The sequence below is a fragment of the Anguilla anguilla genome, chromosome 3 (genome assembly GCF_013347855.1).
Source record: "Anguilla anguilla isolate fAngAng1 chromosome 3, fAngAng1.pri, whole genome shotgun sequence".
In the NCBI taxonomy this organism is placed as follows: domain Eukaryota; kingdom Metazoa; phylum Chordata; class Actinopteri; order Anguilliformes; family Anguillidae; genus Anguilla; species Anguilla anguilla.
In genome coordinates this window covers 54,699,721-54,758,603 of record NC_049203.1, presented here as the reverse complement: position 1 = coordinate 54,758,603, position 58,883 = coordinate 54,699,721, and the positions used below count along the sequence as shown (strand labels likewise).

Sequence of the window (58,883 nt, the reverse complement as noted above, 5' to 3'; positions counted from 1 at the left end):
AAAAACCATGTGTCCCCACCAAGGGTGGTCATCTTTTGTCTTTCAGGTGTAACAAATCTTAGATCGGCAAACTCCCTGAAAATGTGGAATCAGTTATTCAGCAGACAGTCCTCATGCCATGTGGGTTCATCGTGCTCAGTGTATAGAGGCTTTTCCTTCCAGGTAGATTGATACTTGTCATTCTGCACAATGACACCCTGAAGAATTTAAAGGAACCCTGAAGTTACTAAAGTGACCAGGACAAACCTGTGAATTTCCTGTGTTCTAAGGACGCGTTCCACCCAGCGTCACGTGGGGACCCAAGGGGACACAGTGCAGCTCAGCTCCCAAGCCCTACGGCTGACCTTAACGGGCACTTTGCCAACATCAGCAGTGGAGGCCGAGCCCCTCCCTCTTTCCCCTGTCCCTCAGAAGAGACAACCTGCTGCTCCACACGTCTCTGGATCAGGGTTATAGTGTCACACTCTTCCAGTAAATCTGCATTTTAATTTGCTTCCGTTTCCTCCTCCAGTGTCATCTCTGTATTCCCATCAGCTGTTGACTTGGCCTGGCTTCAGAACCCATTATAAGTTCCGATCCTCAGTGGAATACCACAGTCTCCACAAAACAGCAGCAGTCATATGGCCTTCTGACAGGGGGCTATCTTTTGAATAGTCTACACTGATTTTGATGTTGCTTTTTAAAAAAAATTAAATAAGGACACATATTTTCTATCATAAAAAAAATATTGAAACTCAGGTTAACATCCAGGTTTCTCTCTCTCACATGGACATTTGTGTTTCATTACCACATTTCCGTACCTTCCAGATGATTCATAGCGTATGGTTGATGAAAAGCTGCAATAGATTTGTTAACCAAGGCAGTCAACAAAAAGGAAATGAATGCTTTTAATCATTGCAGTATGGAAGGACTACTCTTACTGGTATAGGCAGGGTCTCATTAAAATTAGCCTCTCATTTAGGAAGGAAGTCAAAAAGAGCCACAGTGTGAAGCTTGTGCAAACTGATATCGTTTGTTTCCTCTTGTGAATGCCCTATTCTGCTCAATAAAAACAAGTAACATGAAGTGAAACTTAACAGATGTTAGATACACACATACACACACACACACACACACACACACACACACACACACGCACACGCACACCTATTCTGTGAGGGTGGAAAACATTTTCAGTCACTTTAACATTTCTCATGCTCTCCTGATATTCATTAATCAGCATTAGCTAACGACCTCTCTATTTTACACAGCTCATTACAGTACACATCAGAGTTAATGGCAGAGAGAATGACACTGAGCACCTTGTATGGCTAAGATGCAATAATGAGGATGCTAATAGCATGGAATACAAAGAATATCACTGTCTGAGAGATGCATGCTCTTCCCGGAACAGAAGAAGCTTTTACACTCCATTGCGGTCTTCTTTCATTTATTGAATACTTCACAACAAAGCCAATTCAAACCATGTTTATGGTTTGCATTTTCGCTGTATGTTATACATAGTTGTAAGGCTCAGAGGTTGGGAGGGTTATACTGAGAGGGGAAGAAACAGTTAAATTACAGACTTTACCACATTTAATACTCAGAAGTCAGATGCTAACATGAATGTTAATAATTAAGGATGAATGAATGGCATAGTGGCATCATGTGAGCTATTTGATATATCCTTTTGTAATTCATACTCACATCCTAAGTAGAGTAGATACACATAACATATAATGTGCATTTATAATTTGCAACTGACATGGATATAAAATAAATTTTCTAATCTATTGCTAGGCACAGCATGGCATAAACAATAAGCAAATAAAAACAAAAGCATGGTTTTATTTTACTGTGGGATAGCTATTGGCGGCATTCCTGTTTGATGCCTGGGTTCATGTGTTTGCTATTTCATAATTCATTGCAGCAAGTCACACCAATTGATGTGTATTGATGTACCAGGTGTTTCCTTGGCTGTAATTCTGGAAACATATTAATACTTGAAAACAATAGAAGGCAGGGCAGGTCTATCTACCTTGGAAACCTTTAAACAAGATAACACCCATGAATGTGAGGTTAACATCTGCCACCACTTTATCTACCCATCAATACCCTAAAGCTGAATAGTAGAAATGAATTGTTGCCATGGTGATAGTCATGGTTCATATGAAATCAAGGCATATCTATGTCTAGGTGGTTGTAAATTTTGTGTCAAGGCTGCAGTGTTCCTTCCTCTCTGTGATGTCCTGTGCTCCTCAGTCATAGATAAGTACTGAGCTGCACTGTGTCACTGTTGTAGACAGTGAGTGGCAACCAGAGGCATGATATCTACATCCAGCAATGGCTTGTAGCATTCTAAAGCGTTTTACAGGGGCCCAAATATGCAAATTAAGCAACAGGTTTTTCATGAATTAATAACTACCTTAAAGTATGACATATGTTGAGTGCTCAGATGGCAACAGCAGATAACTACCTAAAATTATGACATATGTTGCGTGAGTGTTTCAATTCTAAAGCCACCAAAGTGCATTGTGGTTTATTTTTGTGTTTTCCTTTGGGGAAAATATGCATGCCAATTCTTTCCAAAATTTATGGAAGGTTAAAAGGGATGGTTCTTGTTCTCAGAAGGGAATAAACTAGAAAATGATGTCAATTTCATAAGAAACAGACTGGAATATCATTTTGCCTGCATGCATGAAGGACTGAGACTTGGCAGGGAGGAAGTGAAATATTTTATCTCTTCTCAGCAGCATATTCTCACACATATACAGGGGTGGAAAAAAAACAATCCGAACAAAAGCAATAGGGTTATAGCACCTGCAGTGCTTGGACTACGGTAGCCCTGAAGGGCAATTCTTGCTCTCTGAGAACTGTCGACGTGTTCTGAAAAATAGCTCCGTGCTGGGAACTGTCAGCTCTGTGCTGAGAACTGACTGCTCCTCGCTGTGAACAGCCTACGTGCTCTGAAAAACAGCTCTGCGCCAAGAGCTGCCTATGCACTAGATGCTTACAGCCAGTTCAGCAATAGACTGTGAAATATATAGATATATTTGAAAAATCTTGAATATTTTGTATATGATTTACTAATATTTCAGAAATATTTTTTATTAAGTTGCTCAGTTGCTGTAACGAAAACATGTTACAAGACATATATACTGTATATACACTACATGGCCAAAAGTATGTGGACACCTGACATCCAACATCTTATCCAAAATTATGGACATTAATATGGAGTTGGTCCACCCTTTGCTGCTGAAACAACCAGGAAGGCTTTATGCTAGACGTTGGTGCATTGCTGCAGGGATTTTCTTCCATTCAGCCAGAAGAGCATTTGTAAGATCAGGCACTGATTCGGTGAATAGTCCTGGCTCACAGTTGGCTTTAAATGTGATCCCGAAGATGTTGGATGGGGTTGCGGTCAGGCCACAGAGTTGGAAGCATAGAATCATTTAAAATGTCATTGCATGAAGGTTTGCATTCGCTGGAACTAAGGGGTCTAGCCCAAACCATGAAAAACAGCCCCAGACCAAGGGGTGTCCAGATACTTTTTTCTCATATAGTGTATATCTCTATATTGAATGCATGCACATCTCCACTTAGGTCTAGCCTGGAAGTGAGGATTAATGAGAGAACCAGTTGAAAAGTCCTTTCTTCCCACAACAGCTGTTTTATTTCATTGACTGCTAAGGTCCAAATTGTGGTGACTGGCTAACTTGGACTCAGGACTCGGTGATCAGACGATTTGTATGTTGGCAAAGTCTGCAAATAGTTTCTCCAAACTCTTTGAAGTTCTAACTGTTAAGAAGACATCATTCCTATCAGTACAAAGTGTGAAAGTTTTACAAGGGTTTATACTGAAGGCATTTGATGATGCAGAGGAAGATTGGGGTGAGCAGGTGACGGTGTTGGGCACACAGATGAAGTGAACTGTAATCACAGGATGCCTTTAACTTGAAATGTACACACACACACACATATACACATGGCCACACACAAACAGCAAGAGAGAGAGAGAGAGAGAGAGAGAGAGAGAGAGAGAGAGATGAGTGAAACACACACTGCATGCAGAGGTATCTGAACTGACTACATTTATCAAGACTTAGGTCCCTGAAACTAACACCACTCCCTCTCCACTGCAAATGCTGCAGGCCACAGCATCCTGAGAGTGACACTTCTGTTATACAGCCAGAGATAAACCAACTGACAGGCAAGCAGTCATACAGAGCTACACTATGAGACACAGACAGAAAATTAGAGATGGTGACAGAGACAGATGAACATAGAATTGAGACAAGCCAAATTGAAACTGTGAGAGGAAGCACGCAGTCAACATTTTCAAGAGCAGACGGTGACTTTCATGTTCACAGACAGATAAAAAAAGATGAACCAACGCAGATAACACATGCCATATGAAAAAGGACACCTTGTTATGTCAGTTTAACTTGTTTTCTTGTGCAGTTTCCTGTTGTGCAAAGTCCCAGCTAATAGAGCGTACCCTGGGCTTCATATTACAGGGCTGAGCTCAACTGTGCTTGGCCCATTACATGCCAGAAACTTGCCACTCAGGCACCTGCAGTCTGCCTGCACTTGCTGTACATAACGTGTACTCCAGTACAAAGACTGTGCAGTTCAGTTGGTGGGCTGTACAGTGAAAAGAAGCAGAGACAGTCAGAAGTACTTTGGAGAAGTACAACAGTCTGTACACTCATGATTTGACAGAGAACATTGCCATGAGATTGTCCATGAATACAACTGGGCATTCTACAAAATAAAAAAAGCAACTGTGCCACAAAATTGGTTAAATATGAATTGTTTGATTCACTCTGCAATTGAAAATGTTCTGTTTCAGTACAGCTGCGCATCACTTATGCAACTTGGAAAAGAAACAGTTATGCATTACAGCAAGGTGTTCAAATGTCAATTGATCCTATTGAGTAACTGCATGATCTTGCTTTTAACAACCCATTAACATAGTCCTCAATATTGTCAGCAATGTGTTCACAACAGTTGCTTGTTCTACAATTCACTGATGACTTCAAAAACTTTGGCAGGCATTTCTCTCAATTTTAGTCAAAGGTTTTAGTCTCCTGATTAAACATCTCTTACAGATAACTTTAATATAGTTAGACTGTTATCACAAACCATGATGAAACACAAAATTGGGTCTAGAATTTCCAGTGCAGTATTATTTCTGGACAAAGATGCTTCCATTAGAAACTTTACAGTTATTTGCCTAATGGTAGGACTGGCTAATATGGTTTCTGAAGACCATTTTCTCTTTCTGTACAATTAATAGAATATGTCATGGAGTAAAATGCTCCCAATTGATCAGCTCTTTTTTCTAATAGTACATAAGTGTGCTCTGAGAAAACTTGCACATTAAGAAAACATTAATTTAACTGAAATGAAATCCCTACCTCAGAATTTCAATCAATCAATCAATCAATCAATCAATCAATCAATCAATCTATCTATCTATCTATCTATCTATCAATCTATCAATCAATCAATCAAAAGACCCAGTGACCTGAAGCTTGAAGCGTCAGAAAACTCCATGGTTCCTGAAAAGACAATTTCTGTTGTATACCATCTTGTTGGGAATGAACTGTATTGTAAATCCTTTATCACTTGTCATCCACAATTCAGACAGAGGCACTTGTGATCCTGATATTCGACTAATGATGCGAATGATAAAATCCATTTTTACAAACATCACACAGTTGCCTATTGACTTAAAAGGGAAGTTTGGGCTGTGTCTGTAGCTCTATCACTAGGCTTCAATCTAGATCACCCTAAATGGACTTGTTTTCCTCTCTTTACAAGACATTAACTTAATGTGATCTGAGCACAGTGATGAAGTTAACAAGTATTGCAGCTGGCCTGGAAGTGCCTACAACTCAAGCTCATGTTCCACCAACACTCGATCCAAACATATGCATGCTCATGCCACATTTCTACTTTCCTTGTGTTGTCTTTTTCTTTTTCTACTTTCAGTTTTTTTTTTCCTGTTACATTACATTAAATTTATTTGGCAGACGCTTTCAGCTTTAATGGACAGGAAGGTGTAGAGAGACAGGAATAAGGAGGAAAAGAGAGAGAGAGACATGCAAAAAAGGTTGCGGGGTCGGACTCGAACCGCCGACGCCGCGGCTCGTAATGAGCATGTGGACAGTGCTCTACAGGCAGACGTATTTATCCGAAGCGACATACAATGAGTCCATACCAAAGGTGATTAGAACAGCAACAAAACACAGGTCCGATAAATTACAATATTCATTTTGGAACAGTTATTCATAGCCACAAACACATTAAGTCCAGTTCACACAGTAAACATTACTCTGACCTAACCTATGCTAACCTATTCTGTCCGTTACCACGTAAATAAACCAGAGAAAATCCCCAAATGAAAATGAAACAACCCATTTTAAAATGATTTTGTGTATTAAATTCATTTGGACCACAGTAAGGTGGAATTTCAGGCTTGATATGGTCATAGCTTGATGTTTCTGATTTTTCAGAGATGTTTTGGTTTGACAGGACACATTATAAACACAAAGAACTCCTGTCTTCATTATAACAGGGCTTTCATTGCTATCTATCTTGGATCCTGCATGTATTTACTTTCTGGAGAACTAATACAGATAAAAACTGGTTATGTAACTTCTGACTCAAAACCACAGAGACATTGTGTGTTGACATCCTGTAGCACAGTGGTGTCAAACTCGTTGCCATGGAGGGCCGTGTGTATGCAGGTTTTCATTCCAACCAATTAATGCTGCCTTAATTGAGTCCAATTACTCATTCAGCCATTTGCGTTTAACTGCATTGAAGCACAGAATATAAGAAAATTTTTATTTAGACAATGCGGGTCACCATAGACGCCGGGTCACCATTGTGCACAAACCTGCATCCCTAATTCAGCAAATAATTTAACTAATTATATAATCAAGATCTGAGGCTGGAATGAAACCCTGCATACACACGGCCCTCCATGGCAACGAGTTTGACACCACTGCTGTAGCACTTAAACATTGTTGTAGGAGCAAAGTTATCATTTGCTTTTCATGTTGCATTTCTGTTATAGATGCATGTACTCACATTAAACTCATTTTATAGTTATTAAAGATTTTAATCATATTAGATACTTGAACTTGTTGCTTTAACTTTGCATTGACTCCGATACTCAGGGGCGCCACCAGGGATTCTGGGCCCCATGAAAAGAGCTCACATTGGGCCCCCTCCACCCCATAAAATCCTATGTTCTAATATTTTCTGTGGGTCCCTGTCAGTCAGTGCCCTTGGAATCATCCTAACTCTACCCCCTTACGGCACCCCTGCCTATACTAGTGTTGCCATTTATTAGTATGACACATTGTATTGTTTTATGAAATATGAATTATCTCTCTACTGATGTCACAATGCATTATCTTTTCCTCACTGAAATACATGTCTGCTCCACTGTACTCTTATACCTGATTACTGTTAATTTAACATTCTATTCGTATGAGCTTTGTTTATGTATGATAACGGTCCCTACATTGTTGTTATGTTTCTGTTGTCACTTCACTTTTTAGTTGACTATCTGCTTTTCTCTTGCACAATCTTTGTTTCGGTTTGTAGTATGGGCGTGGTTTTTCTCTTTCTCTCTCTCTCTCCCCTCAGCTGATCACTCTCACCTGTTCTGGCCGCATTCTCATGCACGGACTAATCACTAATTTCGTTCACCTGTTCCCTGTTTGCATGTTCACGGTCTGTTCAATTATCTCTCACTTCACTCACCTGGTTCCCTTGGTATATATTTTCTGTTTCCCTGTTCTTCCTTGCCAGGTTGTGCCTCCTGTTTATAGTGCCTTTCCAGCGGTTTCTTCTTGTTAGTGGGTCTTGTGTTTTTATCTTGCCTGTTTACCCGACCACCGATTTTTGCCTGCCGACTTTGTTTTGCTGATTTCCTGTTATGACCCCCGCCTGTTTACGACTGAGTTTTGCCTTCCGATTCTGTACTTTTAGCCCGGTGGATTTTTCTGGTTTTTTTTATCTTTGCACGAACTGACTACGAGACTGCCTGCTGTATTGTGTACCTTTGAATTAAATCTCTCCTTCGGGAGTTTCGATACGCAGTTGTCCAAGTCTGCATTTGGGTCCGCCACACCTCGACCCATGACAACTTTTTTCATTGTTCTGTTCAGTTTCGGAGTAACGGTTTCTTAACGTACTGCTATTGTTGGATATTGAACGTGCAAATAAACCTCTTTCGTATCTCTATTGACACCAGAGTGCAGTTGATTGAATCACTGTTGAAATAGACTGCCAGATATCGGACGAGTTTCAACGCATCAAGCTAAACCAAGCAGCCACAACTGTCTACAAACATACGTGACATGCCGCTGTGTTGCAGCTGACGCGCTTACACCTGCAGCTTGCAGTACTGACAAAATGTGTGAACAGCAAGTTGTTTGGAGAGTTAAAAGCCATTTGTAACACAAATTTGTTTTACCATGAACAATCAAACACTCAGTTCCTCGTAATCAGCTAAACACAAATTCGCGTGTGCATCGGAAACAGCAGAGGTGTAATCTCGGCAACACAAGTTGGGTGCCTTCGGGTGTATTTGAACTCGCAACAAACAAAATGGAGCTCCGTTTTATTTATTTTCTTAGATTATCTTTATGCAGCCTACAGACTGTTCTGAACAAATGTCATTCTCACTTGATTGAGAGTGTGCCAGAGAATGCTTGGGACTTGCCACTTTGTGGCCCAACACATATTTGTGGCCACGTAGCATAGGCCTACACTGACAAAAGTGAGAACCAGTAAACAAGATAACGTGAGTTAGCTGGGCTGACGCAGAAATAATTCAAGCATATAACGTTAGTCAACAGAATTTATATTTTAGTTTATATTAAAACATTTCGCAAAACAGTAATCGTTATTCTAACAAAGTTTTCACGTCCAAATATGACAAAAATAGGCTTATAAGAAACTAATACAAGTTTCTTTTTACCATTAACCAAATTAACCATTGTCACGTTTCCGTCCATTAACGTAGGCTATTTTCCAAACATTTGTTTGGCCCATATCTGGGCCACATGTTTTCAATATAGTCGTCGATCTGGTCCTCCGCCCGAGTCTGGCCCAAAATACAGCCCAACCATGCGCCTGATCTGGCACTCAGCCAAAAAATAATCATAGCTCTGACCCATTGTAATGTCAGATATGCCATCCCACCAAGTTACGCTTTGGTGAGGCGGAATGCCCCATGGAGCACGGAGAATTTGGCACTTTTCTGGGTTCCATTTAGGTTAATCAACCAATAAAAAACAAAACAAACAAAAAAAAAAAAAAACGTTGCGGCCCCGCCGTCTATACTTCACTTGTAGCTCCCTGGTAACGCGTTGGGCTCAAGCAAACCTTCAACTCATTACCCTGGCTTGCAGCCAAACTAAAAATAAGACATTTAAACTATTGCTTATGCACCTGTATAATCTTTGCGGGAAAATCATTTATATTTCTGAAATCCGTGAAAACACGTTCCGATATGTCCTATGCCATGCTAACGCAGCATTACATGGAAGCTTTTTACACGTTGAAGTCTACAGCATATCGGCTAATAATAATAATAATAATAATAATCAGCATCGTCATCATTTTGTGGTAAATTGCTTTTTTTTTTAAATCAGCATATTAAATGAAAAATAAAATATAATACAATGTATTGTAACAACCCCACATAACACATTTACATAACATATTCAAAAATACTTAAACACAGACTTCAAAATAAAATAAAACAACATTGATTCTAAGGTAGTAGCCTATGTAACAATGTGTTAAGCGTACAGAAGGTTACATCAGTCAGCTTCAGAAGTTCAAGCAGCTGTAGGCGCGCCACCTCTCCAGGACCCGACAGCATCCTCGTGCAACGAGATGTGGGCGTCACTTAAAATATGTATGTTACGCGTACTGCATTAGTTATGAGTGATTGTTAATGCTGCGCACAACAAAATCCTGTTTCTTCTGAAAGGGTTTGCCCTTTGTGCAACTACGACTTGTGGATCCCGAGCTTCTACTTGTACACCTCAGTAGAAACATCGTGCTTGGATATTAAAGGTAATTTCTGCTCTTCTTCCTTGTTTTGGTTACTGGAACGAGTACATAGGGGATGACTCCCCATAAAGTTGCCAGAACGTCTTATTACTTTGGACAATACGTTCGCAATATTTCACACGTTTTCATTTTTATTTGATTTCGTTCTCTTTTGCAATTCAGGATGATTACGACGTGATAGCCTAAATATAGACAGCTCACGACCGCTGTTTAGTTAATTTTATGGAGAAACCGCTTGAGATACTGCATTATTGTGTTCTATCCATCCTATTTGAATAACAGGCTACACGAGCCCCTCCCTTGTCAACTTCAAAAAAAAAAAAAACCAAGTAGTTCAAATAGGCTATAACCATCCGCAATACTGTCTTCGGATGCTGGGACGGCCAGTGGTTAACAGCTGTTCTGAGAAAGCTGCCTGTGGTAAGCCAATGATTACATGCTAATTTAAAATGCAAAACTTGTATCTACATGTGACAATAATGCTGAAAGGAACCAAACGACACTGGAGAGTGAACATAGTTCTTGTTATTAAAATATAAGGCAATCCGTATGTTATGGCGGAAATTATATGACTTTTAACTACTTTTAAAATTGCAGGCTGATATATGTATGCATTTCGTTTTCCACTCCGCTAATTGATTTATTAAATGCAGATACACGACAGTCGCTCTTGAAGGTTGGTCTCAGTTAGGCTAGTTAATTTTGGCATTAAGTTTTGCCGACCAGGACATATAACCACTCGTAGTGTGTGCACATTTTAAAAAAGTGTTGTCTTAAATATTGTTACAGAGGGCCTAGCCTAATCATAAAAAGATAGAGCTATAAGCATATGGATTTTATTCCGTGAGTTGGATGAAGTATGTAAGCCATTGCATCTAATTTGTTTTTATTTAGCATCGCCGTTAGAATCATACTCGTTCAAACCTTGTGCAGAAGGCAAAACGATAAGCCTACTTGCCCTTCCTAAACAACTAGGCTACATTAATGCGTCTCTTTCTGTGGGCATTTTTACATTAAGGACCACCGAAGAATGACAGAGGAGACAGTTAAACAACTGACCGCGGTAACATTTTATCATTAAGTTCCAATCATATTTATATAGTTTTAGTTCGCGTTTTAACCTTTCATTTTAAGCCTACACCACTGCGAACTGTTTAACTGTTATGATGAGTGTCATTGAACCATTTTTTGTGCAGGAAGTACAATTGCAATTTTATGTGTAAACTAAACCAACTTCCCATGAACTATCTAAACATTGGCTCAAAAAGGGGGGGGGGGGGGTATAAACTGGCTGCTGGTTGAAAAGAAACCCCATAAACCTGAGTCTGCAAAAACCACTACGATTAACAGAAAATGGGTTGTCTGCAAAATACTTGTAGCACAATGATTTCAAAATGGGCTTACGGTTTTGTTTTTGTCTGTGGCTAATGAAGTTGCAGGTTGTAGAGCACTTCCTCGTAGCAGGCTTGTCTGATAAGAGATTGCAAAAACCAGAATTTTTGACATAAACATGTTAGATGCTCTTATTGATAAGCTTCATTTATACAGCTTGCCTCCCATGACCAACATGTGCCAAGGTCAGAGGTTTAGAGTTATATATTGTACTGTATGTTGAGTTTCAGAAAGTAAAGAAAAAAGCATCATTCATAGTTTCCGAAGCAACTACGTGTAGCTCTTTCTAGCTATGATGAATCAATCAACTTAACTTATTCATATATGCCTAGAACATAAGAAAATGGGAAGAAAAATAGAAAAGAGATACTTTGCTAATTCATCAGATGCCAGTGAAGCAAGATTACACAAGCCAGTGGTTTCCAAACTTTAATCTCAATATACCCTAAAATTACCATTGTGGCATTATCCACTTATGGCTGCTGTGCAACTGAATGTATTGATATATGGAAACATGTCTGATTATTAATAATAATGTCCATAATTTTGGACACACAAATCAAACTTTTTAAACAAAATGTTCATTAAAAATAAAATATTTTTATATTTTGCTGAACATTCCCTGGGTACCCTTTGCAGACCACTGGTATCCTTTGATCTTAGTTTGAAAAGCATATAAAAGGAATATAGAAGTTTGCTTTTTGCATCTGCATTAACTTTTCCTCCATCTCTCTCTGTACAGGGCACAATTCAGTGATGTCTAGAAACAGTTCAATCAATGACAATGTCACACTCTCGTGTCCAAGCGAATCCATTGATCAGTTCCGCAACCAGGTTTACTCCACCGTCTACTCCATCATCACAGTGTTTGGCCTGGTGGGAAACGGATTCGCCCTCTTAGTGCTAATTCGGACCTTCCGCCAGCGTTCGGCCTTCCACATCTACATGCTGAACCTTGCTGTGGCGGACCTACTGTGCGTGTGCACGCTTCCCCTGCGCGTGTTTTACTACATCAACAAGGGGCATTGGACCCTGGGAGACTTCCTGTGCCGAGTTAGCTCTTACGCACTCTACGTTAACCTCTATGGCAGTATATTCTTCATGACAGCCATGAGTTGCACCCGTTTCATCGCCATCGTCTTCCCCGTCCAGAACCTCAGGCTAGTCAATCCGCGCAAGGCCTGCATCGTATGCATCTGCATCTGGGTGTTCATCTGCTCCACTAGCTCTCCTTTCCTCATGTCCGGGGAGTATGTGGACAAAGAAACCAAGAAGACCAAGTGCTTTGAACCACCTAAGGGAAGTGGGGGCCAGAGCAAGCTCAAGGTTCTAAACTACTTCTCGCTGGTGATGGGGTTCATTTTGCCCTTCCTCATCATCTTGATCTGTTACGCCGGTATCATCCGCACCCTGCTCATGGGCTCCAACGGTATGAACAGAAGGAAGACCACCAACACCAAGGCCATACGAATGATCGTCATTGTCACGCTGGTCTTCCTGGTCAGCTTCATGCCCTACCACATCCAGCGCACCATCCACCTGCACCTGCTGAGCCGCGGTGACGTCAGCTGTGAGGAGCAGGTCTACATGCAGAAGTCAGTGGTGGTCACGCTGTGCCTAGCAGCTTCCAACACCTGCTTTGACCCCCTGCTGTACTTCTTCTCTGGGGAGAACTTCCGCAACCGCCTGTCCACTTTACGCAAAGCGTCCGTCAACTCCAGTACCCTGCCCCGCCACAGCCACAAGACCATCCCCCAGAATGTCGAGGACCAGGATAAACTGAAATGCTGCAATGGCCCACAGGACAGCCTGACCACCGCTGACTCATACACCAACCCCCAGGAGTGAATTTTTCACATAGGATTAGAGGCATTGGGATGGTTATTTTAAAAGGTCCATGGTATGGTGAGGTATTTTTTTTTAAGTACCTCTTCTCAGTGTTTTTTCCTCCTAACATGACAGAGGCTTATTGCTGCATGTTTTCTGTTTTGAGGAAAGGGTGTGTCACTGATTTTTAAGGAAGCTGTCAGAGAGTGGTCTTCAGAAATTAGAACTTGTTAGAGCACTTAGCTCTGTAGGTTTTGGGCAGAGGAGATAGGGTGGACTGGTTTTGATTAGAAAACCTGATCATTATGATGGAATGATCACCAGTGTTTCAGTAACAATGTCTCACATTGATTTGCAATTACAAGACTTCATAATTACTTACTATTCACTTCAGCGATGCAAATATTCAATCCATCAAAAAGTATTGCTTCTGTTGGCTGATACATACTGTAGCATGTGTATAATCTGGACAAGTTTGAGAACCACCTTGACAAAGGAAACTGTATAACTGTCATAACTGACTATTTGATCATTGTGGGTTTCATTTTGTAGGTTTTCTGACTGTGAGGGGCACAAATAAGCATGTAACATTCAGAATATTGTGTAAATAAATGCATCTTGTTTTACTGTGTGTCATACTTTCACAATGCCATTCATTTTAGCTTTTGATTGTATTTAAATTTTACAATGCAGATGATGATGCAACTTGAGAACATAACATAGATAAACTATTAAGAATGTTGTATCAAATCATTATGCAGGTGTGCAAAATATGTATGTTCAAATGTGGTAATCTTGCATGTATTAATGCATGCACCTTTGTATTGTGAGCACAAGACTTGACTGCAGAGTTCAAGTGATGCTGTGAACATGAACATTTCAAAATGAATAAAGACGTTATTTTCCAAGTTTTGTTCATATTTTCCAGTAATATTCTCAAAGTATGCATGTCATGATCAGGTACTATCTGAATGACAATATTGTGCTTTAAAACATACTCTTAAACAATTTTGTAAAATACTGATAAAGCAATGAAAATACAGATCAAATACCGTACCTAAGCCAAGCATATTAACATGGGGATGTCTGAGAAATCATAACTAGACTATGGACAATTTTTTACATTTTTTCCCCCAACCTCTAACAAAGACAGAAAAGGTTAACATGGTGTCAGAAATGCCTGCAATGTACACGGGATGTGGGAAAGTCTGCCAAGCCTTTCAAAGATTCACTCCATAACATCATAGCCTATGGAAAGAAAAAGTTCTGTCAGCCTAAACTCAGATGCATGCTCCTTTTCTAAAAGAAAAGTTTCTTAAGTTGGATGAATTTCCAAATGTTTAAGGGTTTGTAAACAAATGCATCCTTAAATGTACAACCATCAACCTCACATTTAAAATGACGCTGATATTAAACTAAGTGCCACACCTAGTGGCTAATAAGTAGTACTACATGCTAAAACTGCAGCATCCTACCATCATGGGGGTTTAGAATAGTTACTTGATTCGACTGAGAGTGGGCAATAAATTCACATATTTGTTGATGTATAGTAATGTGGAACAGTTATTGAGCATATCCAACAAAGCTGTTGTATTTGTGACACTTTCAGTTACAGAAAGTTTGATTGTAGTCCAATCAGGAGACTACTACTATGGCCCTACGAAGCACATTGACTATGCCACTTTGGGAATCACAGCCCTATGAAGCACATTGACTATGCCACTTTGGGAATCATGCCCCTATGAAGCACATTGACTATGCCACCTTGGGAATCATGCCCCTATGAAGCACATTGACTACGCCACCTTGGGAATCATGTCCCTATGAAGCACATTGACTATGCCACCTTGGGAATCATGCCCCTATGAAACACATTGACTATGCCACCTTGGGAATTGCACCCAAGGAATTTGTTTCCAATAAAGAGAACACAAAATTTCCACACTAGTACAATATTGCAAAGGAATGGAGGTGTGAATATAAGATAAATTCAATTTCCTACACCTCCAGCAAGAGGAGGAAGTATTAGGGAGGAGAGCTGATGACAAGAGAGGGCATATTAACAAGGGAAAAGTAGTGCTGCTTACCACACCACACATGCTTGTGCATAGCGACACACTATCTGCAATAAAATGACAAGTGTTCAGTGCAAAATATAACAATATCACCGCATGCAACATGAAGTTGTATACACCTTGTATACTCAATTGCAGGCAAGTGTGCTGATTCGGATATGGACCATAAGTTGTCAGTACAGAAGTGCTCTGAGGTTGTCAGTTTGATACTTCTGATCTGAACCTTTTTTTTTGCTGAAAATTTACACTAATCGTTTACATATTTAAATGTTTCCCACATTGCTTATTGAATACAAATTGCATTCTTTTTGCTTTTTCGAAATAAATAATAGGACCAGTTTATCTTAATTGTGAGCTGTATTTGTCATCGGGGAAGGGGCTTGTCTGTTTTTAAAATGGGTGTCAGAGTTTTAGTTAAGGTAGATATGGTTGACTTTTGTATTGTCTGAAACAGTTTTTTGAATAGCAATACGTTCACGCAGCCTCCTCTGTTGTTTCTTTGTGAGAGCTTTTCAGTAACAGAGGGCCTATTGTTTTTAATTTTTCATCGAGTCTTACACCTCCCTGCTGTTCCTCCAGTTTTTTGTGCCCTCGTCAAAACAGGGACCACTCCAGACAACATTGCAACCCCAGGAGCCCTCTCCTCAGCCTTCTGGTTAACTACTGATGAGCTGGTCTGGACATCCTGCTCAGCTTATTCCCAGAGGATGGGACTACACTGGTGCTGCTGGAGGACTTCAGCATCAATCTGGAGAGCTCCCAGTCACCTCACACTATTCCACTTCCTTAACCTTACCATGCTGCGATCACCCAATACCCACAGAGTAGGAAACCAGCTGTACTTCATAACACTTACTTCCTCTGAACCCTTCTCTCCTCCACTTAATACAACAGTCACTGTGAGGTGGCATTTTGAACTCGGTGTCAAACCAGCACCTGAACCTCAACTTACCTAAAACCGAATGCTGCTGCTTGCCTGATCTATATATGCCCCAGGCTGAGTCATATCACTCCTGTTGTGGCATAATACTCATTGTGACAGGTGTAGCCATGGGATCCAGCGAGCAGGCCTTTCAACAGTGGAACAGATGAAGTTGGGAGAGGTCAACATCTAGCTATAAAAGGAAATAATGTTGAGATAGAGGGTAGGGTGAGCAGGGAGACAAAATTGACTGGGGAGAAGACTGAGGTGCTAGAGGCCATCTCAAAAAAGTCTGAGGAGGTGGTGTTACTAGTTAATAAGGCAACTAAAATTTAAGGGGATTTGGAGTTAGCCAGTGAAATTCAGCTAGCTGGTTTTATTAATCATTTTAATGTTATTCATACAGTATATCTAGATACCAAGCCAGCTAGACAAATATACTCGTCACGGCTCACACATGATTAGCACCCAGGCTCAGAGACCGACACGGATGCAGAGGTAAGTAAACAATACTTTTTTTCAGTTGAATTTGACCAGTAATACAAAACAAACAAGGCAACACCAGGGAAGAAGCAAAACACGAACACGCAACCAGGACAATCATGCAGGGGAACACAAAGACCAAGCACTGCAAACAGAAGAAAACCACAAACTTTAATGCACAGTGAAACACATGCAGAGTTGCAGACAATCACCGAAACGATCAGACACGTGTAGACTGGGGGAAAACAACAATTAACTGGAAAAAGATACGAAATGTGGGGAATTAAATTTGAGAACTAAAACCTGGAATAAGGCGGCGACAGGCAATCTGGAACCGGAGTCGTGACAATACTGATGTTTTTTCTATGCATAATATTTTAACCAACAACCAAAATAGTTGAAATCATTTCTAAACTAAATTTTTCTCTTCCTTCTGTCTGACAAACTAACCAAGCTACCTTACAAAAGTTACTACCTTGCCAACTATAGCTCACTTGATCATTAATAGTTGCTTAGCTAATACCCATATAATCACTAATTCTGTAAAACATTATTGAAAACCACTCAGGAGTGTTATCCTTGTGAAGGGAGAGAGCAGAAAGTATTGAGGAGGCACCAACAATTTGGATTATATTTTACTATATTTTTGTGGAAAAAATACCACTTGATAAAAACAAAATTGTATAAAAATATCATTTTCCTGTTTTTTGAATACACAATAACTTGTTAAAGTCTTGTTTTAGTCATTTTTATCGAGGGTGCTATAATTCTAGACCAGACTGTAATTGCTGTTTCGATTCGTTGGCACAAGGGGGGTTCTTGCTCTCTCAACTACGCCTCTTCAATGTCTCACTACCTTTTCTGATTGGCCAACATGAAGTGTCACGTGACAATTTTGCCCATTTGCCACAGTATATAGCAGCTCAGCTGCTGCTTAGCTAGCAATTTAACTAGCTAGCTAAGTTAGCGTTTAGCCAGAGGTATAGATAGAACACGCTAAAACTGGAAGCCTGTTGATAATACAGCTGGTAAAGGCAGCTAGCTGGATGACATTTATAAATAAATTTTTTTTAAAAACCAGACACCGTCTTGTTTTCTAAGCTTATCAACTTGTAATGTTGCCGATCTGAGTGTCTTCAGCAGCATTCCAGTATAAACATCATTTTTAAATACAACTGTTACGCAATATATCCCTGTCTTGCAATGATCAAGTCATTTCCCCTGCCAGTCTCTCACGGCACGGCAGGTCCCGGCTGGCAAAGGCTGGTAGTGCGCATGTCCTGTCTGTGATGGCGGTGTGGTCGAGCCAAAGTGGGCTAGAGTCACTCCAGTTGGGAACGGGGGTGGCCAGGAGCACCCACGATAGCTGGAAAAGAAAGGGGAAAGCGAACAGGATTATAACGGTTACTTAATTACTGGAATTATAAACATTCACATGAGAGCTGCGCATGACCACATTGTAGCCCGTGAGCTCCGGTACTCTGGCAATATTGCGGTAATATATATATATATTTTTTTTATCTTAGCTTCTGCTGTGTGGCTAACGTTAGCTATTTAGCAATCCATTCTCATCGCGTGGCTGCGCGGTCCCCCACGACTCAACTGGAAATGCGTTTGTAGTTAGCGCTAGCTAACAAATGTAGCGACAGCTCAAAAACCGCATATGTGAAGTAGCTGTTTAGTCTAGATAAATCGAAATGATATTGGTTTTTTTCAGCTGAATATAAGTGCGGATAGCTGGGGTTTTGCCCATTTAAGTTAATATTTTAGATTTAGCAACACACAAAGACGACCAGAATTCTTAAGAGGCAAAGAATGTGCCTCTAGGTCTTGTAGCTAAACTTGGAAGTAGTTTTCTGCAGTTCGATTGGTAGCTGTAACTACCTTCGTAAAGGCGTGTGTGATGCAAAATATAATTAGCTGTGTAACGTTATAATACAATGTTTAACTGTTCAGTTCAGGCCTTTACAATTAATTTTAACTTGTCAAGTTGGCTAAACGCCTAGTTAAGTTGGCTAAAACCTAGCTAACTCAGGTTTAAGTAATTTGTTTAAATTGTTAGACTGCAAAAAGTAGTCCAATTGGTTAGCTAGCTAGCGGCTTAGTTTGATAAGACTAGCCAGTTATGTTAGCTAGCTGAGACATTGGCTGCATCAACTTTAGTTTTAACTAACGTTAGCTAAATGTTTGCTGGTTGATCGGATGGCCAATGGCTGTTTGCATGCAGTCAACGAATAATGAAAATGTTTATTAAACTTGAGTGACATAGAATGCCATTGACATTAGTCTATAAGCTAAACCGTTATGGCAGCAACATACGAAGGCATTTTAGATGCTAGCTAAACTAGCTACCTATTAACTAGCTACGTCAGCTACTTATAGTTAGCTAGCTACAGTAACTACAGTTTTAGCTAATGAATGCCTGTAATTATTTAAATAGCAATGTAGGAAACCTAGCCAGCTGGGTAGTAATTGCGTAGCACTGAGCTACAGTAGCCATCCAAGTAACCGTAGTATATCTTCATAATGTTAACGGTTATCTCCAACTGGTGGAAATTTTTTATTTTATTTACTTAAACAGAACTTCACTTGGGCATATAGCTACCTAGCTATTCAGCCACTGACACGATAATGCTCTGAGCGTTGTCTGACCGTGCCACGTATACTTTCAGTGATGCTAATTGCACGTTGGAGAACACCACAACGTTGCTGCAAGATGGCTACATTTTCTTCTCTTCGTGAACGTGGTTATGCATGCATTGTTACTTTTTAGCATATTTTACCTCGTTCATCAATTCTAGTTTTGTAAGTGCGAGTTGTTTTATTTTACTGCAGTAAAATGAAGCGGTGTGCATGTCGTGCTGTTCGATGGTGGGTTCCAGAAGTTAATCACTGAGGTCTGCATAAATGCAGAACCAACCAGGAATACTAAGGAAACTATTTGGTACAGCTGCTTTATAACTTTTTGATATGGTTTCATATTACTCATACCATTAAAGTTTAGATAACTTTTGTTGCCGACTTATGAAATGGGATAGATGTTTTATTGCTGCCCATATTTATGGACTATATTGGGCTTTAAATCGTTCAATTATTAGATGTAGCACGAAGGATACTTATAAATCTAGGCTGAAATCAGTGTTCTGATTTTAGCTAAATGTAATGGTAATAGGTGACCTGCCATGAATTTGCAACTTTAAAGTGTAAAGTAAGCTTTTTGCAGAAACTGTCTTTAATCAATGATTACTCAGAATTTTAAAAATGTTTTTTATGTATTTATTTTAATGATGAATCAAGCTTTGTGCATAACTTCACACAGTGGCATCAGACAGGTACCTTTCCTGTGCTCAAGTTTAAGATTTGTTGATGAGAGGAGCGGGCTTCTCTGTTGCATCCTTGAGACCGAAGTAAGGATGGATGTCCAGCAGCACAAGGTAGACAGAGGGAACCTGCTAGCTTCTATAGTGGGAGAAAAGGAAAATTTTTCTGTGAGGAATAAAGTCAGCAGGATGAGGACTGATACTGAAGTCAAATGGGTGGAGAATGGTACAGACTGTGGGAAGCAATCATAAGACTTATGGGCAAAACATATAGGCCAACAGCGCAGTAATGACGTGCTCACATGTTAGAATTTAATACGCCACCTTTGCATCTTGGTAGACTGGGTGAGAATAGAGCTTTCACTGGAACACTGTGAGCCTCGTGTTTCATCCCATCTGAATGTTTCAGTGGAGATACCCTAAGGGTCATGCTGCTCTCACAATTCATTTTGCAGGGAAGATAAGCCTAGCTGCTTGACTGCCCAGGTGGCAGTTCTGGCATATCTGATGGAATTACCGAGCAGACGTCTAAAACGTCCCACTGATGTTGCGTAGCTCCTGGGACTGCTGCATATGCTCCCTATAATGTTTCCTACAGACTTTTGGAAAAAGTGCTTGCATTTTTTTGTGTGATTTGCTTTCATATTTGTTGTTTTTTTGTTCGTTTTACTTCTTGCAGTGTGGTTGTGGGAGGGTTTGTCTAAATGAAATTGGGCAGAGGTTAGCTAATGGCAGCCTAATACAGAAAGTTTGGGTGAGCTAGAGTGGTGATGCGGGTGACAGGCTGATTTTCCCTCTATAAGAAGCCTGTGGTGGTACGGGAGACATGCTGATTCAGACTTTAGCAGCTCTGTGGTGGTACAGGGCCTGGCTGTAACACATCCCTTAGGCAGTGCAGGTAGTGCATGGATCCTGGTTTTTCTCTCTGGATGTTTCTGGAGGGCACTGACCTCTGCACGTCCTTCCTGAGTCAGTCATAGCCTAGTGGCTGGGTACGGGAGGCGGTGGCCCAGCCGGAGGCGGGCTTGAGGAAGTGAGATTCAGTAAATCATGTGACAGGAAACTGTGGTCAGTCCTTCAGGATGAAAGGAGAGGAGATTAAATTGTTTTGGTTTTTGTCGAGCAAATTCTGTCTCTTTCTCACTCTTGCATTCTCTCTGTGGTTCTGTTTCTGCCTATCTTTATGTCTAACTCCCTCTCCCTCTCTCTTCCTTCCTTCCTTTCTTACTTCCTGGGAAGATCACTTCAGAGTAGTGTGCCACTGCACATCAGCCTCCGTAAACAATATCAGTATGAGCCTCTGCTTTCTCATCAGTATCAGTTGTCAGTGTCACACTTTGTTTATGCTCAAAATATGACCGCAAATAGTCTGTGGGCAATTGGGGAATGTACTGTTTCCCTTCATCATTAGAGCCAGATCCAGAGCCAGTAGCCTGTAAGGAAGTGGCCTTAAATGGCCTGTATAGGTAATGCTGGCGCCCAATTTTCTGTGTCATTAACCTACATTAACATACTATAGACAGATTTGTGAAAAGGCTCAGAATCTTTACCTGATTGTTGAGGTTTTATTTCAGTTGCTGAGTTTTGCACATTGTCTGTGGGGGGAGGATATAGTGAATGCAATTCTATCAGGGCTGGTCCCACTGTTGTGCTGTAGTGTCATGCTGTTTCCCTATCATAGCTTATAGTTGGGTGGTGTCCAGAGAGTGGCAGGGAAGGAAAAAGGGACTGGTGCATCGATTGGTGGGTGGGTAGGTAAGTGGACGGGGCATGGGTTGCTTTTAGACTATTTTCCCTCCACCCTTCCCCTAGCCGTTTGATTTGTGCATGCAATGCAGATGTGTCATTAATTCCATTTCAGTTAATTTCTCTAATTGACTGAACTGAAATTGAATTGATACCAAAGTTGGTGCATGTGTGAATCCGTCATTGAGGGTGTTTAAAAGCTAAAGGATCAAGTTTAATCTAAGCCAGTGGTTCTCAAACTCAGTCCTGGGGGACCACTGTATATGCTGGTTTTCATTCCAACCTCAATTGCAATCCCAGAATATTAACAAGCTGTTAAACCTGATTCTACTAATCAACCTCTAAAGCCTTTGCTAAGCACTTTAATTGGTAGAATCAGGTGAGTTACTGCTTAGTTGAAATAAAAGCCGACACCCACACTTGCCCTTTCTGGATATGAATGGGGTTCCCTGCTCTAAAACATGAAAGCACCTAATCAAGAAAGATTAACAGCTTGTGAAAATTCTGTGATTGAAAATGTTGTTTGGAACGAAAACCTGCATACGCAGTGGTCTCCCAGGGCCGAGTTTGAGAACCACTATCTAAGTGGTTATTTGACTTTTAAATTCCTAGTTGTATCAGGCTGGTATTCATTAGCTTTACTAACCCCCCACCCAAAGCCATCTTTTGCGAGTGGCCTGAGGCCTCTGAAATGACAAAACGATCCTCTGCCACTCCTCCATGTTATTGTTTCATCTTGTGACTTCTGTCCGAAAGTCGAGCAAGCTCATTTCGCTAAGCCCATTATTAAGGAAGCTTTCCTGTTTCAGAATAATAATAATAATAATAATAATAGCCGTACGGCCCTTCTTTACCAGTGTCTCGTCTCTGACCGCCCACCCTGTGGCACGCCAGGGGGAAGAGCAAGCCTGTTTGGGTTAAAAATAAAATGGTTCCTGTTTGTTGTCCGAAGGTGGCCTCGTGAGCGACGGTGAGTCAAAGCTTCACTGAGACGAGGCCGCCGGTCCGCGTCAAGGGTTTGCGTCATTACTGGCAGGGCCGGTGATTAATTAATGATGATCTCACAGCTTGACCCGCTCCCTCTCAGCTGAGAGACGTGCGGGACGCCTCGCGTCCTTGAGTGCTCGGGGGGAAAGTTGTGTCCGACCGCCCAGGCAACCAGGAAAGGGCACTGCCTGGGTGAACCACAGTATGCACTGAGCACAATGGTGAGGCCACTAGCTTGGGCTTTAGCTCAGCTCTCTGAATATTGGGTGCAGTTGGAGAACTAAAGCTGGGAAGAGAAATCTGAAAACTGAAGGAAGTGTCAGATCCCACACTGTTTTCCGGTCACCATCTTGAGTGAATGAGCTTAATCGACTAAAGGATATCGGTATCCTAGTGTGCACTGGCTTAAAGCCAATTGACTTACTGGCAAACCGGTAGTGTTTCATTATAGAAAAAATGCAGTAAATGTCAATGTTAGGTGAGTCATAGATTGGAAGTGATGACGCTATAACAGCACCGCGTAGTCACTAGTCATTATTCTTTTAAAGTTTGGTATTGTCTCCAATTGTGGCTTTCTTTCCAGAGGCCAGGCCCCCACACTGTGGGCAGGGCATCCTGTAGATAGTCATATAGCACAGCTCACTAAATGCTGCTCTATTAGTACTTTTCTGGGTCTTAAATAGGAAAGTAAAAAAGTAGTAGCAGAGAAACGTGGGGAAACACACGATGGAGTCGGGGCCAAGTGACGCCAGCGGTGAAACCTCTGAGCCTCGTCTGCATCTGGGTGCACTTTTAAATTATTAAGGAATAGGACTGTATGCACCGTACTATATGCTCTTCAAACGTAATAACACTCATCTTTTTTGTGATAATGTGATGTGTTCACACGGAAGCTGCAAGGCCTTGCTCCAGAGTGGATTTCATATCAACACCCAATAGATGGGAGCCAGAATTTCAGGTGGCCTCTGAAGTTTAGATGTTTAGGTATGGTTGAAGAAAAAAAGATGAAAGCCGATGCACTGTATGGTGGCAATGATTGTTATTACACTTAAAAAAACATTTGAAAATTGTTGATATGGGTTATTGCCCAGAATTACCTGAAAGTAGCCTGAGGCTATGTTTTCATTTATACAAACATAGAAGCTTGAATTTATGAAAAAATGTTAGGTAGCACCACCACAAAGGGATAGAGAAGGTGGGAGAAAGAGTGGGTTGGAGATGGATGGAGCCTGGGAGGGATAATGTTGGTAGAGGGATTAAGACTGGAAACAGCAAAATAACACTGACAGCGATTCTCTATGGAAGAGGAGTGTTTCGTTCAGTTTCGGGGGGACGTTTTAGTGGGACAGAATGCTTTTATTTGCCTCAAACTATGGGAGGAGATATGCAGTGAGGCAAAAACATTTATTGGCCATTAGGTCAGGTCCTTCATCTTCAATGTCATGGAGCTGGACCTAATAGCCCAGTAATAAATTGAACTCCACCCATTTAATCCTGACATAGGAATAGAAGGAAATGTCAATGACTGATATGAAACAATATTGCAATGCAATTGATTTTTGTGCTGTTGCTGATGCTTAATGCATACCTTAATAAGCCAATACAATGTAGTCTAAAGCTATAGGCTATACGATTTACCTTGATAACTTGAATGTTTACTATCCAATTTTTCAATGTTATTCAGTATTTCACACCATTCAGTGTTCATGTTCCTAATAAAAATAGTGAAATTGATTATTGCTGCACTTTGACTGATCATTACTTTTGTACAGTTACGTTATATTTCAGTTTCCGTGTTGTGTAATTTGTATTGGAAACCCAAATACCGTCAATAACTTGAAAAGTGGTATGATACTTTGGCCATATTGGCTGGCCCTACAAGGCAGGTTGTCCATCACTCTTTGGCGCTGGTGTGCGTCGGCGCACGTGGCTGGTCCAGTGCTGCACCGCAACGGCGTTTGAGTCCTGAACCTAGAGGGGTGTTGCTCCCCACGCTCAAGCAGCGCATGAAAGCCGTTATTGAAGCTGGAGAGGAACAGGCCCGGCAGTGTCCCGGGACGGGCAGCGGGGCCGGGGTGTCCTGTCTGCAAGCAGCTTCTGAATGAGGAGCTTTTTTCAGATGGTGGCATGAAGGAAGGGTGTGTGTTTGTTTGTGTGTGTGTGTGTGTGTGTAGGCATGTACGTGTGAGTTCAGGTTTCTCCAGATACTGTGATACAGTGATGCTGCACCACCTTGTGAATTTGCAGCACCGCCTTGTACAGTTTCCCTTCAGCCCGTCTGAAACTGATAGCATCGGTTGTAGTATCATTTGCTATCACGACAGTCACCTCAGCACCACTCTGTCACACAATCCTGGGGAGAACCCTGCATGTTTTTGCAAGTGTGTGTGCGAGCTTGTACGCTTGTGTGCACGTTTGGGGGAAGAGGGTAACACTTGGGCGGCAGCAGTATTGATGTGAAAGAGTCATTGTGTAACATGGGGGCCCTCTACATATGAGCGTCTGGCAGCATCTGTACCTCCTTCCCAGAGTCCCATGGGGCAGGAGACTCTTTCGCTAGCATAGCATGGCCCTTCTTCGAGTCTGAGAACACAGGGAGATGAAGGAACAATGCCTGAGCACTTTCAACCTGCAGCTCTGTCTTGAGAAGTAATTTAAGCTGAATTTGTGTATTTTCCCCTAGTAGACAAGATATTTGTTTAGTTCGTAACAATTTATTATCTTGAAATAACACAATCTTTTCTTGTAGTAACAAGATAGCTAGTTATTTTGTAATACTCTTTTTTTCATTTGTGATTATTTCTTGTAATAAGAATAAATTATAATTTTATACATGGGCGCATTGTGCAGTAAAGGGGCCACTGACATTTTAAAACTCATAAACCGCTTCAGCTGAAGAAGCATGCATCCATGCAGACATTTTACTCTGGTGTAACACAGGAGTAAACCAGCACTAGTGTGTACCGGTGTTCGGAAAAATTAGGTAAGATTTACTGGTTGGAATCAACGCCAGCACACACCAGCCCTCCAGAACTGGAGCTGGCCATGGCTTGGTGGATGCTGAAGGCTGAATTTAAACTCACAGAGCCGTGGACATATTCCCCTGCGAGCCTCGTGTGTTTGCTGTGCAGTAATGTGAGTGGAGCAGCGTGGCATTATCTTTACTGAGGTGCATGGCGGTCTTTGCTCCACTGTCAGCTGACTGATGCATGCCTTCCTGTTGGGGAGCACACCGAAAGGAAGTGTGTTTTTTTCCAGCCTGTTTGTTATTATAACCAAGATACACTCAGACCGCTCACTAAGCCCATGCCCAGTAACCATGAGCTTAGTATGCCATCCCTCCTTTAATGGATTTAGGGTGCTTCAGTGTCAGTGTTGACTTGCCTCTATGGATGGGAGAAGGTACCCAAAAAGTGGGAAATGCGTATGGAAGTTTTTTTGTTTAAGCCTAATGTAATTGTAATTAGTGTGACATGAGTGTACGGTTTTAACTGTGCTGAAAATCACGGGCTGAGGTGGAGGTGAGTGAGTGTGCCAGAGAGAGAGCCCCGTGCATTGAGGGTTTGGCGCTCCCCGCTGCGCAGAAGGCAGGCTGCGGCTCAGACGAGCCCTCCGCAGCTGCGCTTCCGCAGCCGAGTCTGGGTGGTCGCATGCGTTGCGATGTATTGCGTTGCTTTGCACGTGCTCCCTCCGTGTGTGTGTGTGTGTGTGTGTGCGCGCGCGCATGTATGCGTGTGCGTGTGTTTCCTGTTTACGGCGCTGTCTGCGTGCGTGCATGTGTGAGGACTTATTGACTCCAGATGGGAGAGAGGAGACTGTTGCCAACTGATCCGTTAGGCTGGAGACTGGGGGTGGACAGGGCTGCAGCCCGCTGCGGTCTTAGAGGCTTCGTCTTCTATCGGGACCCCGCAATGTCAGCAGAAGATGGAGTGTTTTCATTATCGGGCGCCTGATAGCGCTGGGAGAATGAGCCCAGCATCAGCCCCTTGATTGTTCGAGCTTCTGAGAGCTGTCAGTAAGCTCATCAAGTACTGATGGTTTTAGTCTTCCAACAGTACTGTCATTTCTAATGTCTCCCCCCTTTTCCCTTTCACTCCCTCCATCCATCCATCCATCCATCATCCATCCATCCAGGAGCTGGTGTCAATGAATGCTCTGCCCTGCCATGATGACAGATCAGCCCCCTCCACCTTTGGAGGTCACCCCCATGCTGGCTGAGATGGCCCTCGTCCCGCACATGCTCAGTGGAGATGGCATGCAGCAGGTGAGTGCTCTGAGCTCTTATTGGGTTTTCATAGAGCTCAACAAAAGTCAAAAGAACGTTCAATATGGCAAACTTCATGGCCCCGAAAAATGAACATATAGCAAGTGTCGCAAGGTTTCTCAAAGACTCTTGCGTTCTGTGGATTGAATTCCATTCCTTGGCTCCCCTAACACGTCCCCTGCTCTCCTCATTAAAAAAAACCAAAAAAAAACATTTGAAATTATTTTCTTTAAGCCTTTTAAATCTTTGGTATGCGGACCTCTGTTTTTAATTTCAGCTTGATAATCTTCTGTCAGCACACCTCTTCTGAGCTAGGTCTGAAACCTGGCCTGGCGTTCTCAAAGCGAGCGGCAGAAGCGGCGTGCCCCGGAGCCCCGAGCGTCTTCGCGCGGTCGCCGGCGGGGCCGTTCAGCACACGCAGACGTCTGCGCTCGCCGAAACGCGGGCGGCGACCGTGACGCAATATCTCAGTCGCGCCATTTGCGAGAACGCGGCCTCGGCTTGAGAGAAGACGACATGTGGAGAGCAGGAAAGGCCAAACCGCGGCTGCAGACAGCCTTGTTTTTCCTGCCGGACAGACTCAAAAAACAAAAGCGCTCTCTTTCACACAAACAGATGGTCTCCAACTGTTGCGCCCCCTGCAGTGGGGCTCCCCTCAGTGGGGCGTAAGGAGGGGGGAGAGAAGGAGAGTAGGAAAGGCCGATGTGGGGACTGAGCCGTCGCCCCTTTCCCCCCTCCGCCGAAACCCCCCCCCCCCCGCTCAGCGTCTGCATTCCTCACAGGCAAGCATTTCAGCAGCATTTCCAGTAAAGCTGGGGAAGGCCGGAGGGGGGAGTGGGAAAGGGGGGGTGGCGTAGGAGGGGGCTGGCGTAGGAGGGGGCTGGAAGTACACACATCCGGAACATTCTCGATAGCCCCCGTGAGCTTTTCGCGGAGAGGGCTCCCTTATACGAGAGGACACAGTGCTCCAGTATGTCTCGACAACAAATCATATTCCTTTTCTTGGTGCGTGTATTGGCGGTTGGCTTAATTAATATGTCTTTTGCTCCTTTATTTGGTTGTCTTCACTCAACTTGGAAGTTAATGTAGTTATTTGGAGGCTGCATGTACCATGTTCTACAACATCACAGTTGTTGCACATGTTACCAATTAGAACACTCCTTTTTCATTTTGGGTTTTACGCTCCTTCACGGTTGGGTAAACCTTGTGTCGTTTTTAAACAAAGAAATATTGTGAGGAGCTTTAGCGTACGGAGGTGAATGTATGGGGGAATAACATTGAAAACAACCTTTTGTGAAGGCATATTCAAAGATAAAGCACTTTCCAAGGCTTCAGGCATGTAGGCTAAATAAGTTTCAGTTCAGTTTTATCTCTTGAGATAAAAGAATGCAGAATCAGTCCAGAACTTCCACTGTGGACTAAACCCTTTTATGCCATCCAAGAAAAAGCAGCATTATCATTTCCATAAATCTATAGTTGCAAGAAATGTAGCCTACCTTAATGTGGAGTCTTAGGTGGAAGATGCCATCCAAGAGAATGCCTGTCTTGACTTGGCCGTTTCCAGCAGAGATCAGCAGTGATGGATCTCTCACTGAGACAGACATGATGAAAAGCTGTCGGCTGCACAGTTATGTCAGCAATGAAGGTTCACTAGAGGACTCAAAACGCTAAAGACAAGCTCAGGGCCTCAGGAACGTGCACCACCTTAGATGACCTTGCGGTGGATGCGTTGCTTCCAAAAATATCCGCCGAGAGTGGGGGTGTTTTTTTTTGTTTTGTTTTGTTTGTTTCTGGTTTTGTGAATTGTCATGAATAAGCTGTTTGATGTTAAAGGGTGGGGGGGATAGGGGGTCGTAGGCGGTTAACTGAACAGAAGTGACCCCGAGACCTCCGCGCCCCGCTGCCCACCCTGACATGAGGAAGACAAAATATTTACAGAGCTCTCTGAAAACTGCCTCCTCAGCCCAAACATATCGTGGGATTGTTTTCCCTCTCTTCGCCCGCCGCGGGGATGACCTCCCGGCACGCCGTCGGTTACAGCTGTCAGGAGGGGGACAGATAGCAGGCTCCTCCTCCTCCTCCTCCCTCCTGACAGCCTCACCCTGCCGCTTCAGGATGCTCAGCTGCGCACTTCTGCTGCTTCCTGTGTGATGTCAGCATTTTTCTCTCTGTCTGCAGTACACAGGCACACATGATGCTGAGCCCCTGTCCAGCCACATTGAGGATTTCTCGTTCCTAGTATTACCCAAGACACTGACCATCTCTCATTTTTAATAATACTCATCCACAGAAACACAGAGCATCTCTCATTCTTAATGAAGCTCATCCCCAGTAATACTGGGCATCAGTCAGAACTTGACCTGTGGGGGGAGGGATGCATACATTTTTTCTATTTACTTGGACTTGCATGTTGTTTGTGTTGTATGCATCTGCAACACCCATCTCTGAGTGACCACACAGCCCCCCACCTTCAGCACACATACTTGTCTCTTACTTTTTCTCTCTGTATTTTAGCTCCTACATGCACCAAAGCCTTCTCTGTATTGTACAGACTGCAGAGTTTGACTGGGGCTGATTTGCTGCTCTGTACCTGGTCAGTGCTGGCATTTGATTGGAGGCATTTCTGCAAGTGCATAGGTGGTTGTGTGTGTCTGCGTGTCTGTGTTTGTGTCTGTGTGCCTGTGTGTGTTTGTGTCTGTGTCTGTATTTACCTGTCTGTGTGTGCGTGCACCTGCCTGTGATTGTGTCTGTGTCTGTATGTACCTGTCTGTGTGCCTGTGTGTGTGTTTGTGTCCGTGTCTGTATGTACCTGTCTGCGTCTGTGTGTGTTTGTGTCTGTGTCTACCTGTCTGTGTCTCTGTGTGTTTGTGTCTGTATGTACCTGTCTGTGTCTGTGTGTGTGTCTGTCTGTATGTACCAGTCTGTGTCTGCGTTGTGTGTTTGTGTCTGTGTCTGTATGTACCTGCCTGTGTCTGTTTGTGTCTGTGTCTGTATGTACCTGTCTGCGTGTGTTTGTGTCTGTATGTACCTGTTTGTGTGTGTGTGTCTCTGTCTGTGTCTGCATTGCATGTTTGTGTCTGTGTCTGTATGTACCTGTCTGTGTGCCTGTATGCGTGTTTGTGTCTGTATGTACCTGTCTGCGTGTCTGTGTGTGTTTGTGTCTGTGTCTGTATGTACCTCTCTGTGTCTGTGTCTGTTTGTGTTTGTATGTACCTGTCTGCGTGTCTGTGTGTCTCAGTGCAGGCCGGGCAGAGCTCTCTCCTCCCTGCCTTGGCTCCGGCTGCAGCTTGGCTCCCAGGGATGGCCGTGGCTTTGGGGGCTGGACTCCGCATTCCGCACATTTTTGTATCCCTCTCACACTGCCTGTATCCTGCATTCCTCACATACTCCCCCCTCCAGCCCCTCCCCCATGCTTTCTCTGCTCTCTCTATCTCTCTCTGTCTCTCTCTCACACACACACACACACACACACACACACGCAGAGCGCTGCTCTCCCGCTGATACAATCGCACACTGTTCTCACTCACAGCGCAATGCATTTATCACACTCCACACAGCAGAACGCACTGTATGCTTTTGTCAGTTTTGGGCACAAATCATGTCTCTTAAAAACATTTAAAATAGGAAGATTTTCTGAGGCTTCGATTGATTTATGGAAGGTTTGTCAATCGAACGTGAACGCTTGTTTGTTGGAGGCTGTTCAGGTTTTTTTTTTTTACCGGAGTTGGCTTTCACCGTGATCTATTTGGCAACCCGCAGCAAAATGGGTTGAGTCATCAATTCAATAAAGGATGAATGAGATCTGATAATTTGGGTGTGAACTTCCTGTAAATGCTCATTGTAATATAAAACCCTACAATGACAATGAGAGGATCACCTGAGTTAGGGATCCGATTCCACATTCATTTAGTGTTCACATTTATGCTTGAACAAAGTTGGGTGTGTGGCCAAATTGTTCTATTCCGTCTCGAGCAGCCATGCTTATCCAGGGCGACCTACATAGCTGGCATTTTTACATGTTATTCATCTATGCAGCTGGATATTCCAGAAGGAATTCAGGTTTGGTGTCTTGCTCAAGGCTACACAGATCCTCCCCCATTACCCGCACCCCCTATGGTTTCAAGCTGCAGCCACCTGGTCACAAGATCAACCCCCCACCCCCCCCACCACCACCACCCCCACCCCCACTACCCACGCCAGGTCACTGCAGCCGATTGAAATGAGTACCAGTGTTCGACGGACACATTCCGTCCTGATTGGCCGAGATGCTCCACTTAATGCTTCTGATGCAGTCGGCTGGGCACTGTGGACCATCCGCTGAATGAGAAGATTCTGGGTCAGCCACACCCGGCAGAGTTCAAGCTGCATTTCTTCCAAGTCAGCACCGGGTTTGTCGATGCGTCGAGGGATTGTTTCACGCATTCCTCAGCCCGAAGCTTTATGAAACGCGTCCCTGTTCGAAATATCAGACAGCCCCACTGGGTGTGGGCCACGGAAACCGACCTGTTCGTCTTCCGTATTGTCCAAGTTTGTGTTGGTATTTGGTCAAGCTGGAGCGTTCTGGATGTGTGTAGGGACAGACGGGGCGTGGAGCGCGTATTGCTGCTTGCTTTAAAGATGTGGTTATGTGGGTCAGGTGGTTCGCGTGTCTGCGTGCATGCACACATGCTCGTGTGTGTGTGTGTGTGTGTGTGTGTGTGTGTTTGAAGCCTGGTGTACATTTCCCAGGGTTGGGTAGTGTTTGTCAAACACAGCCTGTGCCCAGTACACACAGGCTCAGGGGAGTGGGGGTGGGACGGAGGCAGGCGGTGGGGGTGCGGGGGTAGCTGGGGGAGACAAACGCTCCCTCTGTGCGATGGCATTCTCCTGTTTGCACAGCGCCGGGCCGGCCCACTGCTGCCCGCGGGGGGAATTTTCCTGCAGTCCGTTACGAAGCGCTTTGCGCTACGCTGAGCTCACTCAACCGTTGCAACACGCCACGCCCATTGGTCGAGCCGGCGTCAGCTTTAAGTACAGTTGCATAAATATGATGGAAACGTTTCACGGGCTGATGTATGGGCCGGAGTTGTCTTGTGACTCAGCAGGGAGAAATAACATGCGCTGAGTGAAAGCAGATGCATTTTACTGCATCTAATGTTCAGCTGTACTTCATGCGCAGTATAGAGGAAGTATAGCCACTGATGCTAAAGTTGCAAGGGTTTAGGTCCGTGATGGTGGATTATCCCTTTACATCTCTTGATCGTGTTGACTTTCACATTGTCAGTAAGGATTGAGCTGGTTAGCCAGAGAGGAATGTAATGTTAATTTCTGCATGTGTCCGCAATTATTGGTATGATTAAAGTAAACAATTAGAAATATGATATACTTTTGATAAATTAGTGAAGGAGAAAGGCAAATGCGGCATTTTTGTGTCTGTAATCATCACAGCTGTAAAAGTAATTGATCTCAGCACAGAATCATCCAGATCCAGACGGTCTCTGTTTCTGTTTTTGGCTGAGTTGTTCTCACGGTACCATCAGAGCTGTCTGGCCACAACTCCAAATAACTGCACTTAAAAAAAAAAAAAGAAAAAAAGAAATGTGTTTGAACTATTTGCGTCCGGCCGTCCAGTGTTGCATGGCCTGTTGCACACAGTGCTGAATGACCCATGGAGAGCATGCGTGTTTGACAGTGGCACGTCTGTCTGTCCGTCCGTCCGTCTGCAGATGATCCTGGTGCAGGTGAACCCTGGGGAGATCTTCACCATCCGCACCGAGGACGGGCAGTTCCGCTGCATCGCAGGTGCGCTTCCACCCAACCCCCCCACCCCCCCAACCCCCCGTCGCGTTTAAACACGGGGGGCAGTCCCAGCACCTACACACACGGTCAGTGCCAGTACAAACTCACACAGACCCACGGCCGAGAGTACTGATGCAGGTACGGCGAGGTCCGTGGTGAGCAGGTACGAATTTCACCAACTGCCCTCAATGTGTGGAGTTACCACAGAACTAGCAGACCGTTCCAGCATCGTTGCTAACTCTGGAGAAAAGCATCGAATGACTTTGGACTCAGTGTCCTCAAGTGTAAAAAAAAGAAAAAGTTGTTTTAGTTACAAATTTCATGTAGGACCTGAACTGCGTATGCATCATTTTTACGATGTCGTTCACTTGACCTGTTACAGCACTTTTTAAACCAGGAACATTTCTTCCTGCCAAATTGTATAAAGCAGTGGGAACCAGCCCTGTTCCTGGAGATCTACAGCCCTGTAGGTATTCACTCTAATCTTAACATCTTGCTGAGCTGAGTCAGGTGTGCCAAAACACCTACAGGATGGTAGATCTCCAGGAGCAGGGCTGGTTACCTCTGATATAAAGAAGGACATGCAGATTTTTACCTTGTTTGGTGGACATGTTTATTTATCGGTTCCTCTCTTTCTCGTTCTCTCTCTCTCGCCCTCCTCTCAGGTCCTGCACACGTGCCCATGGTTTCCCCAAATGGCACTATGCCCCCCATATTTGTGCCCCCTGGGTATATGTCTCAGGTGCAGTATCTACTTGCCCTTTTTGCTGGTTCATAATGCTGTGAAATATGAAAATAAATTCAAATCATGAAGATGAGTAACATAGGTTATGTGTGTGTGTGTGTGTATATGGGTGTGAAATGACAATAATCCATAAGGTGCTGTGAGCAAGTGAGTGAATTAATCAATTAATGAGAGGATGTTTGTTTTGTGTGTGGCTGTATCTGAGCAGTCAGTGCTGTGGTCAGAGGTGGAGCAGTTGTGTGTGGAGCTCCTTTACTCTTTGGCCTCCTGTTCCTCACCCTGACCCCTTTCTGCCCCCTGCAGTTGGTGGAGGAGAACGGCATGCGGAAAGTGGTCGTTTTGCCCCACGAGTTCCACCCCTCCATGCCCCTGCCACCCCACCACGTGCCCCCCTACCTGCCCCCCCACCCAGCTATGTTGCATCACCATCACATCTACCCTGGGGAGATGCCTCCCCACTTCATCCCCCAGCTCCCGCCCCCACCGGTCTACAGTGAGCAGGGTGAGTCATCATTGGCTTAGACCGGCACAGGCACGCCCACAAGTCCCACTGTCTGAATGATGGGTGTTCTCTTATTGTATGTATACAGTGTAGACATGACATGACATGAACATGACATCCTGAACTGTTTAATGGTTGATGTATGGGAATTTATGAGGTAGATTTTATGGTTCCAGATGTAATTTTTGTCATTTGAAGAAAGATGTTTTTGTGCAATAACGTGTACATTTGGATGTGCGTGTGTACCTGGCCGTTTGTGCGTGTGCATGTGTGTATGCATCTGCTTGGCCGTGTGTGTGTGTGTGTGTGTGGTGTGTATGGTGCGTGTGTGCGGTGTGTGTGTGTATGGTGTGTGTGTGCGTGTGTGTGGTGTGTATGGTGTGTGTGTGCGTGTGCGTGTGTGTGTGTGTGCGTGTGTGTGTGGTGTGTGTGTGTGTGTGTGTGCGTGTGTGCGTGTGTGCGTGTGTGCGTGTGTGTGTGGTGTGTGTGTGTGTGTGTGTGTGTGTGTGTGTGGTGTGTGTGGTGTGTGTGTGCGTGTGTGCGTGTGTGCGTGTGTGTGTGTGTGTGTGTGTGTGTATGGTGTGTGTGTGCGTATGTGTGGTGTGTATGGTGTGTGTGTGTGTGTGTGTGTGTGTGGTGTGTGTGTGTATGGTGTGTGTGTGTGTGTGTGTATGGTGTGTGTGTGTGTGTGTGTGTGCGTGCGCGCAGACATCATGTGCCACAGCGCCTCCATGCCCCTGCGGGACGAGCGTGCGGCTAAAATGCAGGAGCAGCTGCGCAGACGAGCGAAGGACCGGCAGCTGAGCGCGGCGGCGGCCTGCAGCAGCGCCGCCGCGCGCCTGAGCGCCGAGCCCAGCCCCCCGCCGTCCACCGCCGCCGCCGCCCTGCACAACGGCCACAGCAAGGGCCCCTCCGCCTCCCCGGGGCCCGGCAGGCCCAGACCCTCCGGCAGGACCAGAGTGTCGCCCCCCGCAGCCCCCCGGAGCCCCGGTGAGAGCCGCCACTCCGACCGCGCCGTTTCCGTCAGAACGCGAGCGCCCTCTGGTGGCAGCTGTGTGTGTCGCATTCGACCCCTTCCTCTTGCCGTGAGCTTTGTGTGTTGTCCCCATCACTCAGACGCTGAGGTGGACACCAGGAAGATGTCGGAGCTGCTGTCCAGTGTGCACAAGCCCACAGTGAGTCTGTCTGTCTGTCTGTCACCCTCTCGATCTCCGTTCCTCTGTCTGTCTGTCTCCACTCTGTGTCCATCTGTCTCTCTGTCCCCATCTCTCACTGTTTGTCTGTCTCTCGTTGTGTACCTCTGTATAACTGACTTCCCGTCAGTCTGACGGTTTATCTCGGGCTGTATAACAGGAGTGTCACTCTCAGGACACAGTGGAGAGGAAGTGGTGTCGGGTTCAGGGACCTAATATTTTTCTTTGATAGATCTGGAGTCTTTTCAGATACCACTGCATGCAGTGTGTGCTTCACTCATCAATCTCTCCCCCTCTCTCTCTCCCTCAGGTGTCCGGTGTTACGTCCCGCTCGGCCGTTCTGTCCTGGCAGCAGCCCCCCCTGCCGCTGAAGAACGGCGATGCCCCCCTGCCTCTCAGCTATGAGCTGGCCTTGTCGCGCGGCGGCAGCGAGGGCGACTTCACGCCCGTCTACCTGTGAGCTCCCCCTCCGCCACGGACCGGCCGCACCAGGGGGCCCGTTTCCCAGAGCAGGATTACCGAGCCGGCCGGTAGCGCAACCCGGACCGGCTCTATTTAACTTCGGTCCGTGTGCCACATTTGGGAGGGTTCCGGGTTTTACTCGGCGCAGTTATCCGGCTGACTCAGTCATCCTGCTTTGTGAAACAGGGCCCTGATCGGTTTGTCAGCCGTCCGTATAATACCTGCGTGTCTATGCACGCGTTCGCACCCGTGCGTGTATATACTGGGTAGTGACAGGACTGTTTAGCTGCCCCTGCGTGAATGGGCGTTGTGTCCCAGGCCTGCCCCCCTGAGTGAGCTGTGTGTGTGTTTGGGCTCCCTGTTCTCCGCAGGGGCAAGGACACCAGCTGCGCGGTGCAGGACCTGCGGCCGGCCACAGACTACCACGTGAGGTGAGGGACGCGTGTGTGTACTGCTGTCCGTGCTCACGGAGCACCGTGCCGTCGGTGTGTGCGTCTGTCACCGTGTGGCCAAGCCACTTTGGTTTGTGGCATCGCAGTGTGTTAACCGCGTCGGGTTTCTCATGCGATTGGGCTCATTTTCGGTGTGTGTGTGTGTGTGTGTGTGCGTGCGTGCGTGTGTGCGTGTGTGTGTGTGTGTGCGTGTGTGCGTGTATGTGGTGTGTGTGTGTGCGTGCGTGCGTGTGCGTGTGTGTGTGTGCGTGCGTGCGTGCGTGTGTGTGTATGTGGTGTGTGCGTGTGCGTGTGTGTGTGTGTATGTGGTGTGTGTGCGTGCGTGCGTGTGCGTGTGCGTGTGTGTGTGTGCGTGTGCGTGTGCGTGTGTGTGTGTGCGTGTGTGTGTGTGTGTGTGTGTTGCGTGTTGCAGGGTGTGCGCGTCCTGCCGCTCTGTGCGGGGATCTCCATCTGAAGCCACGGGCTTCACCACGGAGCGCGCCGCCCCCGACACCCCCGGCCCCCCCTGGCTGATGCTCCGCACCAAGAACTCCCTGTCCCTGCAGTGGAAGGTACTGACCCCCCCAGTCTGTCCTCTCTTCACACACACACACACACACACACACACACACACACACTAACCCCCAGTCCCCCCTCTACAGACTGCAGTCACACACACACACATGCACACTAATCCCCAGTTACCCCCTCTACAGACTGCAGGCACACACACACACACACACACTAGCACTCCGTTTGTGTAATGAGTGTAAAATGATGATCCCTCTCCCCTTTTGCAGGCACCCTGTGACAACGGCTCTAAAATAACGGGCTATCTCCTGGAGTATGATGAGGTACGAGCCCTCTGCACTTCCCACCTTGCAGACCTGTCGGAGGGTCCATGTCACTCATAGTGCCTCGGCTGTGGCATTAAACCCAGAAGAGGACTCATTTAGCCCCTCCCCCTGTCTGCCCCAGAAACCCCCCTCAGGGTGAACCCTCACGTGTTTGTTTGCATTTCGGCCCCCCAGGGAAAGCAGAGCACCTTCAGGGAGATTTACTGCGGACACGCCAAGCAGTACAAAGTCATCCGGCTCACCCCTTCCACGAAATACGCCTTCAGATTGGCTGCTAAAAACGGCATAGGAATGAGGTGGGTGCTGGCGCACGCTGCCCCCTGGTGGAGTACTACAACACAGTCAGGTGTTAGTTACTATGAAGGACATTGTTTAGATAGTGTGCGAATGTGTATTCGGTCACGTGTTGAGTCTCGGTGTTCGTGCCCTGCAGCTCATTCAGTGAGCTGCTGACCTGCAGCACCGCAGGCTGCGCCCCTGCACCCCCCGCGCCCCCCCGTCTGGCCGGAGCGAGCGTGTCCTGGCTGGCCCTGGAGTGGAGCGCCCCCTGTGGGCCGTCTGCAGATGGCACGTACACCTACACCCTGGAGATGGAAGAGGAGGGATCGGTTAGTACATCTCACCCATGCCCTGTGCTTCTAACAGCTTCATCATCCGCTGTAACATTTATTTATCCGTTTACTAGCATAGCAATACGGACATCAGCACATGATGTAAGATTAAATCAGAAATTAGATCTTAATCCCTGATCTTTTAGGATAGTTCATGCGAGCCACATAAATCAAACTCCCAACTGATTATAGATGCTCAGAATATTACAAGTACATACAGGTTTTGTGAGTCAATATATACATTCATCTCTTCACTGAACTGAATGACAGGCAGTTCCCCTGCATGCAGCCTATTGTTTTCTGCACGAGAAACATTAATGCGTCTCTGAGTATGGCGAATTCTGAGTTGGGTTCCTTACATGTGCCTGACACGGCTGCTCTTTCTCCTGCAGGGCTACGGCTTCAAAGCCAAACACAACGGGGATGAGCTGTCCTTCACCGTTAAGAACCTCCGCAGGAGCACCACCTACAGGTTTCGGGTGAGTGCGTGGGTGTGGGTGCGGGTGAATGTGTGACGATGAGCACCTGCTTGACTGTGTTGTAATGAACTCAGAGGGATGTGATATGTGGAGTATGAGTGACTGACTGTGTGGAGTATGAGTGAGGAGTGTGATGCAGTGTGTGATACAGTGTGTATCTCTTTAGTGTGTGATAGTGTGTATCTCTTTAGTGTGTGATACAGTGTGTAATGCAGTGTGTATCTCTTTAGTGTGTGATGCAGTGTGTATCTTGCAGTTGTTGGCTGCAAACCCAGAGGGCCGCAGTCAGCCCAGCGTAGCAGTGGAGTTCAGCACCTGTCCTGACAAACCCAGCAGCCCAGGCCAGCCTGCAGTAAAGGGCAGAGTCCTGCCTACCAGCCTGCATGTGTCCTGGGGTGAGGACCAGTACAGCCCAAATTCATACACATACACACACACACGCACGAATACACACACACACGCATGTACACACACACACACACGCATGCACACGCACACACACGCACGCATACATACCATGTGTGCAGACTTCACGTGCGCTCTCACCCTCTTTCTCTTTCTCTCTCTCTCTCTCTGAATCACACACACTCTCACCCCTCTTTTATGGCCTTGTTTGCAGATGCCCCGAAGGATGATGGGGGATCTGAGATCACGCAGTATGTGTTGGAGATGTGCCAGAGTCAGAGCGGTGAGAAACACACATACAGCCAGGCCTTCGCTCCGACTGCACCGCCTGTCTGTTTGACTGTGTGCTCTCTGTCTGTCTGTGTTCTTTGTCTATCTGTCTTTGTGCTGTCTGTCTGTCTCCTCTGTCTGTCTGTCTATCTGTGTACTGTCTGACTGTCTGTGTGCTGTGTCTGTCTGACTGTCTGTGTGCTGTGTCTGTCTGACTGTCTGTATGCACTGTCTGTATGTGTGTGCTCGGTCTGTATGTAAATCTGCTTTGTGTCTAAAGGGAGCCAGTGGGAGACTGTATACAGTGGACCCCAGAGGGAACATGCGTGCGATGGTTTGATCCCGGGAACATGGTACACGCTGAGGGTGTACTGCCACAGCGCCGGAGGACAGAGCCAGGTACACCTGCATGTGGAGGGGAGTCAAACTGGGACCCAGAAATGGCTGACATTTTAACGAGCCTGGGGGCTGGGACTCATCCTATACTCCAAAGGTCCCGAGAGCCTTGTGATAAAACAATAGGTTACTCGGACTCCCTCTGGATGAGCAGGCCGTTCCAGGCTCTCTGGAATGTTGCCATCTGGACAAGGCTAAGATGAGGGGAACTAGTCTCTTTATCCGCGTTTCCACCAAAAGCACCCGGAACTTTTAGTCCCAGGAACTACTTTTCAAGGAACTAAAAGGTTCCTTCAGCCCATTGTTGTCTGCGTTTCCACTGCGAAGTCCCGCGAAGTTTAGGCAAATTTACTGTATGGTTGTGGGTGTGTGTGTTTTGGGGCCATTAAGGGTGAAAAGATAATCAGGTCTCTGGCAAAATGGTGGGGCAACTACTCTTGACCGTACCACAGTGCTCTCGTGTGGGCCCCTCTGTCATTACACTTTTTATTTCTTTCCTGGATCTGGACTCTAAACCGTCTGTTTATAATATCGACAAACCCCGTAAAGCCTTACAAACCATGCACACGTTTTCATTATATTGCTGTATTATGCCTTATGTAGTAATAACATGGATTGCATATTAAATGGTTCAACAAAAGGGTATTTTCATGACAACTGCATCATAATATTACATCCCCTTGACATGTTTGGTATGGACGTATTCAGGGAAATTCAAGAAATTGAATGAAATATGTTTCATACCAAATAAAGTTTAATAAAGCACAGTTTCAGAAACTCAGGGAAAAACTATCACAGCCTCGGATCCAGTGCATTCTTCAGTATAATTGTGCCCTGTTCCTACGAACAGAGGGAAAATAAATAACATCTCTGGTTTTGACTCCAGCCAAGGGAAGACACGCTGTGCCTTCCCCTCCAGCTACAAACCCCCGTTGGTCTCGTTGTGAGGTGTTCACATGCATGCGCCGCGTAGAACCTGCACCGTCCTCACGCTCAACAGACCCGTCTCTGACATCACTGACATGCCTGTGCACACTGCACTACAGGCCACATGGCGGAGGAGACCTGCGTCTCCCCCACGTCTGATGACAGAGCAGGGTTTTATGTGTGCCTGTCTGCGGAGGATGTGAGGGTGTGGCTAGCGCGTGTGGTGCTGCAGCTGAGAGGCTGAGAGAGGGCTGTGTCTGTTTCCTCTGCAGGCCTCGGACTGCCTGTCTGCGCAGACGGCTCCTGTGCCGCCCGGACCGTGCCAAGGGCTGCGTCCGGCGGGGAGAGCCAAGCCCTGGGAGATACCACTCACGTGGGGTGAGACGCGTGCACATTCACACCCGCACACACCTGCACGCACGTACACACTCACGCACACGCTCACACACACACGTATGCAACACACACATATACAACACCCGCGCACACGTATACAACGCAGGCACACACACACTTATACAACACACATCTGCACGCACTTATACAACACACATAAACAGCACACATGCACATAAATATGTACACACATGCAAGCATGCATCTGCAAACGAATGCAAACTCACGTGCTTACACATCCACTTATCTCCCCCCCCACAGAGCCCCCGGCACAGGACGGCGGCGCCCCCGTCTCGCAGTACGCCGTGGAGATGGCGGAATCGGCAGAGGCCCCGCGCTGCCCGCTGTACGAGGGCGCGGACACGCACTGCACCGCCAGCAGCCTGCAGCCAGGGCACACGTACTGCTTCTGGGCGAAGGCGGCCAATCAGGCGGGGGTGAGTGGGCCAGGGCCAGGCTCGTATACCACAGCTCAGTACAGCTGTGTGTCAGTCACTAATAGTGTGTGCGATTGATCGAGCAAATTCAATAATAAAAAATAGATGTGACAGGAAATCCAGATACACAAAGGGCGTTTTTTTTGTGCACCCATGCTCTTTACCGAACATAGACCCCTCTTTAAGGACAGTGTTGATAAATACACATCGAATCTGTTCCAGTTTGTCTTTAAGAGTGTGCTTGCTGTGCATTGCAGTGGGGACCCTTCTCAGAGCTGTGTGAAACCTCCACTGCCCCAGGACCCCCAGAACAGTGTGGACCCCCGGAGCTCACGGTGAAGACGGCCAACTCTGTGCTGGCCAGCTGGGAGGTGAGTGGTGTTTGGAATTGTTCTGCCCCCTGGTGGAGAGTTCCTGCAACTCCATGGAAAGAGGAAACCAGTGTCAACAGCATGGTTTGCTGTGTTTTTTGAAGCTTTTAACATTTTTGTTCATGGTTTGGACAGGGCACTGTAAAAGTGTAGTACTGAAGGTGTTCAGGTGTTTCGTCATTCATGATGCTCTGTGATAGTGTGGTACTGAAGGTGTTCTGTCAACATGGCAAAATGTTTTTTTTTCTCTTCCCAGGTCCCAGCATGCAACGGGGCGGAAGTGAGTGAGTTCAGGTTGGAGTGGGGTGCCGCAGAGGGCTCTATGACGCTGACGTACTGTGGCCCCTCCCTCAGTTATGAAGTGCGGGGGTTGGTGCCGGCCACAACCTACTATTGCAGGGTTCAGGTATGGTAAAGAGCCTTAGTGCCTGTGAGAGACACGCACACACACACATGCATTTACCAAATACGCTAATTCAAAGCAATTTAATAAAGCTTACATTTTTTTGTAGTTTCCTCATACGGCTGAGTATTTTGATGGAACGATATTGAATCCATAACCTGTTGGATACCCAGTCATTAGAAGACACTGCTGCCTCAACTAACCTCTGGACCAAGTGTAACTGTTTGCATGGCATTTGTAAATGTTTCAGTGACTCAAAAAAGGATTATCCTTTTATCCATTTCATTTCTGGTCATGATGCACTTACAAAGGTTTGTTTTTGCTCACAGGCAGTGAATGTTGCTGGGGCGGGGCTCTTTGGGGACATCGCCATGGTGACGACGTCACGCTCGGTGCCTGCCGCAGTGCGATTGGTGGAGGAGGTTGGGGGGGAGACCCTGCCCGGCCCTGCTTCATCGTGCCTGGCGTTGCGGTGGGAGGAGCCCTGTTGCCACGGCGCAGAAATCACAGGCTACAATATAGACTTTGGGGAGCAGCTCCCCCTGTCTGTGGGCAGAATAAACAGCTTCGTCGTGGAGAACCTGCAGCCAGACACCTCATACAGGTATCAGAACTGCAAGGTGCCGAAAGTCAGGCAAGACTGTTTACTAGCAGTAAATCACACATTACTACATCAGAGGCCACAGTCAGATATCTGGAAAGACTGGTTTGAGTATTACTTCATGCTGAAGAAGTGGATTATGTCAGGGACAGTGATGGAAATGACCAGGCCTTAATTGCATGTTAGCTACAGTTAGAGGCATGTCATGAGATTGAGGAACGCCTGCTCATGTTCTGCTCAATATGTGTGGCAGTGTCAGTATATCTGGTGATAGGTGACTGTTTGCACTGGTCATGGACTAAAACTAAAACTAATGCGCCTTTCACATATATCATGTTTCTAAATATCATTTGCTGTTATACTTCAGTAGCTGTATATTCTTTATTTTCTGAATGAAATACTCAGTGTAAGTGCAATCAGACTGCCTCATTTGCCTTTGCTCTGATTGGTTTACCTGCGTACGTCTTCGTCCCTCTCACTCAGGGTTCGGGTGCAGGCCGTCAACAGTGTTGGGGCGGGGCCCTTCAGCGCAGCCCTGAAGGCCAGAACCCGGCCCCTCCCTCCCGACCCCCCGGCCCTGGAGTGTGTCGTCCCGGGGCCCCAGAGCCTGAAGCTGAAGTGGGGGGAGGGCCCCAGCCGGCCCCAGCTAAGCGGGGCCACGCAATACTGTCTCCACATGCAGGCCAGTGCTGACCGGTAAGGTGGGGCGGCAGGGTGATATTATGCGCTAGGGTTTTCTTATCCAGCCGGATACTGGAAAAATCTGATCTGGAACAGCTAATGGTAATGCTGAAGTACTTCTATAGCTCTTTGTTTTCCTTCTCACGTGGTTGTGAATCAGAACCTGCAGGGGGAGCTGTTTGTTACAGTTACAGTTTTGTATTCTACTCATCCTGCTCTGGATCAGGCTCAGGTAGGCTGTGTAAAGCAGCCTTTAACCAACTTGGTATCTCGGTTGAATGCGTGACCTTTTGTTGTGTTTTGGTGTGTTTGTATGCGTTTTTGTGTTTTGGTTTACGTCTGGGCTTTTGTGTTTGGGTTTCTATTCACTTGTTTTGTCTCTTCCCAGGTTGGTGTGCATCTACAGCGGGCCCTGCCACACCTTCAAGGTGCAGCGGCTGAGCGAGGCCACGCTGTACCACTTCAGCATCCAGGCGCACAACGAGTCCGGCGTGGGGCCCCTGTCTCCCCTCTACAGCTTCAGCACCACCCGCTCCCCCCCGCCCCAGCTCAGAGGTGAGCGCCCGCCCCCACCGCGGCTCTGAGCGCCCGCCCGCCACGCCGGCACCGCGCTCACCTGTCCTCTCTCTCTCTCTCTCTCCACAGCCCCGCGAATCGAGCTCCTGGACTGGAACCGCTACGAGGTCACATGGGAGGCCTTGCAGCCAATGAGAGGAGACCCCGTTGTGTACAGCCTGCAGCTGCTGCGAGGGCGGGAGGTGGAGCAGGTATGAAGAGGGCGGAGGTGGGTGGGGCAAGTGGGAGTACTTTGAAAGTGGAACAAGGGCACCAGGTATATGGGTAATGTAGTTCTTTATCTTCCACTTGGAGGCTTACATCCTGTCTCCCTCCTCTCTGCGTCTCAGCTGTACAAGGGCTCCGGCGCTTCGTACGCGTGGCAGTGCGTGGCGGCGGGCAGCGACTGGCGCGTGCGGGTGTCCGCCGGGAGGCAGTGCCAGGACGGGGGCGAGCTGTGGGGGCAGCACAGCCCCAGCGCCGCCCTCCCCGCCCCGGCTCCCCCAGAGGAGGCACGGGCGGAGCCCGGGGCCACGGCCGGACACGGAGCCCACCCCAGGAAGGGCGGGGCCCTGACGGACGAACAGTTCGCCCTGCTGCTGCTCCTGGGCTTCGCCACAGTGGCCATCCTCTTTGCTGTGCTCATCCAGTACTTTGTCATCAAGTAGGTCCTGGCCCCGCCTATGGGAGGGGAAGATAGGGCGGGACGTTAGAGCAGCCCCCCCAAGCACACGACCCCGCCTGTTCACACTCAAGGGCCTGCTACATCCCAGTGAAAATGCTTTCCTTACCTTATTTTTTTGGATTATTATTATTATTATTATTATTATTAGCTTCAGAGAGGAATTGTTATATTTGTTTTCGCAAAAGGTACTTTTCCTTGTTTTCTAATTTTCCTCTCTTCCATGACCAATTATGACTGTGAAAACTGTGACTATAGGGGTTTGTGTGTGGTTTTGGAAGTATGGGGAGTTGTCTTAAAGTCCCTGTTTTGACATGCTGTGTAGTGTCCTGGGCTGTTGTTGGGGTGGGAGGAAGGGAGGGAGGGAGGGAGGGAACAGAGAATACAGACCAATCCCCTTTACTGCAGATGTAATAGTACACTACCTGGGAAAGAGATTTTTTGGTATCGCTATGGTGACTGAGGGTTTCGGAATTAAGGGATACTGCCTTGGTGGAACGGCGTCCCTGCCCGATGTCAGTCATCGGTCTCCATGGAAATCCCCGCCCACATGGATGCATTGTAGAATGAGAAGGTGGCATCCCATTGAGAGCTTTATGTCTGAACATTTTCAGACAGTGCTCTCATTTGTTTAAAATAATATTGTCTTGCCTAACGGTTATAAATAGAAAATTTAAAAGGGAGAAGGTGCCAAAAGAAGAGAAGGTGCCAAGTTTTTATTTTTTTTAATGAAGAGGATTTACATGCTCTTGAAGAAGGAAAAAATACTCCTCCAAGAGGGGTTGGGGTTGGGTGTCTGTTACTTTAGTTATTTTTTTAAAGTTTTTTTTTTTAAGCATTTCAAATTATTTTTTAAAAACCCGCTAACATCATTAGTAAGAACAGACTTCTAAGAGACACAGTGAATCTCACTTATATCTTACAGAATTTTAGAGATTCTTTGTCCTGCTATTGCCAGTATATGTATATATACATACATACATACTGTGTTTATGTATATATAGATAGACACTACTTAAAAAAACTATGAAATATGCATTTGTTATAAATGTCTCTCTATTTGGCTCAAACTGAGCACTTTAATCCTTTTCTGCATTTGTTTGAACTCTTGGTAAAGGAATTGTACCATTTTATACATCCAGGTAGACAGACTAAAGGCTTTCTTCAGAGTTTATGTGCGTGCTGAGGTGCAGTGTCATGCCTGTGGGCCCACACTGCTGTGTCACTCTTGACTGTTATATTCTAGCAGTGTCGGAGATCGTGTCCCTCCATCGCTGCGTGGGTAAATCACGTCTGACTTCATGCAGGGATGACCATTAAGAAGGGTTGGCTCATTTCAGTTTGCAATGAGCTGAAAGTTTGTTGGGACTTCTTCGTGTTAAACAGAACTTGTACTTGTGCAGTACCTTCTGCTACAAAGGAAATAACTGAATGGGGGAACAGGACATGTTCCCAGACTCTATGGTAATGAGCGTGTGGCAGTGGGAACTGCAATACGTTCCATGGGTCTGTAACAACCTACAGACCTGTTTCTCCCCCCTCCCCCTTGGCACCATCACTGTGAACAGACTGTGAGATGTGTGTGATGTTGGGGACCGTGAGTTTGCAAGCAAGCATGAAGACGAGGGTATAAAAGCATTTATTTCCTAGTGTAAACTAGCTGCTCATATCTGTGGAGAATACTGTTCTAAAACAGCATTGTACCTAAGAGTTATACTGAAGTTTCTAAAAGGACAACCTCCATTGTCCATCGGAACTAAAATCTTTGAGTAGCAAAGTCCCATTCATTTCTGAGACAAACATCAGTCAATCCTTTCATTGACTTTCTATGCTTTAAGGCAGATTTTTAAAACAGCTGACCCATTTGACATCTGGCCTTTCAGAAAGGTAAAAAAAAAAAAAAAAAGTACCGTGAATTTTATTTATGAGACTGGTGTTCCCTCTCCGTAACGGCAACTGCTCCATTAATCCGGGAATAAACAGTTTCTCTGCAACGTGCCAAGTATTGAGCAAGCCCCCTGTGCATAAACCTGACGGTGCAAGCTCATAGAAATACTTTTTTCCAGAGAATTCTGTTCAGTGCTTGGGAGCTTAGCCAAACAGAGAGGGAGAGGCTGTTTTTAATTTGTCCTGATGGATTGTGTGTTTTTCTTTTTATTCCCTGTTTTAATCTGTCTTCCATTAGTCATCCCTGTTCATCTACTCCGTGCAGGTCTCTATACTGCTGACTGGACATATTGGGGTACTGTACTTGAGCTAATTTCCCCCATCTCTACCCTTTTTTAAACACATTTTTGTATCATACTTAATGCCTACTGCAATACCCCCTGTCAAATTTGGTTTCTACGGGACCTCGACTATTGTCAAAGTCTGATAACCTTAGTGAAACGAGGAATATTTCCTTCTGGTTCTGTTGACTATTTTTTCGGTCATCACAAGCTTTGTCTCCATGTTGAAGTACCTGTAATGAGCCCCCTTCCCCCATTGCAGCGTCTCTTTATCCCCCTCAGGTCCAGGGTTATGTTGACGTTAGCTTTTACTAGCGTGCTGGCGTGCTGGGCCTAGCACAGTCGCAGGTGAGAAATCCCGGTTCAGGAAGTAGAAGTCCTCCATGTATTTTGTTCCAGTCACCTGGATTTGCTCATTAGCACAAATTTTCAGCCAAGAGGTAGAACTAATTGGTGAAATCAGGTGGCCGAGTTCATAGATGGAAAAAAAAAAAAAAAAAAACACATGATGGATGTCTGCTTTCTGACTGCTGGACTTTCCACCTCTGAGCACAGTACTGTTTTATACAAGACCCTGCACATTACCTGTATGGCATCACCTGCACCTGCATTTATTGCGTAGAACCCCGGAGATGAACCCTTGGTAGGCGCTCTGTGCGCCTTTGGGAAAAGGACACATTCCAAAGATATTTTTCTGTTGCTAGTTTTTATATTACAAGTTTTGAGCAAAATTTATCTTTAAAAATAAAATATATATAAAATAAAACCATAACGTTGCAGCTTTAACAGCGGCCTGCGCATTGGCTGCACCTTCTTCACATGGCCTTCAAGTCTGTGTCCATCCAATTTTTAAGACAGCGTCTTCTATTGGAAGGGCAACCTTATAATCCCAGGAACGCTATTATGGCCTCCTGTCAGGCAGCTTTACTGCTCCTGACACTTTTAGCCCTAGCTGCTTTGGACTCAGTTGCCAGGGAACATGTTTGTGGAATTGATCATGTGATCAGTGTCGGAGAGCCTGTCATTCATATTGATCCAGAAACGTGGACTGTGTAACTAAGGAGTGTTATGCTGTCATGACCCTGTACTGTACACATTCTTTTTAAACTGATAGCTGTGGTGCTGGATGTTGAGTGGTCATCCAGGCTTCCTGGCAGTGCTGATATTCATCAAATAGCTTTGCTGAATAGAATGTCCATGCGTGATGGTAATGTCATTGCGCCGTTCACTAACATAAACACCCTAGACATCTCAGTCGTAAGGAGTCAACTGTAGTAAAAAGCAAACCTTTTCAGATCTCCATAAGCCTCCTACGGTCAATGTCAAAGTAGTTCTTGGTGACTAAAGTAGGCGTTAACTTTGAAACAGTGAAGCGTGATATAAGGCTCAAAAGTTCAGAAACTGAACTCTCATGGCTTGGTGACCAAATAATCTTTTCTCGAGGAGGACACATAATCCGTTAAGTTTTTTTTTTTTTTAAATATCGAAAATATGAATCATGCTTTTATCATACTTTTCTGAGTCTAAGGATATCTGTGGATGGATCCGGTAGGAATGTTGGCATGGCTGGGGTGTTGTTGGCTGTCTCCGCAGTCATGATATAACAAGGGTTGGATTTCCATATCTCTAATATGGACTGTACACACTTGGCTCTGAGCTGCCTATGCTACTTTAATATGGAAGCTGCCTTCACATATTGCATCTGTCAGTATGTTCTACACACAGGGAACCAGAGCTGCTGCTGCTTATTGTTTTACAAACATTTCTAGAAGAGTTGTTCTATTTTTTTTTGCTGTGTTCCCTGTGCAAATAAAATGCAAGGATGCAACCACCAACCCCCAAAAGGACCAATCAATATGTGTGTTCCAACCCCCCTCCCATATTCATGCAGACAAGATATTGATACCTACATTGATCATGTCCTTATTATCTTGAGTACTTAATCAAGAGAGCTATGTCTGTCCAGTGGACTACCACTCCTCACGTCAGAGTATGCGCTAAATGTTACTGCCCACACTTCAGGACATTCGTAATGTGTAAAGCTCTACATTTGTGTGTTCTGTGTTCTATAACTGGGACTAAAGCAGTTCTTTAAACATTTTAGCCACGGGCCGGATGTAGCCTCACAATTGCCATAATGAATACTCCTCTAGCCTGTTGTGCACCAGCCTCCTTTTAACATGAGAGAAGTGGCCTCTATGTTCTGACATGATGACAGCACGTTGTTGTTTTTGGGGAGCAGAGTTGGGACTGGGATAAGGGTAGATCTGCGGGTATGTTGTTTTAGTAGAAGACCAAAATTGTGGACCGCGTGACTTGCATAGTACTGCTCCCATGCTGTTGGGCCTCGGTATGTCGGTTTGTGAGGGTTTAAGCTCAGTTTGCGTCTGCCTGGACGAACGCTTCGCCATCGAGAAGAGCGGGCTCTGTTGGAGCCCTTAATGGGCGGGGCTCTGTGTGGTGTCGATCGCTGATGATTGACATGGAAACCATTAAAGGCTTTGCCGTCCTGAGCGGCTGGGATCCCAGTGGCGTTAAGGGGACACTCAGGCGCGCTGTAGGATCAGTCTGCTTTCAGCTCCTCCTCCTCCTCCTCCTCCTCCTCTCCCACCACTGTCTGTGGAATGTGGGGACTGCAGAGCCTGCTACGTCGCCTTTTCCATCGCATTTTTAAAAGACAAATATTATACATTCCAAAAAAACTGTGTACTTTATCAGCATTAATTGTTTTGTGTTTCCTTTATGTTTTTATCTTTATTGTTTTATTGTTTTATTTTTTTCATAAACTCATGTTAAAGATAAACTGCCATGTATTATGTTATTACTAAATTGTAACAATCATAGATAATATATTTAATATGGCAAATAAATTATAGTCCTTATTTAGAAGTTTTGCCCGTGGTCTGACTTGTGTTTTCAACGTTCTTTCTTATGATGTGACACGAGGATGTATTGCAGAGGTGTTTACATGTCAGTCGCATTTAAAAAAATAAAAATCTGCAGCAGTATGTACACATTTAGTAAAAGGCAGCAATAATGTATGCATTTCAGAAGATTCATTGCATGGCACATACTTTGTATATTTTTTGGATAAGCTGTCTTTCGTTGCCCACCCATCATGAACACCAGGGGGTGTGATGTAGTACTCAGAAATATCTGAAGCATTCTGCCATAGAGGTGCTGTGGAAATCTGCAAGTCACTCAGGGTGCGGAGGTCTGTGTCTGACGGGAGAGTATCCAGCAGTGTTGCCGGGTCATTGCGCAAGGAGCATACAGTGCGGGTGGGGTGGAACGGGGCCGCGCACTGTGGGTTTTGGAGGACAGGGTGGATGGAGGCTCTGAAATGGGAAAGGCTCAGCGACCAGGTTGAACTTTAGCATGGCTGTGTCCTGCGCCATGCTGCCATCCTCTTCCTCCTCTCCCTCATTCTCTCCCACTGCACTGGAAGAACAGAGTACCCCCCATGTGGAACTACAGCCAGCTGAGGGCCAAGGTCACTACCACTGATCCTAAACAGGAAATGAGTGGGTCACAGATCACCGCCCTTAAAGAAAATAAATAAAAATCCAGGGTTTCTGAACATTGTACACTAGTTCAACCCGTAAATGTATGGTACAATCTTTTATGGGGAGAAAGATGTGATTCATTAGATTTAGGTGAAAAGTTTTGACAGAGACAAACTGTTTCAGGATTATTGAAACACCACCCGTCATATTGCACCAGCTTCCAAATGGCAGCATTTTCCACAAAGCTGACATCCTTGTGCCTGTGCATGTGTTCTAACATACATTTCACTGCATTTCAAGGGCATATGGGGATTTCTTTTTATGAAAACTCACAGGAAATAAAGGTTGGTTTAAAAAAAGGTTACTTTGGAGTGCAGGACAATGTATGCAGTATACTGCCTTTATAGTCCCTGGGAATTGATGCTTAATGCCATAGTCCTGTCAGCAATTCAGCCTACTGAGAAATGTTACTTCATCAACCCACTCCTCACGCTCTGGTGTCCCTGTACTAGGCCAGAGGAATTGTGTGATACAGGGTGGAAATGATTATTTTTAAGAATATAATTAATAGTAGTTTTATTTATTGGGTCCATTTCTGTACATGACGCTCAAATGCTTTCCAAACAATAAAAATAAATGAGTGTGCCTCATGATGTTCCCACAATAGGCACCACTTTCCCCTTAACAATTTGCTCTGGGATTCCAGTGCTGCCCCATAGCTTAGAGTGCCTCATCTATTATCTGTATGTATCCACATTACTGAAAGATGCCATTTGCACAGCATTCAGAAATGCAACCCAAACTCTAAAAAGCAGCGCATGCATTGGCAGTTCTGTACTGCAGTCTTGCAGTACATCTGAAAGTAATGCGCATCACACCATCATCCCACTGAGCTAATCGACTCCCATCCTCTCTGTGAGACAGTAGAGTCTGACTTGCTGGAGGTGGAGGTATGCAGCCATGGCATGTGACCCAGGTTAAAGCTGTAATAAATATGTAAAATAGCCATGCTAGTAATGGAAGTTAACCCTGGAGACCCAGGTCATGGCCTGGTACAGGCTGGTGGTGGAGCACAGTTTCCAGCAGCAGTGAAACACCAGCAGGGTGCTAAGGTTGCCACCCATGCCCAGCAGGAAGAGGAGCATGCACACCACTGTGATCAGGACCAGGATGCTCACCTCAGGCAGGTACAGAGGCCTGGACAAGCCAAGGGTGTCATATATTTCATGAGTTGTATGAGCAAGAACGTCCTGACTAACAACATCCCCAGGCTAGCGAGTGATATAACATCACTGAAGCACTAAATGCAAGTGAATTTCACTAACTTGGAGCCAAAATATAAATTGTGAATTCACACATTACAAACCATAAAAATATAGTTTTTTATTTTTATTTTTTTTTCTAATTAATGTTGCGCAATTAGGCTTGTTTATTTGAATATTGTATATGGGCGTACCGCTTATATAAAAATGCAATTTAATGAATCCGTGAATCTTTTAAGCACGTGATCGGAATATCACCGAAAACACGGGTGGTGTCTACCTATCATCACACGATGCTCCACCATAAGTGTGACGACACTGGCGGTCACGTGGAAATGAGTGTAGAGATTCCTGTTTTGGGCCTGAGACTTAGCTTCCTGGAATATGATTGAACACATCAAGAAATTGTATTGACGCGGATTAAAATAATAGTATGCAGCTTCTGTTTTAAGTTTTGAAAATAAGCGTTTCTGAAACTTTCATTAACTTGCTTATAAAATGCCAGGCAGCTTGTTGTCGCATGCTAGGATGTTTTTTTGGCTACTCCGCGAATGTTAGCTTCTTACTTTTACTAGCTAGCTAACGCAACTTGGGTTTTTAGTGATATTAGCTATCGTTGGCTACTTGGCCAGAAGACTTGCTGAAAACACAAAGCAGGTGCAGCGCAGTAATGTGTTAACTTTAAACTTTGTTCATCTGATTAATATGTTTTCTGTGTAAAGCTGCGATATATCCTAGTGGTCAGCCTGTTGTTTGCTGGTTAACTAGGTATTATTCTGATAAATGTACTCGTTAGCTAATCTAGTTGGGTAAAATACGTATCTTGATGTCACGAATAAAATGGCAAAGTCTCTTGCCTAACGTTTGCTAAGTGGTGTTTATTTTATTATAACTCGCTGAGTTAGCTAGCTAGCCAGCTAGATTGTATCTTTGTGATATAACTGTGTGGAAGCTGTCACATTTACAGTAGCTCTAACTATGATGTTTCAAAATTAGGCCAATTCACGATCGACCCTAATGTCCATTTTCAGATCAGTTAGCTGCATTAATTGAGAACCTTAAGATACTCTGATACTCCGTCTGCTGCTTAGGACTTCTAGACTGCAATTCCACACAGAAGACAGCTTTAGGTTGGCTTGGGTTTAAGACAAGATCTTGACAGCGTATCAAACAAAAATACCAAACTCAAGAAATACAGTAGCAGATCCGTTCAAGCTGTGTTTTATCAACAGTCTCATGTTTCACCGACCAGGTGGATCAGCACTGATTCATTGTGCTTCTGCCTTCTTTAACGTAGAGGTCTTAAGACATTATCGCACCTTCGCGTTACCCTTAGTTATGTAAGGAGTGTTTTTATTTGGAACCTTACTCTGTAGGCTGTGTTAAGGTACACACTTGCTGTCCTTTGTAAGCGTACAGTTCTGAAATATTTTCTGTATGCGTGAACCGATTGTATGTGTTTGTTGGTATATGGTGTTCGGACTTGGCTTCTTAAATCGTTTCTTCTTTCCATTGTAGGACGAAGATCTGAGAAGATCATCGAGAACAGAGACAGCGCTACCAAAGGGCACAGAAGGAGAGGATAGGTGTGCTCTCGGGAACGAGATAGTGTGATTTTGGTGGCTGGTAGGAGGCGATGTCGAGCACAGCCATGAAGAAAAAGGTGAGCAAATTGCATGATTCTTGTAAGATCGAATGTGCACATGCAGAGAAACTCTAAGTGATCTCAGCTGCTAAATGCTTGGTTCTCTTTTCAGCTGTGTGCAGTGGTACTAACAAAAATGGACCTTTAATAAAGGGATAATTTCCCTGTTTTCAGTGATATGTTCTGTTGTTTAAAACAACAAAACACTTATATTACACAAGAGTACCCTTATAGGTTCATTACAAGTATTGTGACTTTAGAAAGCAGTTAAAGGTTCAGCTCTTTCGCTTTTGTGCATTGATCCATGTTATGAATCGTAGAAAAATATCTATTTAAATTCCCTTAATCTTATGTTTGGTTTGGTCTCTAGCAACACTGCCAGCATAATTGTTTACGGTTCTGACTCGACCTCATCATCAATTGTGCCAGTGCTGTCCTTCCTTCGGTTAAACATGATGGCAATACGTTTTTCACCCTCAACCTCATTTTGGTTGTATGTGTACACTGTGACGTGATTGTGTAAGCTGGATCATATATATAGATCTTTTCTTACTATATCGGATCATTTGTGAATGGCAATATCACAAAATTTGTGATATTGCCAAATGCCGAATAGTTGCCTCAAGAAGCTAAACGTATCCCACCCTGGTGAAGCCTGAGGTTTACACCTGCTTTCACTGTGAAAGAAGTCAGCGCTGTTGTTGTGGACTCTCCAGCAGAGGGCACTATTGTTTCTTGTTTATGACTATAATATTATTGTGTAATCATATTTTCCTTGCCTGGTGTTTGCTGCAGTGAGTGCAGTGATGTGTGTGTGTGTGCCTGTTGTTACAGGTGCTGCTGATGGGAAAGAGTGGATCTGGGAAGACCAGCATGAGGTCAATTATCTTCGCCAATTATATTGCCCGAGACACGCGCCGTCTGGGGGCCACCAGTAAGCACCGTGCCGTGGCCTAAACACCCTCGGTCACTCTGCTGACAGATTTTCACTTGATGCATGCAGAACTGAAAGCGAAACCGGCCATTGTTCCCTCTTAGTGGAAAAACCTAATTTATCAAGCACACTGTAAGAGGAAGCTGTGGCTGACTCTTAGCACTTATGCAAAGCTGCCAGTAGCGTGATCTGGTGGCCAAGTGTGACCCTTTTGAATGTGTGTGCTGTCTCTGCCCGAGAAGCCATCTGAAACCAATAATATGTATGACTCCCACTCTCTTTTTCACAGTCGATGTGGAGCACTCACATGTCCGTTTCCTGGGCAACCTGGTCTTGAACCTTTGGGACTGTGGAGGGTGAGTGTGGCCGCGTGACACTTTGTCACTTGATTGCCACTTGTAAGCCATTCTCCCCCCCCCCCCCGGCCCCTCTCTTCCCTGCTCTGGTGTTGAGCTGACCCCCTCCCTTTCGCATTTGGTCTGCTGAGATTCCTGCAGCTGGCTTCTCCAGTATTGAATTTCAGACTTGGAGGGATCGTTTCTGTTGCTGTCCTTGAAAAGACATTAGACTGCTTCAGCTGGAAGCCATTGCTCAACATTCAGACGCATAAGTCAGACACGGGCGTCCTGATGTGCACTCAGAGAGGCGATCATGCTGTGAGGCTGTGGAACAGGCTTGTGGACATGCTGTATGGCCACAGGAATTTGGACAAACATTTATCATTTATCCAGTCTGCTGTTTGTGCCCCTCCCTATCGCCGCTGTGCCGTCCTCAGTGGTGCGCAAAGAGCATACTCTTCCAGTGTGCTCCTTCACAAGCCAGTGACACATTTTGCACTGAAAACCCCACACAGTACTACAGGAGATTTGGCACGAAATAGAGGAGTGGTGTGACTTCCAAATGGCAACCCGCAAGCCGTTCTATGAATAGTGTGGATGGAGGAGGGATTGTAGTCCATCCTTTAGAATCAAGGATAGCTGTCATTCAGCTGCAACACAGATTCCCCTAACTAGCCATGCATTATTTACACTGTCAAAGTAACTGACACAAATAATCCACCACCCTCCCAGACGTTAATTACATGAAAAATATTTTCATGTACAAGGTTAGCAGGAAAATATATCGGATGCATTTTTATTAGCCACTTATTAAGAATGTTCCCAGAAAGTTGCTTTCTCCTGTCCTTGCTACACCATGATCCCCTGAAAGTGCTTTTATGTAGGTCTCTAGAAATGCTTCTATATTTTAAAGACTGCTGTGATATTGAGTCCTCCAATACCACTCCTTAAGGTGTGCCGTATCTTTCCACAGACAGGACACTTTCATGGAGAACTACTTCACCAGCCAGCGGGACAACATCTTCCGCAATGTGGAGGTGCTGATCTACGTGTTCGATGTGGAGAGCCGCGAGCTGGAGAAGGACATGCACTACTACCAGTCCTGCCTGGAGGCCATTCTGCAGAACTCCCCTGATGCCAAGGTCTTCTGCCTGGTGCACAAGATGGACCTGGTGCAAGAGGACCAGAGAGATGTGGTGAGAAACGCACGTATACATGCACAACAGACATGCACGCACATACACACATTAATTTCAGTATCCCCTACAAACACGCATCTATACACGTATACATCCACGCGTACAGTACACTGATGTAAAACCAGATGTGTGTGCGTGTACCCAATTGCCACCAGCGCTCACTCTCGTATAGACACTCCATAGTTCCCATATGCAGGAGTACTCCAGCCTGAAGCCGCACTACCAGTATTGATGTCTGTGGGTTTCGTGCTTTGCTTCCAGATCTTTAAGGAGCGTGAAGAGGATCTGAAGAGGCTCTCCCGCCCTCTCGCCTGCATCTGCTTCAGGACCTCTATATGGGACGAGACACTGTACAAGGTGATTTGTGTGTGTGTGTGTCTGTGTGTCTGTGCATGTGTAATATTGGTCTAGAACGTTGTGTCTCATTTCGGACAGCCGGGAATGCAGTAAACCGCAAGGTGTGTGCGTGCGTGCGTGCGTGCGTGTGTTGGGTTGGTGTTTGCTTAGTGTTTGCTACTGACCTGCTGCTGGAATGCTATCTATTCTAGAGTCCCTGCAGCCACGATATTTCAGCACTCTGTTCATTAGTGGTAGTTATGTAACCCCACTTGTAAAGAGAGCAAGTGTGGGGTGTGGCTACAGGACTACAGAAATATTTGTGGACATAATTGCAAGTATTGAAGACCTGTGCATCTAACACAGCTCGTAGTAAGGTCCCACAGTAAGGGCTCTGCCACAGTGTTGGGTCCTTTGTTGAAAACTGGCTCTTAAAGTGTTCTTCATTCATTGTTCTCTTCTGTCACACTGCTGCTCTTTGCAAGTTGCTGTAGATAAGAGAACCAGCTGGACGAGTGTTATGTAATGTGGATGTAATGGCTGGCCCCTCTCTCTGTCCAGGCCTGGTCCAGCATTGTCTACCAGCTGATCCCCAATGTGCAGCAGCTGGAGTCCAACCTGCGCAACTTTGCCCAGATCATTGAGGCTGACGAAGTGCTGCTCTTCGAGAGAGCCACCTTCCTGGTGAGAGAGGGACAGGGAGACCGGACAAAGTTGGGGGGGGGGGGGGGGGGGGGGGATGGGGGGGGGGGATTTGCCATGGCTTCGAGCAGACAGTGACAGCCCTGGCTGCTGGGCTCAGACTTGGAGCACTCTAAAGCCTTTCAGCATGGGTGTAGGAGGCCACCCTTTAAGGTGCAAGATTGCAAATATGCGATTAGAACCTTCTTAACTGAACATTCTATTGCTGATGTAACGATCAGTACTGGTAATTGAATTTGAAAGCAATGGAGTTCTGGAACACTGACTCAGAATTTTGAAAAAAGCATTCCAAATAGTACCGTAATGCAGTACCCCTCCTGTTCTTACAGTATGAGGGGGCAGCTCCCTCAATTCAGTCAGAGCCTGGTTTGCTGTTCTCTGGAATTCGCCTAAAATCTGAGCAAGTCCCATTAATCTAATAAATACTAACACTCATTTTAAGTAATTTTATCTTTTAACTTACTGTTTGCAAATTGCTTCCAGGCTTTCTCCAGCACACTGGGGTTGTTTTGTAATTTAGGGATTATCCTGTTCTTATTTAATGCCGCAGAGGTCTGACGTGTTGTGCATCCTGCTGTCTCCTAGGTGATCTCACACTACCAGTGCAGGGAGCAGCGAGACGCACACAGGTTCGAGAAGATCAGCAACATCATCAAGCAGTTCAAGCTGAGCTGCAGGTGAGACCAGGCTCAGAATGAAGGTGCTGTACTGCACAATGTGCTGTATGTAATATAGGCTGTACTGCAGTTTGGCACCTTTTAAGAAAACCGTGCATTTATTCACTGCAGCTTCATATGGTCAAATGCAGGTATTAGACTGTACTGTGTCCTCAGTGTCAGCAAGCTCACACATCCTGTGATCCTGTGGCCCTTCTCACTCCACACTGACCCGTGTGTCCTTCCCTCCGTCTGAACTTGCAGTAAACTGGCCGCCTCCTTCCAGAGCATGGAGGTGCGAAACTCCAACTTCGCTGCTTTCATCGATGTCTTCACCTCCAACACCTATGTCATGGTGATTATGTCGGACCCGTCCATACGTGAGTATAGCACGTTTTTCTGTCTGTCTGAATTTGTGGGTGTGTGTTAAAATGAATCTTATCCCTGGTAAATATGCTTTCATTTTAATGTATTTATTCATAGTGAATCTGCACTTCTCAAGTATAGTATATTTATTCCTAGTAAATACGCATTTATCCACGTTTATGGATCTTCACTGTTTTATGGACTTCACTGATATAAATATGATATAAATATGATTTATTTACCCATGTGATGATGTATTTATCCAAAATGAAAGATGCTGATATAATGGCACATAGTGTGAGGTGTTTTTTTGGGGCCCTGTCAGTAACACCTGCCCCCCCCCCCCCCCCCCCCCAGCCTCTGCGGCTACGCTCATCAACATCCGCAACGCCCGCAAGCACTTTGAGAAGCTGGAGCGCGTTGACGGACCCAAGCACAGCCTGCACATGCGCATGCACTAGAAGCACCGCTCCACCCGCGAACCGCTCGGACACCTGGGCTCCGGCTGACCCGCGCCGTCGACTCACTCAACCAATCAGCAGCGAGCGTCCAGCTGGCCCAGGCTGCTGCCTCGCAGTCGAAGGCGGAGCCTTCAGAAATATGTGAAATCACCATGCGTCATTGCCTCACTCAGCTGCACTGTATTTTTCTCTGTAAGGAAGCTGTCTTATACTTGTCAGTTCACGGGTTGGAAGTGTTGGGCAGGTGCGTGAGATTTGTCAGAGTTCTTGTCACATGGAATCTTATGTGGGGCTGGGAGCATTTTGTTTGACAACACACTGTCTCCGTATGTGCGCCTAAGCACTGGACAGAGCCAAATATGGTTACAAAATGTCTTTTTTTGTCTTTGAGAAATATATTTCGTTATGAATGCTGTAAATATATATCACTATATGGCAGTAATTGTTTTTGTAAAATTCCTGTTCATGTGTGTAGACTGGACACGAACTTAACATAGCAGACCACTGCAAACTGGTCACTCTTTTAAAGTATCTTGCTCACTTAAGCCATTTTATCTAAAGGAAAAAAAAATAAAAGTCTGTCTGGTAATCTAGTGTACGTTTATTGACAGATCCGAGAGGGAGGAAAAAAGCCGTTTCCGTGGAAATTCCAACACAGGTGTTTGTTTTGTTTCACAAGGTTTTGTGTTCCCAGAGCACATGCAGATCTGGTCATCAGGCAAGACACCCTCTTCACTGAAAAGCTGTATCATCCTACTCATCTGATTTCAGAAGCGTAATTATTTTTTAATGCGTGAGGTTTTCTGGCGTGTTCTCGTGCTGCTATTTTGGCTTCTCGTCAACAGTCTCTGCTGGCATGACAACGCTGTCTTCTGGACGTGATTGTGCCTAAGGTACTGGAAGTTTGTCAGAGAGTAGGCTGTCGTCATGGCGATAAGTAAAGAGGCTTCACTACTGTGCTGT

The 58,883-nt window shown here is 45.3% G+C and overlaps 4 protein-coding genes across 8 annotated transcripts in view; 3 read left to right on the top strand and 1 right to left on the bottom strand.

The window, feature by feature from the left end:
- LOC118222890 (type-1 angiotensin II receptor-like) overlaps window positions 1-8,260 on the bottom strand; it is an 11,151-nt gene extending 2,891 nt beyond the window's left edge. Inside the window, exon 1 of one of the 2 annotated variants that reach the window (XR_004764351.1) lies at window positions 7,765-8,260. Coding sequence is in view for 1 of the 2 variants with exons in the window: in XM_035408805.1 (XP_035264696.1) it covers window positions 5,513-5,541 (29 nt within the window). In the remaining variant the exon portion in view is untranslated. Of the gene's footprint in view, window positions 1-5,512; window positions 5,617-7,764 lie in introns of those variants that run through there. The other variant, XM_035408805.1, reaches the window with a different exon arrangement.
- Window positions 8,261-9,950: 1,690 nt separating this feature from the next.
- On the top strand, window positions 9,951-14,216 carry LOC118222170 (cysteinyl leukotriene receptor 1-like). Of its 2 annotated transcripts, none has more exons than XM_035407536.1 (2): window positions 9,951-10,092; window positions 12,224-14,216. In XM_035407536.1, exon 2 carries the CDS (start codon window positions 12,238-12,240, stop codon window positions 13,327-13,329), a length of 1,092 nt encoding a protein of 363 aa, XP_035263427.1. In that variant the 5' UTR covers window positions 9,951-10,092; window positions 12,224-12,237; the 3' UTR covers window positions 13,330-14,216. The 2 variants fall into 2 exon arrangements, with proteins under 2 accessions (XP_035263427.1, XP_035263426.1); XM_035407535.1 differs by lacking the exon at window positions 9,951-10,092 and adding an exon at window positions 10,389-10,509.
- Window positions 14,217-17,966: 3,750 nt separating this feature from the next.
- Window positions 17,967-49,408, top strand: LOC118223092 (fibronectin type-III domain-containing protein 3A-like). 2 transcript variants are annotated; one of them, XM_035409228.1, is made up of 26 exons: window positions 17,967-18,283; window positions 26,976-27,105; window positions 32,811-32,886; window positions 33,549-33,625; window positions 33,932-34,130; window positions 34,839-35,120; window positions 35,247-35,305; window positions 35,634-35,779; window positions 36,157-36,216; window positions 36,650-36,788; window positions 37,017-37,070; window positions 37,248-37,369; window positions 37,507-37,681; window positions 38,077-38,163; window positions 38,420-38,558; window positions 38,783-38,851; window positions 39,119-39,237; window positions 40,434-40,539; window positions 40,819-40,994; window positions 41,252-41,365; window positions 41,622-41,771; window positions 42,098-42,372; window positions 42,853-43,065; window positions 43,439-43,605; window positions 43,696-43,817; window positions 43,956-49,408. In XM_035409228.1, the coding sequence occupies exons 2-26, from the start codon at window positions 26,992-26,994 to the stop codon at window positions 44,271-44,273; spliced, it is 3,558 nt and encodes a 1,185-aa protein (XP_035265119.1). In that variant the 5' UTR covers window positions 17,967-18,283; window positions 26,976-26,991; the 3' UTR covers window positions 44,274-49,408. The 2 variants fall into 2 exon arrangements, with proteins under 2 accessions (XP_035265119.1, XP_035265120.1); XM_035409229.1 differs by lacking the exon at window positions 17,967-18,283 and adding an exon at window positions 18,334-19,593.
- A 2,156-nt stretch (window positions 49,409-51,564) lies between these two features.
- LOC118224145 (ras-related GTP-binding protein A) lies at window positions 51,565-58,509 on the top strand. Of its 2 annotated transcripts, none has more exons than XM_035411361.1 (10): window positions 51,565-51,714; window positions 52,802-52,946; window positions 53,763-53,862; window positions 54,152-54,218; window positions 55,174-55,396; window positions 55,661-55,756; window positions 56,297-56,419; window positions 57,023-57,114; window positions 57,358-57,473; window positions 57,817-58,509. In XM_035411361.1, the coding sequence occupies exons 2-10, from the start codon at window positions 52,920-52,922 to the stop codon at window positions 57,918-57,920; spliced, it is 948 nt and encodes a 315-aa protein (XP_035267252.1). In that variant the 5' UTR covers window positions 51,565-51,714; window positions 52,802-52,919; the 3' UTR covers window positions 57,921-58,509. The 2 variants fall into 2 exon arrangements, with proteins under 2 accessions (XP_035267252.1, XP_035267253.1); XM_035411362.1 differs by lacking the exon at window positions 51,565-51,714 and adding an exon at window positions 51,735-51,940.
- The last annotated feature ends 374 nt before the right edge of the window (window positions 58,510-58,883 follow it).

Excerpts from the sequence above, each read along its gene's own strand:
- LOC118223092 (XM_035409228.1), top strand. The coding sequence starts at position 26,992 with ATGCTCTGCCCTGCCATGATGACAGATCAGCCCCCTCCACCTTTGGAG. Across the intron at positions 33,626-33,931 it reads CCCCTGGGTATATGTCTCAG|TTGGTGGAGGAGAACGGCAT; the intron begins GTGCAGTATCTA and ends TGCCCCCTGCAG. Across the intron at positions 36,217-36,649 it reads GCCACAGACTACCACGTGAG|GGTGTGCGCGTCCTGCCGCT; the intron begins GTGAGGGACGCG and ends TGCGTGTTGCAG.
- LOC118224145 (XM_035411361.1), top strand. The coding sequence starts at position 52,920 with ATGTCGAGCACAGCCATGAAGAAAAAG. Across the intron at positions 53,863-54,151 it reads GCGCCGTCTGGGGGCCACCA|TCGATGTGGAGCACTCACAT; the intron begins GTAAGCACCGTG and ends TCTTTTTCACAG. Across the intron at positions 57,115-57,357 it reads CAGTTCAAGCTGAGCTGCAG|TAAACTGGCCGCCTCCTTCC; the intron begins GTGAGACCAGGC and ends CTGAACTTGCAG.
- LOC118222170 (XM_035407535.1), top strand. The coding sequence starts at position 10,461 with ATGCTGGGACGGCCAGTGGTTAACAGCTGTTCTGAGAAAGCTGCCTGT. Across the intron at positions 10,510-12,223 it reads TTCTGAGAAAGCTGCCTGTG|GGCACAATTCAGTGATGTCT; the intron begins GTAAGCCAATGA and ends CTCTCTGTACAG.